At 40.4% G+C, this 72,089-nt stretch overlaps 1 protein-coding gene across 1 annotated transcript; it reads right to left on the reverse strand.

Annotated features, from left to right (window-relative positions):
• Window positions 1-32,089: 32,089 nt before the first annotated feature.
• On the reverse strand, window positions 32,090-32,503 carry LOC101907518 (large ribosomal subunit protein eL39). The gene has a single exon (XM_010822021.4). It carries the CDS (start codon window positions 32,458-32,460, stop codon window positions 32,305-32,307), a length of 156 nt encoding a protein of 51 aa, XP_010820323.1. The 5' UTR covers window positions 32,461-32,503; the 3' UTR covers window positions 32,090-32,304.
• Between the last annotated feature and the right edge of the window lie 39,586 nt (window positions 32,504-72,089).

The following is a 72,089-nucleotide window of genomic DNA, read 5'->3' on the forward strand; positions in this document are numbered from 1 at the left end:
GAACAATATTACCAAAGAAGTTCTGCCACTGTTGTGATGGTTCTGAGCCCCATGTCAGGCTTCCCAGCCTGGCATCCCACAGAGGGACAGGGAATCCCTAGGGAATCTGACTTTGAAGGCCAAGGAGATTTGATTACAGGATTTCCACAGGAGTGGAAGAAGCAGATTTCACTCTTGGAGAGCACATCAGGAGATGGCAAGAGTGAACGATGACATTTTAAGAATCAGCGAACTAAAATGGACTGGAATGGGTGAATTTTACTCAGATGACCATTATATCTACTACTGTGGCAAGAATTCCTTAGAAGAAACAGAGTAGCCCTCATAGTGAACAAAAGAGTCTGAAATACAGTACTTGGATGCAATCTCAAAAACTACAGAATGATCTCTGTTCATTTCCAAGGCAAACCGTTCAATATCATGGTAATCCAAGTCTATACCCCAACCAGTAATGCTGAAGAAGCTGAAGTTGAATGGTTCTATTAAGACCTACAAGACCTTCTAGAACTAATACCCCCCAAAGATCTTCTTTTCATTGTAGGGGACTGGAATGCGAAAGGAAGAAGTGAAGAAATACCTGGAGTAACAGGCAAATTTGGCCTTGGAGTACAGAATGAAGCAGGGCAAAGACTAATAGAGTTTTGCCAAAAGAACACACTGGTCATAGCAAACACCCTCTTCCAACAACACAAGAGAAAACTCTACACGTGGACATCACCAGATGGTCAATACCAAAATCATATTGATTATATTTTTTTCAGTCAAGGGTGGAGAAGCTCTTTACAGTCAGCAAAAAGAAGACCAGGAGCTGACTGTTGCTCAGAACATGAAGTCCATATTGTCAGACTTAAATTGAAGAAAGTAGGGAAAACCACTAGACCATTCTGGTATGACCTAAATCAAATCCCTTACAATTATACAATGGAAGTGACAAATAGATGCAAGAGATTAGATCTGATAGACAAAGTGTCTGAAGAATTATGGATGGAGGTTCATGACATTGTACAGGAGGCAGGGATCAAGACCATCCCCAAGAAAAAGAAATGCAAAAGGCAAAATGGTTGTCTGACGAGGCCTTACAAATAGTTGTGAAAAGAGAAGTGAAAGGCAGAGGAGAAAAAGAAAGATATACCCATTGGAATGCAGAGTTCCAAAGAATAGCAAGGAGAGATAAGGAAGCCTTCCTCAGTGATCAGTGCAAAGAAATAGAGGAAAACAATAGAATGGGAAAGACTAGAGATCACTTCAAGAAACTTAGAGATGCCAAGGGAAATTTTCATGCAAAAATGAGGACAATAAAGGACAGAAATGTCATGGACCTAACAGAAACAGAAGATATTAAGAAGAAGTGGCAAGAATACACAGAAGAACTATATAAAAAAGATCTTCATGACCCAGATAACCAGGATGGTGTGTTCACTCACCTAGAGCCAGACATCCTGGAATGCAAAGTCAAGTGGGCCTTAGGAAGCATCACTACGAGCAAAGCTGGTGAAGGTGATGGAATTCCAGTTTAGCTATTTCAAATCCTAAAAGATGATGCTGCAAAAGTGCTGCACTCAATATGCCAGCAAATTTGGAAAGCTAACAGAGGACTGGAAAAGGTCAATTTTCATTCCAATCCCAAAGAAAGGCAATGCCAAAGAATGCTCAAACTACCGCCCAGTTGCACTTATCTCACACGCTAGTAAAGTAATGCTCAAAATGCTCCAAGCCAGGCTTCAACAGTACGTGAAAGGTGAACTTCCAGATGTTCAAGATGGATTTAGAAAAGGCAGAGAAACCAGAGGTCAAATTGCCAACATCTTTTAGATCATTGAAAAAGCAAAAGAGTTCTAGAAAAACATCTATTTCTGCTTTATTGACTATGCCAAAGCCTTTGACTGTGTGGATCACAACAAGCTGTGGGAAATTCTGAAAGAGACGGGAATTCCAGACCACTTGACCTGCCTCCTGAGAAATCTGGATGCAGGTCAGGAAGCAACAGTTAGAACTGGACATGGAACAACAGACTGGTTCCAAATTGGGAAAGAAGTACGTCAAGTCTGTGTATTGTCACCTTGCTTATTTAACTTATACTCTGCACCATGATGCAGAGTACATCATGAAAAATGCTGGGCTGGATGAAGCACAAGCTGGAAACAAAATAGCTGGGAGAACTATCAATAACCTCAGATATGCAGATGACACCACCCTTATGGCAGAAAGCAAAGAAGAGCTAAAGAGCCTCTTGATGAAAGTGAAAGAGGAGAGTGAAAAAGCTGGCTTAAAAATCAATGTTCAAAAAACTAAGATCATGGCATCCGGTCCTGTCACTTCATGGCAAATAGATGGGGAAACAACAGAAACAGTGACAGAGTATTTTCTTGGGCTCCAAAATCACTGCAGATGCTGACTGCAGACATGAAATTAAAAGACACTTGCTCCTTGAAAGAAAGGCTATGACCAACCTAGACAGCATATTAAAAAGCAGAGACATTACTTTGTTGACAAAGGTCTGTCTAATCAAAGCCATGGTTTTTCCAGTAGTCATGTATGGATGTGAGAGTTGGACTATAAAGCAAGCTGCAGACTGAAGAATTGGAGCTTTTGAACTGTGGTGTTGGAGAAGACTCTTGAGAGTCCCTTGGGCTGCATGGAGATCAAACCAGTCCATCCTAAAGGAAATCAGTGCTGAATGTTCATTTTCAGGACTGATGCTGAAGCTGAATCTCCAATACTTTGGCAACTGATAGGAAGAATTGACTCAGTGGAAAACACCCTGATGCTGAGAAAGATTGAAGGCAGGAGGAGAAGGGGGCAACAGAGAATGAGATGGTTGGATGGCATCACCAACTCTATGTACATGAGTTTGAGCAAGCTCCAGCAGTCGGTGATGAACAGGGAGGCCTGGCATGTTGCAGTCCATGGGGTTGCAAAGAGTTGGACACGACTGAATGACTAAAGTAAGCATAGAGGTGCTTTCAGTGCGAACAAATGTGTAAGGCTTATACTTGTTCACACATGGGTCCTTGCAAAGTATTTTTTCCTTTAGAGCAAAGGTTCTCGAAGTGTTGTTACTGAATCAGTTAGCATCAGCATTACTCAGAACTTGTTAGAAATGCAAATTTCAGGCCCGATTCCAAACCTACTGAAGCAGAAACTCTGATATTGGGTGCATCTCAACAACCTGCATTTTATCAAGCCCACTAGGTGATTCTGATGCACTGCTCTAGAAGTCTTGGGTGAATAGATGGAAATGGAATTGCTGAGCCAATAGGATACACGCATTCAAAAATTTTAACAGACACTGTTAAAAAAAGACGCCATCACCACAACAACCTAACTTCCACTTTAGAATGCAGGAAGAGGCCTTTCCAATGCCGGCTCCCATGTCATCTCACCTGCCCAGGCTTGACTCTTTTGCATCAGTCTCCTGTGAGCCCCGTCCTGGCTACTACAGATTCAAGGGCATTTGGAGTATCTCCCCCGCTTTGAAAAAGTAGGTGGAAGGAGTCAATAAGCCACGGTATCTATCTTGGGAGTGGGTGGGACAAAGGCAGAGTAAGGAGTAGTGAACTGTAGGGTTTGCAGATTTTCTTGGATCCCGCTCTTAGACCCACCAGTTTGCCTGCGCTTCTCTCATACGAGTAGGGTGTTGCCACTTGTTAAAGCTTTGGAAAGGGGAAAAGAGAGAATTTAGGAGCCTGAAGTTTGGCCCCATCTGTGGCAGCGGCCCGTCAATTGGCCAGTGGTGGGAGCTCTTGTGAATGGGTGAGAATGATATCATCTTGCAGATCTTAGTGGAGTGAGGTTTTTGGGGAGGGATGAGCTCAGGTGACAGTAGCAGGGTGGGATAAGCCTGGGTCAGTGCCAAATTGAAGCACCTACTAAGAGATTTAGAGCCCCAGAAGCGGGGAGAGGGAGGAGTCTTGGAGGCACCACCGGCTAGGCTGGGGCTGGACTCCAGAGGGTGTAAGCCACTGCCCTGGAGGAGGTTAGAACCACTCAAAGACAGGTAGTTGGGTGACCACCAGAGGGTGACTGTGCTTGTATACATCTACAAATGGTTCTGCACAGACGGGCCAATATATTTTGAAGCCATTTATTTTTATATCTCTTGCCTCTTCTGCCCTAATCCCTGAGAGAAAGAACCGTGGGTGATTCATTGAATACCCAGCACCCAGTGGGAGGCCTTGGAGAAGGAAATGGCAACCCACTCCAGTATTCTTGCCTGGAGAATTTCATGGGCAGAGGAGCCTGGTGGGCTACAGTCCCTGGGGTCACAAAGAGTTGGACAAGACTAAGTGACTAACTCCTAATGGGAGGCCTGGTAACAAAAAAGGCACATTATTAAGATGTTTGACTGATTGAATGAAAAGGGGGGGAAAAGAGAAAAAGCTCAGAGGTTCATAATTTACATAGGGAAAATTGAGTACTTTTCCCCCTGTAGATGAGACATTTTAAATGTCTACCTGCAGAACCTCAGCCCACACAGCTTTTAAGTTGTCATAATCGAAGTGTACACATAACCCTGTGTCCCAAGTTGCAGCATAGTAATTTTCCCCTGTTGCTATAGAATCTCCACAGCCATAAACCCTCAGTAATGGTTATAGAATATTCCATCAGACAGCTGTGCCATGAATCACTTAACCTTTCCCCTCTTGTTGGATGTTAACACTACTTCTCTGTTTGACCATCAGAAGATATCCTTGTGAGGAATAGTATTGTGCTCAGAGCTTTTCCTGTTTTGGAGTAGGGGTGGGTAGATATTGAGGAGCAGAATTAGTGGGAAAATGGGATGAACTTTTTAGGCTCTTGTTGACCCACTTTCCTGAAATGGATTGTACCCACTGACGCCAGAGGTCAAATCCAAAATCAACCCTAGTGAATTTCAGGTCTTGTCTGTCTCCCTGGTGGTTTAAAATTCTCTGTCCTGAAGCAGTGCTCAAGTTTATTATTAGTTCTGACCTTTGGGACAAGACAAGCACACACTAAGAGTTCAGGGACAACTTTAGCAACTACAACAGCTGACATTGTGAGAGGATGTAGCTCAGGTTTCAAACTTGGGCAACTGGTGTGGATGAGCTTGCCTCAGGGAAACAGGGAATCTGAGAAGAGGAACAGGTTTGGGAGGGGGCAGATGAGATCAGTTTTAAGTATGCTTAGTCGGAGGTGCCTTTGGGACGTCTAAGGGGATGTATCCAGGAGACATACATACATATGGATAAATAAAAATCTTTTCCCTTCCTTGAACTCCCAGAACTCTGTATCTCTCTCATGGCTTAGGCTACCTTTTCTTTTGCACTACCAAGGGAGCTCTTTGAGGCCAGGATAAGGGCCTGATTCATTTGTGTATCCCTCCTCCCAGTGCTTTACACCTATGAGGCTTTCAAAGTCCGTCCTAGATGAAGAAGAAATTTCAATGATTTCTTAATCGGACAATTCCTGCAGTAGGATTTCTGTTCTGGGGGAAAAGTTTGAGAAACTTCAAAGTTCTGGGAAGGCTTCCTGTAAGAGGTAGCATAATGTTACCATTAATAATTGTGACCATTTGTTGAACATCTACTACATGCCAGTTACTTTGCTACACACATGCAACAGAAAAGCCACTTTTTGCCTGCCATCAATATACCCCTACTTCTGGGAGAATTTGTTCTACTTACATCTCCTAAAGTCAGGCCTGTCTATGTACTATATCCTTCCTTCCCTTAAGGTACAGCTGATTGCACCTGGTCCAAGGCCAGCCACACAAGCTGAGAGTTTTATGGCCCAGCTTGAAATGATGATGTGGGCCAATCAGATTGTATTTTTTAGAATGTGAAATAAGAGATCCAGAGGGGAGTTGCCAGTTAGTTGTTGAGGGGGCAGGTCTAGCAGACCAAGATGCTGGTGGGGGGGGGGGTGAACATTATGGATCAAGTTGAGTGTCAGATGCATTTCTGAGTTGAGCAAGGAGTATGGGAGAAGTGTGCAAAGAGAAGCAGATATGTAGTGTAGATGAGTCATGTTAGTAACAAAGCTCTGGAGCAGAGGCCTGGGCTTCCCAGGCGGCTCAGTGGTAAAGAATCCGCCTGCCAAGCAGGAGACACCAATTCAATCCCAGGGTCAGGAAGATCCCCCAGGGAAAGAAATGGCAACCCACTCTAGTATTCTTGCCTGGGAAATCCCATGGACAGAGGAGCCTGGTGGACTATAGTCCATGGGGTCTCAAAGAGTAGGACACAACTGAGTGACTAAACAAGGCCAGAGGACCATGACTCATCCAGAATTTTCCTACAGCTTCAGGTTTAATGAACTCTGTGCTCAACTTCCTGCCCTAGGATTTCTGATCCTTAATCTAGCTTGACTGAGTTTCTCTTCCTTGTGTCCACAAGAGCCCTAACCAAAACATCCCTATACATAGGTTTGTATTTTGGCCCTCTGAGGTGAGTGTATTTTTCCTCACTCTACAAATGAAGAAACAGATTAACTTGACTAGGGTTAACTCAGCCGGGAGGTGATGGATTCTCTTATTCTCTTTTAAAAGTGTTAATGTGTTACTATTATTTTAAAAATTAACACAAACTTGTTATAAAAAAGAAAAACAATCAATACAGACATGATGTATCTGACCCTCAGCCAGCTTTTCCAACTCTCCTGTACATTTACTGGCCTCTTTCTGGAACACATCAAAGTTGTTATTGTCTTTGGGCCTTTGCACTGAGTCATCTTTCTACTTGGAATGATTTTTTATTTTTATTTTTTGTTTTTTTTGGTGGCTGGCTCCTCTTATCATTTAGGTCTTAGTTCAATTGTCACTTCCTCAGAGAAGCCCTGCCAAGCCATGCAATGTGAGATAACCCACCCAACCCTTTCTGCCCACTTCTATCCATCATATCACCCCATTTTTTTCTGCATAGATCTTAATGTGTTGAAATTGTGTCTGAAATTGTGCTGTTCATTTATGTAATTTTTTTTTTATCATCTGCCTCTCCTTCAACACAGAGCAGAGGCCTCATTTGTAGTGCCATGGCTGCCACATAGTAGAAGTTCAGTCAGTATTTGCTGAATGAGTGAATGAATGTATAAACTAAAAAAGAAACCTTTATGCAACCCTCTTCTTTCCCAATACCAATTCCCAGAGACAGTAACTCAATTTGTTCTACATCTTCCCAGACATTTTCTGTGCATATTCAAACATTTGCCTCTCTTATGTAAAAAATAAATGTGCATATATTTTTTCTTTCACAGCAATGAAAGTTCTGAAACCTGCTTTTCCACATTACAATTTGTCATTAACACATTTCCATGTCAGTACTTAATTACTTCAATAAAAAAGCCCAAATAAACTGTATTACATTGTATGGATGTATCAGAATTTATTTAACTAGGCCCCTGTTTTTAAAACAAATTTTATTTTATATTGTGTGGCATTGGCAGTCTGAGGTGCATTTGACTAAAGCAATCCCAGCTTCAAGCCTGAGTGCTCACATGGAGCTAATTCACCTAATTCACCTAATAAGATGAATCCAGCTGGCCAGAGGTTCTTATTATTTTTTTAATTATTAGATTATAGTTGATTAACATGTTGTGTTAGTTTCAGGTATACAGCAAAGTGATTCAGTAATATATATATATACACACATATATCTATTCTTTTTCTCTTTTCCCATTTAGGTTGTTACAATATTGAGCAGAGTTCCCTGTGCCAGTAGGTCCTTGCTGGTTTTTCATTTTATTTATATTTTTAACTTTTTATTTTATATTGGAGTATAGCTGATCAACAGTGTTGTGATAGTTTCAGGTGAACAGCAAAGAGACACAGCCATACATGTATCCACTCTCCCCCAAACTCCCCTCCCATTCAGACTGCCACATAACACTGAGAAGAGTTCCCCATGTTATACAGTAAGCCCTTGTTGGGTATTCAATTTAAATATATCAGTGTATACATGTCAGTCCCAAACTCCCTAACTATCCCTACTCTGCCTTACCCCCAGTTACCATAAATTCCTTCTCTAAGTCTGAGTCTGTTTCTGTTTTGTAAATTAGTTCCTTTGTATCATCTGTTTTAGATTCTGCATATAAGCAATATTATATAATATTTCTCTTTCTCTGACTTACTTCACTCAGTATGACATTACTTCATTGTTTTTAATGGCTGAGTTATATTCCATTGTACATAGGTACCACATTTTCTTTATCCATTCCTCTGTTGATTGACATTTAGGTTGTTTCCATATCCTGGCTATTGTAAATAGTGCTGCAGTGAACACTGGGATGCATGTGTCTTTTCGAATTATGTTTTTTTCTGGGTATATGCCCAGTAGTGGGATTGCTTGGTTACATGGTAGGAACCTTTTAATTTTTTAAGGAACCTCCATACTCTTCTCCATAGTGGCTCTATCAATTTCTATTCCCACTAACAGTGTAAGAAGGTTCCTTTTCTACACACCTTCTTCAGTTTTTACTATGTATAGGGTTTTTTAAGATGGCCATTCTGACTGGTGTGAGGTGGTACCTCATTGTAGTTTTGATTTGCATTTCCCTAATAATGAGTAATGTTGAGCATCTTTTCATATTTGTTGCCCATCTGCATGTATTCTTTGGAGAAATGTCTATTTAGGTCTTGTGCCCATGTCTTGATTTTTTTTTTTTTTTTACATTGAGCTGCTTGTATATTTTGCTTCATTTGCAAATGGGTATTGAATTTTCTTTGCTGTGCAAAACGTTTAAGTTTAATTAAGCCCCATTTTTTATATTTGTTTTTATTTTCATTACCCTAGGAAGTGGATCAAAAAAGATCTTGCTGCTATTTATGTCAAAGAGTTTTCTGCCTATGTTTCCTCTAGAAGTTGTATACTGTTTAGCCTTACATTTAGGTCTTTAATCCATTTTGAGTTTATTTTTGTGTTTGGTGTTAGGTAGGGGATTAGGATGGAGAAGGCAATTGCACCCCACTTCAGTACTCTTGCCTGGAAAATCCCATGGATGGAGGAGCCTGGTAGGCTACAGTCCATGGGGTCATGAAGAGTCGGACACGACTGAGCGACTTCACTTTCACTTTTCACTTTCACGCATTGGAGAAGGAAATGGCAACCCACTCCAGTGTTCTTGCCTGGAGAATCCCAGGGAGAGGGGAGTCTGGTGGGCCGCCGTCTATGGGGTCGCACAGAGTCAGACACGACTGAAGCAACTTAGCACCAGCAGCAGCAGGGGATTAGGAAAGGTAGTACTACCTTTCCCAGGTGGCGCTAGTGGTAAAGAACCTGCCTGCCAATGCAGGAGACATAAGAGGCTTGGGTTTGACCTCTGGGTCAGGAAGATCCCCTGGAGGAGGAAATGGCAACCCACTCCAGTATTCTTGTCTGGAGAATCCCATGGATAGAGGAGCCTGATAGGCTACAGTCCATAGGGTTGCAAAGAGTCAGACACAACTGAAGTGACTTAGCATGCATGCATGCAGGGAATGTTCTAATTTCATTCTTTTACATGTAGCTGTCCAGTTTTTCCAGCACTACTGATTGAAAAGACTGTCTTTTCTCCACTGTGTATTGTTCCCTCCTGTGCTGTAAGTTAGGTAACCATGAGTGTGTGGGTTTATCTCTGGGCTTTCTCTCCTATTCCATTGATCTATATTTCTGTTTTTGTGCCAGTACCATACTGTCTTGATGATTGTAGCTTTGTAGTATAGTTTGAAGTCAGGGAGCTTGATTTCTTCAGCTCCTTTTTTTATTCTCAAGATTGCTTTGGCTATTTGGGGTTTTTTGTGTTTCCATGAAAATTGTAAAATTTTTTGTTCTAGCTTTGTGAAAAATGCCATTGGTAATTTGATAGAGATTGTGTTGAATCTGTAGATTACTTTGGGTAGTATAGTCATTTGAACAATATTGATTCTTCCAATGAAATAATATAATATATCTCTCCATCTGTTAGTGAGGTCTTTGATTTCTTTCACCAGTATCTTATATTTTTCTGTATACAGGTCTTTTGCCTCCTTAGGTAGGCTTATTCCTAGGTATTTTATTTTATTTTATTTTTTTGCTGAAATGGTAAATGAAATTGTTTCCTTAGTTTCTCTTTCTGATCTTTCATTGTTAGGATACAGCAAGAGATTTCTGAGTATTAATTCTGTATTCTGAAACTTTACTAAATCCATTGATTAGATCTAGTAGTTTTCTTGTGGCAACTATAGGATTCTTTATGTACAATATTGAGCTTCCCAGCTGGCACTAGTGGTAAAGAACCCAGCTGCCAATTCAGGTGTTATAAGAAATTTGGTTTTGATCCCTGAGTTGGGAAGATCCCCTGGAGGAGGGCATGGTAACCCACTCCAGTATTCCTGCCTGGAGAATCCCATGGATAGAGGATCCTGGCAGGCTACAGTCCATAGGGCTGCAAAGTATTAAAAAGAATATTGTACATGTATAGTATTATGTCATCTGCAAAGAGTGACAGTTCTTCTTCTCCAATTTGGATTCCTTTTATTTCTTTTCCTTCTCTGATTGCCATGGCCAGGACTTACAAAAGTATGTTGAATAATAGTGGTAAGAGTGGACATGCTTATTTAGTTCCTGATCTTAGAGGATATGCTTTCAGTTTTTCATCATTAAGAATAATGTGTGCTAAGAGCTTGTCATATTTTCCCTCTTTGAGATAGTTTCCTTCAATGCCCACTTTATGGAGAGTTTTTTTTTTTTTATATCATAAATCAACATTGAAGTTTGTCAAAGGTATTTTCTGTATCTATTGAGATGACCATATGATCATCTTTTATTCATCAGTTTGTTGATGTGATGTATCACACTGATTGATTTGTGTGTATTGAAAAATCCTTGCATCCCTGGGATAAATCACACTTGATCATGGTGTATGATCCTTTTTACAATTCAATTGTTGGACTCAGATCGCTAGTATTTTATCAGATTGCTAGAATTTTTGCATCTATGTTCATCAATGATATTGGCCTGTAATTTTCACTTTTTGTATCAGAGTGATGATGCCCTCATAAAATGAGTTTGGGAGTGTTTCTGCCTCGGAAATTTTTTGTAATAGTTTCAGAAGGATAGGGGTTAACTCTTTTCTAAAGGTTTGATAGAATGAGCCTGTGAAGCCATCTGCTCCTGGACTTTTGTTTGTTCAGAGTTTTTATTATTTGTTTTAATATTTATTTATTTGGGTGTACTAGGTCTTAGTTGTGGCACATGGAATCTTTTATTAAAATTTATTTTTTAATTGAAGGATAATTGCTTTACAAAATTTTGTTGTTTTCTGTCAAACCTCAACATGAATCAGCCACAGGAATACATATATCCCTGCCCTTTTGAACCTCCCTCCCATCTCCCTCTCCATCCCACCCCTCTAGGTTGATACAGAGCCCCTGTTTGAGTTTCCTGAGCCATATAGCAAAATCCGGTTGGCTATTTATTTTACATATGGTAATGTAAGTTTCCATGTTACTCTTTCCATATATCTCACCCTCTCCTCCCCCTCCCCATGTCCATAAGTCTATTCTCTATGTCTGTTTCTCCATTGTTGCCCTATAAATAAATTCTTCAGTCCCATTTTTCTAATTCTGTATATATGTGTTAGAATACCATATTTATCTTTCTCTTTCTGACTCACTTCACTCTCTATAATAGGTTCTAGGTTCATCCACCTCAGTAGAACAGACTCAGATGCATTCCTTTCTATGGCTGAGTAATATTCTACTGTGTATATGTACCACTATTTCTTTATCCATTCATCTGTAAATGGACATCTAGGTTGCTTCCATGTTCTAGCTATTGTAAATAATGCTGCAATGAACAATGGGATACATGTGCTTTTTCAATTTTGGTTTCCTCAGGGTATATGCCTAGGAGTGGGATTGCTGGGTCATATGGTGGTTTAATTCCTAGTTTTTTAAGGAATCTCCATACTGTCTCCCATAGTGTTCTGCCTATGTTTTTCTCTAAAAGTTTTATATTTCTGGTCTTACATTTAGATCTTTAATCTATTTTGAGTTTATCTTTGTGTATGGTGTTAGGAAGTGTTCCTTTTTTAAAAAAATTAAATAATTATTTTATTTTTTAATCTATGATTTAAGTTGGAGGCTAATTAGTTTACAATATTTTAGTGGTTTTCTAATTACATTCTTTTACATGTAGCTGTTCAGTTTTCCCAGCACCATTTATTGAACAGGCTGTTTTTGCCCCATTGTATATTCTTGCCTCCTTTGTCAAAAATAAGGTACCCACAGGTGCCTGGGTTTATTTCTGGGCTCTCTATCTTGTTCCATGGGTCTATATTTCTGCTTTTGTGCCGGTGCCATACTGTCTTGATGACTGTAGCTTTGTAGTATAATCTGAAATCAGGAAGGTTGATTCTTCCAGCTGCATTCTTCTTTCTCAAGACTCCTTTGGCTATTCATGGTCTTTTGTGTTTCCATATGAACTGTGAAATTTTTTGTTCTAGTTCTATGAAAAACGCCATTGGTAATTCAATAGGGATCGCAATGAATCTGTAGATTGCATTTGGTAGTATAGTCATTTTCACAATATTGATTCTTCCTACCCAGGAACATGGAATATCTCTCCATCTGTTTATGTCGTCTTTTGGTTCTTTCATTAGTGTCTTATAATTTTCTGTGTACAATACTTTTGTCTCCTTAGGTAAGTTTATTCCTAAATATTTAATTCTTTTTGTTGCAGTGGTGCATGGGATTGATTCCTTAATTTCTCTTTCTAATTTTTCCTTGTTAGTATGTAGAAATGCAAGTGATTTCTGTGTCTTAATTTTGTATCCTGCAGCTTTGCTAAATTCATTGATTAGCTCTAGTTATTTTCTGATACTATCTTTAGGACTTTCTGTGTACAGTATCATGTCATCTGCAAACGGTGACAGCTTTACTTCTTCTTTTCCAATCTGGCTTCCTTTTATTTCTTTTTCTTCTCTAATTGCTATAGCTAGGACTTCCAGAACTATGTTGAATGATAGTGGTGAAAGTGGACACCCTTGTCTTGTTCCTGATCTTAGGGGGAATGCTTTCAGTTTTTACCATTGAGAATAATGTTTGCTGTAGGCTTATCATATATTGCATTTACTATGTTGAGGTGTCACGGTCTTTGTAGACCAGGACCTGGGGACTGGATTCGATGAGAAGAGGGACACAGGGGACCCAAGTCTTGAGTGAAACAAGGGTGCTTTATTTGCAGAGATGCATGTTTATATATCTTCATACAAGGCAGCTTTAGGCAGCAAAAAAAAAAAAAAAACAAACTGAGCAAAAACAAAGTCAAGTAAATAACAGTCTTCAAAGGGCCAGAAAGCATTCCATATCCTAAGAGGGGCATAACTGAATAGATTACATTTAAGTAAGATCACTGAAGGGAGTCACTGAAGGGAGTCACTGAAAGGAATCCAAGCAGGTGCCTTTTCTCATGATCTCAGTCCTGAGAACTGTGTGCAGCTCTGCTCGTTCCTGTTTTCTTGAAACTGGTAAGAAACAGAGAATCCTTGAAAAACGGCACACACACACACACACACAATAACATTGGATCCCTTAAAGCTGAATGTCCCCTGACATTGAGGTAGGTTCCTTCTATGCCCATTTCTTGAAGAGTTTTAATCATAAATGGGTGCTGAATTTTGTCAAAGGCTTTTTCTGCATCTATTGAGATTATCATAAGATTTTTATCTTTCAATTTGTTAATATGGTGTGTTACACTGATTTTTTTTTCTCGTATATTGAAGAATCCTTGCATACCTGGAATAAACCCAGCTTGAACATGTTTTTGATGTGTTGCTGAATTCTGTTTGCTAAAATTTTGTTGAGGATTTTTGCATCTATGTTAATCAGTGATATTGGCCTGTAGTTTTCTTTTTTTGTGTGTGTTGTGTTTATATGGTTTTGGTATCAGGGTGATGGTGGCCTCATAGAATGAGTTTGGAAGTGTTCCTTCCTCTGGAATTTTTTGGAAGTGTTTAGAAGAATAGGCATTAGCTCTTCTCTAAGTGTTTGATAGAATTCTCCTGTGAAGCCATCTGGTCCTGGGCTTTTGTTTTTTTGGGGAGATTTTTTATCACAGCTTCAATTTCAGTGTTTGTAATTGGGTTGTTCATCATTTATATTTCTTCGTGGTTCAGTCTTGAAAGATTGAACTTTTCTAAGAATCTGTCCATTTCATCCAAGTTAGCAATTTTATTGCCATATAGTTGTTCATAATAGTCTCTTATAATTCTTTGTTTTTCTTCATTGTCTGGTGTAACCTGTCCTTTTTCATTTCTAATTTTGTTGATTTGATTCTTCTCTCTTTTTTTTTCTTGATGAGTCTGGCTAAAGGTTTGTCAATTTTGTTTATCTTTTCAAATAAACAGCCTTTAGTTTTTATTAATCTTTACTACTGTTTCCTTCATTTCTTTTTTCATTTATTTCTGCTGAGATATTTAGAGTTTCTTTCCTTCTACTAATTTTGTTTTTATTTGTTGTTCTTTTTCCAGTTGTTTTAGGTATAAACTTAGGTTGTCTATTTGATGATTTTCTTGTTTCTTGAGGTAGGATTTTATTGCTATAAACTTCCCTCTTAGAATGGATTTTGCTGCATTTTGTGTTGTCATATTTTAATTGTCATTTGTTTCTAGAAATTTTTTGATTTCCCTTTTGATTTCTTCACTAACCTGTTGATTATTTAGAAACGTGCTGTTTAATCTCCATGTGTTTGTGTTTCTTACACATTTTTTCTTGTAATTGACCTCTAGTCTCATAGTGTTGTGGTTGGAGAGGATGCTTGATATGATTTCAATTTTCTTAAATTTACTGAGATTTGATTTGTGACCCAAGATGTCATCTATCTTGGAGAATGTTCCATATGCACTTGAGAAGAAGGTGTATTCTTCTGCATTCTGATGCAATATCCTGAAGATATTAATAAGATCCATCTCATTGAATGTATCATTTAAGATTTGTGTTTCTTTATTAATTTTCTGTTTTAATAGTCTGTCCACTGGTGTGAGTGGGGTGTTAAATTCTCCTACTATTGTTGTGTTACTGTCAATTTCTCCTTTTATGTCTTTTAGTGTTTGTCTTATGTGTTGAGGTGCTCCTATTTTGGGTGCATAGATATTTACACTTGTGTCTTCCTCTTGGATTGATCCCTTGATCATTATGCAGTACCCTTCCTTATCTCTTGTAATCTTCTTTATTCTAAGGTCTATTTTGTCTGATATGAGGATTGCTACTTCAGCTTTGTTTTGCTTCCCACTTGCATGGAATATATTTTTCCATCCTCTCACTTACATTCTATATGTGTCTTTAGGGCTGAAGTGGGTTTCTTGTAGACATCATATATATGGGTCTTGTTTTTGTATCCATTCAGCCAGTCTGTGTGTTTTTGTTGAAGCATTTAATCCATTTACATTTAAAGTAATTGTTGATATATATGTTCCTATTGTATTTTTCTTAATTGTTTGGGGTTGATTTTGTAGATCTTTTTTCTTCTGTTGTATTTCTTGGCTATATAAGTCCCTTTAACATTTGTTGTAAAGCTGGTTTGGTGGTAATGAATTCTCTTTTGCTTGTCTGAAAAGCTTTTTATTTCTCCATCAGTTTTGAATGAGATTCTTGCTGGGTATAGTAATCTTGGTTTAAATTTTTTCCCTTTGAGTACTTTAACTATATACTGCCATTCCTGTCCGGCCTGCAGAACTTCTGCTGAAAGATCAGCTGTTAAGCACATGGGATTTCCCTTGTATGTTACTTGTTGCTCCTCCCTTGCTGCTTTTAATATTCTTTCTTTGTGTTTAGTCTTTGTTAGGTTGATTAGTATGTGTCTTGGCATGTTTCCCCTCGGGTTTATCCTGTATGGGAATCTTCGCACTTGGACTTGATTAACTATTTCCATTTCCATTTTGGGGAAAATTTCAAGTATAATCTCTTCAAAAATTTTCTCATACCATTTCTTTTTCTCTTATTCTTCTGGGACCCTTATAATTTGAATGTTGGTGCATTTGATATTGTCCCAGAGGTCTCTGAGACTATTCTCAGTTCTTTTCACTCTTTTTACTTTATTCTGCTCTTCAGAAGTTATTTCCACCATTTTATCTTCCAGCTCATTGATTCATTATTCTGCTTCAGATATTCTGCTACTGGTTCCTTCTAGAGTATTTTTAACTTCAGTAATTGTCTTGTTTGTCTCTGTATGTTTATTCTTTAATTCTTCTAGGTCTTTTTAAATTGATTCTTGTATTTCCTCCATTCTGTTTTCAAGTTTTTTGATCATCTTTATTATGATTATTCTGAATTCTTTTTCAGGTAATTTGCCTATATCCTCTTCATTTATTTGGACTTCTGTGTTTCTAGTTTGTTCCTTCATTTGTGTAGTATTTGTCTGCCTTTTCATTATTTTTATTTTATTTTTTAACTCTACAATATTGTATTGGTTTTGCCATAGATCAACATGAATCCACCACAGGTATACACGTGTTCCCCATCCTGAATCCTCCTCCCTCCTCCCTCCCCGTACCACCCCCCTCATTACTTTTTTAAACGTGTGTATGAGGTTTCCTTTTCCCAGGCTTCAAGGTTGAGTTATTTCTTCCTTTTTGTTTCTTCCCTCCTAAGTTTGGTCCAGTGGTTTGTATAAGCTTCATATAGGGTGAGATTTGTGCTGAATTTGGTTTTTGTTTGTTTGTTTTTCCTCTGATGGGCAAGTCTGAGTGCCAATAAAATCAATAACTACAACAGATTGGGGAGAAAAAAAAATGAAAAAAAAAATCCAAAAGGATCTACAGAACAAGTCAAAACATAATAATAATAAATGTTTTTCTTGAGTCACTGCTCTCAGAGTCCTTTCCCTCACTGGGAGTCACAGTCCACCTTACCTCCCTAAGATGCCCTCCAACAGTATGCTTGTCTCTGGACTTGCTGTGGGGCAGCTCAGATTCTGATATGGTCCTACTCCTGTGTGTTCTTGCCCCCAATATCCACAGCTATCAGAACTAGTCTGTTTTCTTTTGTGGGAGCTCTCAATGTCTTTTTATATATTCCATAGACACAGAGGCTGCCTAGTTGATTGTGTGGATTTAATCTGCAGTTTATGCAGCTGGTGGGAAGGTTTTGGGTCTTCTTCTTAGCCACACTGCCTCTGGGTTTCAATTGTGGTTCTATTTCCACCTCTTCATGTGGGTTGTCCACTGGGGTTTACTCCTGAGGCTGTCCTGGAGGACTTGGGTCTGCCCAAGTGAGGGCCAAGTGTGGAGGTGGTGGAGCTGCTTGGGTCACAAGGGTTTTAGCAGCATCAGGTACTCAGGGAAGTTGGCAGCTAGGGAAGCAGGAAATATAGTGCTCTAGAAGGGTATGGTAACCAATATTGGCCAATACACTTCAGTATTCTTGCCTGGAGAACCCTCCTGACAGAAAAGCCTGGCAGGCCACAGGCCACAGAGTTGCAAAGAGTTGGACACAACCAAAGCACCCTGTATGCATAGATGCAAGACTTTTTTTTGGCCTGAGGCAGTTCTGCCCCACTTAGGGTTGAGTGTGAAGGTGGGGCAACTGCTTGGCTTGCAGGCACCCTTGTGGCATCTAGTGTGCAGGGACACAGACTACCTGCACCACAGGAGTTATGGCTCTACCAGAGTCTTCATTCGAGCCTCTTATAGCTGGTGATTAGAAGGCCTCTTTGGCCAGTCTTTCTCCATAGCTCCTCCCATTCAGGCACTTAGAGGGCTCCCTTGCCTGGGGTCCTTCTCTGTTGTTCAGTATGTCAGGCATACAGAGGGTCCTCCCTTGCTAGGGTCCTACTGTGTAGATTGGTGAATGAGGCACTTAAAGAGGCATCCTGGCTGGGGTCATACTCTGTAGATAGGTGCATCAAGCACTTAAAGGGGGACCCTGGGTGGGGTCCTACTCTGTAGTTCAGTGCATCGGACATTTGATGGGCCAACCTCTCTGTTGTTCAGCTGCTGATACTGACGTGTGGGGGGAGAGAGGCTATGGTATTTGCTCCACCTCCTACACATGACTCAGCAGTATCACCTTGATTCCATGGCTACCTGACTTTCCTCCACAGGCATTTCCCACCACAATCTCCTCCCTCACATCCCCTTGATCCGTCTTTCTGCAGTCAACAGCAGCCCTTGCCCTGGGATTGCTCCACAATCCTAAACTCCAGCTCCCAGCTGCTGTGCCTTCTAGGGGACCTGCATTGCTGCCTAGGGTATGTATGGCTATGGCAAGGACTGTCTGATTCTTATTCCATTTAGACTGCCACAGATCAGCTGTTTCACTCTGTCTTAAATGTTTCTCCTCTGACTCAGACGATTGTCCTGATGTGGTGATTGGACCATGCTTCAATTCCCCCACTCACCAAGGGCAGGTCTAGACCTAATAACCCTCCTGTTTTTCCCCCTAGTTCCTTAATCCTACCAAGTTTTGTGTGGTTCTATATATTCTTTTCCAGTGGTCAGGTACTCCTGTCTGCTCTCAGCCAGCATTCTGCACGCACTTCTGTGTCTGAAAGTGTATTCCTGATGTATCCATGGAGAGAGATGTACTCCACCTCCACCTGCTCCTCTGCCATCTTCTGATCAGTCCACATGGAATATTTGATCTTCGTTGTGTCATGCCAGATCTTTTAGTTGGGGCATGTGGGATCTTTATGCTTTTTAGTTGAAGGGTGTGAAGTGAAAGTGAAGTCGCTCAGTCGTGTCTGACTCTTTGCGACCCCATGGGCTGTAGCCTACCAGGCTCCTCTGTCCATGGGATTTTCCAGGCAAGAATACTGGAGTGCGTTGCCATTTCCTTCTCCAGTGGGTCTTCCCAACCCAGGGATCAAACCCGGGTCTCCTGTATTGTAGGCAGACGCTTTACCATCTAAGCCACCAGGGAAGGTAATTGTTTTATAATGTTGTGTTAGTTTCTGCTATATAACACATATAACACCAGGGAAGGTAATTGTTTTATAATGTTGTGTTAGTTTCTGCTATATAACACATATAACACCAGGGAAGGTAATTGCTTTATAATGTGTTAGTTTCTGCTATATAACACATGAATCAGCCATAAGTATATGTATCCCTTCCCTTTTGAGCCTCTCTCCCCACTGTCCCACCCCTCTAGGTCATCACAGAGTACTGTGTTATATACCAGCTTCCACTATCTATTTTACATATGGTAGTGTCAATATGTCAATGCTATTCTCAAATCGTCTCACCTTTTCCTTCCCCTGCTGTGTCCACAAGTCCTTAAGTTTTCTACATCTGTGTCTCTATTACTGCCAAGCAAATAGGTTTATCAGTACCATTTTTCTAGATTTCATATGTATGCATTAATATATAATATTTGTTTTTATCTTTCTGGCTTACTTCTCTCTGAATAATGGGCTCTAGATTCATCCAGCTCAGTTAATCTGACTCACATTTGTTTCTTTTTGTGGCTGAGTATTATTTCATTGTATATATGCAGCACAACTTCTTTGGGCTTCCCAGGTGGGGCTAGTGGTAAACAACCTGCCTGCCAATGTAGGAGACATAAAAGACACAGGTTTGATCCCTGTGTCAGGAAGATCCCCTGGAGGAGGAAATGGCAACCTACTGCACTATTCTTGCTTGGAGAATTCCATGGACAGAGGAGCCTGGAGGGCTACAGTCCATGGGGTCACTAAGAGTCAGACATGACTGAGTGACTGAGCACACACATTACAACTTTGTTATCCATTCATCTGTCAATGGATATTTAGGTTGCTTCCCTATCCTGGTTACTGTAAATAGTGCTGCTATGAACATTTGGATACATGTGTCTTTATGTGGGGAGAAGGCAATGGCACCCCACTCCAGTACTCTTGCCTGGAAAATCCCATGGACGGAGGGCCTGGTTGGTTGCAGTCCATGGGGTCGCTAAGAGTTGGACATGACTGGGGGACTTCACTTTCACTTTTCACTTTCATGCATTGGAGAAGGAAATGGCAACCCACTCCAGTGTTCTTGCCTGGAGAATCCCAGGGACGGGGGAGCCTGGTGAGCTTCTGTCTATGGGGTCTCACAGAGTCAGACACGACTGAAGTGACTTAGCAGTCTTTATGTGGAATCTTTAGTGGTGGCATGCAAAATTTTACTTATGGCGTTGTTATTCAATCCCTAAGTAGTGTCTGACTCTTTGTGACCCCATGAATTGCAGCATGCCAGGCTTCCCTGTCCTTCACTATCTCCTTGAGTTTGCTCAAACTCATGTCCATTGAGTCGGTGATGCCATCTAACCATCTCATGCTCTGTCACCTCCTTCTCCTCTTGGCCTCAATATTTCCCAGCATCAGGATCTTTTCCAATGAGTCAGCTCTTCACATCAGTGACCAAAGTATTGGAGCTTCAGCTTCAGCATCAGTCCTTCCAATGAATATTCAGAGTTGATTTCCTTTAGGATTGACTGATCTGATCTCCTTGCTGTCTAAGGGACTCTCAGGAGTCTTCTATAGCACCACAGCTCAAAAGCATCAATTCTTTGGTGCTCAGCCTTCTTTATGGTCCAACTCTCACATCTATACACGACTACTGGAAAAGCCATAGCTTTGACTATACGGTCTAGGTTTGTAATAGATTTTCTTGTAAGGAGCAAATGTCTTTTAATTTCGTGGCTGCAGTCACCGTCTGCTTCGATTTTGGAGCCCAAGATATGAAATCTGACACTGTTTCCACATTTCCCTCATCTATGTGCCATGAAGTGATAGGACCAGATGCCATGATTTTTGTTCTTTGAATCTTGAGTTTTAAGCTGGCTTTTTCACTCTCTTCTTTCACCTTCATCAAGAGGCTCTTTAGGTCCTCTTAGCTTTCTGCCATTAGAGTAGTATCATCTTCATATCTGAGGTTATTGATATTTCTCCCAGCTATTTGTCTGACTCTTTGAGACCTTTTGGACTGTAGCCTGCCAGGCTCCTCCATCCATAGGATTTTCCAAGCAAGTATATTGGAATGGGTTTCCATTTCCTTCTCCAGGGGATCTTTCCAACCCAGGGATCGAACCCTGGTCTCCTGCATTGCAGGCAGACTTTTTACCATCTGAGCCACCAGGGAATCCATCTAGTTAAAGCTATGGTTTTTCCAATAGTCATGTACAAATGTGGGAGTTGGACTCTAAAGAAAGCTGAGTGCCAAAGAATTGATGCTTTTGAAATGTGGTGTTGGAGAAGACTCTTGAGAGTCCCTTGGACTGCAAGGAGATCAAACCAGTCAATCCTAAAGGAAGCCAGCCCCGAATATTCATTGGAAGGACTGATTCTGAAGCGGACATTCCAATACTTTGGCCACCTGATGTAAAGAACTGACTTACTGGAAACGACCTTGATTCTGGCAGGAGGAGACCCTGACTGAAGGCAGAAGGAGAAGGGGACGACAGAAGATGTGATGGTTAAATGGCATCACCGACTCAATGGACTTGTGTGTGTGTAAGCTCTGGGAGTTGGTGACGGACAGGGAAGCCTGGCATGCTGCAGTCCATGGGGTCATGAAGAGTTGGACAGGACTGAGAGACTGGACTGAACTGGGCACGTGTTGGCAATTTGATCTCTGGTTCCTCTGCCTTTTCAAAATCCAGCTTATACATCTGCAAGTTCTTGGTTCATGTATTGCTGAAACCTAATTTGAAGAATTTTGAGCATAATCTCGCTACCGTGTGAAATGAGTGCAAGTGTACCGTAATTTGATCATTCTTTCGCAATGGCTTTATTTGGTATTGCAATGAAAACTGACGTTTTCCAGTCCTCTGGCCACTGTTGTTTTCCAAATTTGCTGGAATAATGAGTGAAGTACTTTCACAGCATCATCTTTTAGGATTTGAAGTATTTCAGCTGGAATTCTGTCACCTTCACTAGCTTTGTGTGTAGTTATGTTTCCTAATGCCCACTTGCCTTCACACTTCAGGATGTCTGGCCCCGGGTGAGTGATCACACCATCATGGTTGTCTGGGTCATGAAGAGCTTTTTTGTACAGTTCTTCTATGTATTCCTGTCATCTCTTCTTAATCTGTTTTGCTTCTGTTAGGACCTTGCCGCTTTTGTCCTTTATTGTGCCGATCTTTGCATGAAATATTCCCTTGGTATCTCCAATTTTTTAAAAGAGGTTTCTAATCTTTCCCATTCTGTTATTTTCCTCTTTTTTTTCCCCCATTGTTCACTTAAGAAGGCTTTCTTATCTCTGCTTGCTATTCTCTGGAACCCTGCATTCAGTTGTGTATATCTTTCCTTTCTCCTTTGCCTTTCACTTCTCTTCTTTTCTCAGCTATTTGTAAGGCCTCCTTAATCAACCTCTTTGCCTTCTTGCATTTGTTTGGGATCATTTTGGTCACCACCTCATGTACAATGTTACGAACCTCTGTCCATAGTTCTTCAGGCACTCTGTCTACCAGATCTAATCCCTTGAATATATTCATCACCTCCACTGTATAATACTAAGGGATTTGATTTAGGTCATACCTGAATGATTTAGTGGTTTTCCCTACTTTCTTTGATTTGAGCCTGAACTTTGCAATAAGGAGGTAATAACCTGAGCCACAGTCAGCTCCAGCTGACTTCTCCATCTTCAGCTGCAAAGGGCCTCTCCATCTTCGGCTGCAGAGAATATAATCAATCTGATTTCAGTACTGACCATCTGGTGATATCCACGTATACTTTCTGGTCTTTACTTTCACCACCAGATATAACCACAACTAGACATCGTTTCCACTTTGGCTTATCCTCTTCATTCTTTCTGTAGCTATTTCTATGCTCTTCCCCAGTAGTATATTGGACACCTACCGACCTGGGGGTTCATCTTTCAGTGATACATCTTATTGCCTTTTCATACTGTTCATGGGGTTTTCAAGGCAAGAATATTGAAGTGGTTTGCCATTCCCTTTTCCAGTTGACCACATTTTGCCAGGCCCTAACTAGCAGGGACATGCCCTTCAGCTGCTCAGCGTAGCTGGATAACATTCCTAGTGCCCTGGTTGTCCCATGCTGGTCCTCGTTGAGCATGTAAACTTTCACTGGTTTCCGGGTGTCAGTCAACTTGTGGCTGGGAGTAGTGGCAAAGACCCTCATGGAGTGACTAGAAGGGGGGTTTGGGTAAGGCTGGAGCTGATGTTGGAGGACACCCCAGAGTGGAGGGAACCCTGGCCTGTCCACTGCTACTGGCCATCCTGAAGCCAATCTACCACTCAGGAGTTGAACTATGGCATGCAAACTCTTAATTGTAGCATGAAAACTCCTAGTTGTTGTGGGATATGGGATCTTGTTCCCTGACCAAGGATCAAACCCAGACCCCCTGCGTTGGGAATACAGTCTTCACCACTGGACCACCATGGAAGTCCTTGTTTGGAGTTTTTAAATCACAGTTTCAGTTTCAGAGCTTGTGGTTGGTTTTTTGTTTTTTTTTTTTTTCATATTTTCTATTTCTTCTTGGTTCAGTTTTGGGAGATTGTACTTTTCTAAGAATTTGTCCATTCCTCCCCCCCTCCCCAGGTTGTCCATTTTATTGGCATATAGTTGCTTGTAGTAGTTTCTTACAGTCCTTTCTATTTCTGTGGTGTCAGGTGTAACTTCTCCTTTTTCTTTTCTAATTTTATTGACTTGAGTCCTCTCTTTTTTTTCTGATTAATCTGGCTGAAGTTTTATAAATTTTGTTCATTTTTTCAAAGAACCAGCTTTTAGTTTCATTGACCTTTGCTTTGTTTTCTTTGTCTCTATTTCATTTAGTTCAGCACTGATCTTTATAATTTCTTTCCTTCTACTAACATTAGGTTTTGTTTGTTCTTCTTTCTCTAGTTGCTGATATATGTAAGTTTAGGTTGTTACTTTGACATTTTTCTTGTTTCTTGAGGTAAGATTATATTGCTATAAACTTCCCTCTTAGAACTTTCGCTACATCCCATGGTATTGGATCACTGTGCTTCCATTTTCATTTGTCTCTAGGTATTTTTTTATTTCTTCAGTGATCCATTTGTTGTTTAGTAGCATATTGTTTAGCCTCCATGTGTTTGTATTTTTGTACTTGTTTTCCTTGTGGTTTATTTCTTTTTTCAAAAAAAATTTATTTTAATTGGAGGCTAATTAGTTCACAATATTGTATTGGTTTTGCCATACATCAACATGTTGTGGTCAGAAAAGATGCTTGATATGATTTCAATTTTCTTAAATTGACTGAGGCTCATTTTGTGGACCAGCATGTGGTCAATCCTGGAGAATATTCCATGTGCACATGAGAAGATTGTGTATTCTGCTGCTGCTAGATGGAATGCTCTATAAATATCAATTAAATCCATCTAGCCTAATGTATCATTTAAGGCCAGTGTTTGCTTAATAATTTTCTCTCTGGATGATATGTCCATTGAGGAAAGTGGGATGTTAACTTTTTCTACTTTTATTGTGTTGCTGTTGATTTCTCCCTGTATTACTGTTAGTATTTGCCTTGTGTATTGAGATATTCCTATGTTGGGTGCATATATATTTACAATTATTATATCTTATTCTTGCATCATTCCTTGATCATTACTTAGTTCTTCTTTGTCTCATGTAAGAGTCTTTATTTTAAAGTCTATTTTGTCTGATATGCATATTTCTACTCCAGCTTTCTTTTGATTTCCATTTGCGGAGAATATCTTCTTCTGTCCCCTCACTGCAAGGTTGTTGTTGCATCATGCAAAGACACCGAGATTCTTGGCCCCCCGAGGAGAAGAATTCAATCTGGGGCCAGAGACGAGGCTTGATCGCTCAGAGCTTTTGTGTAATAAAGTTTTATTAAAGTATAAAGGAGATAGAGAAAGCTTCTGACATAGGCATCAGAAGGGGGCAGAAAAAGTACCCGCTTGCTAGTGTTAACAATGAAGTTATATAATCCAAAGAATGTCTGGAGGTTGTAAAGACCTCATCAGACCTACTCCCATAATTTACATTTTAAGATAACAGAAGGTTTAATCCAGAGACTGTCCTTAGGCAAGATACATTATTGTTATATAATCCTAAGGAATGTGGAGAAAGAAAAAAAGTTTGTCCTTTCTTCCTCCTTGAGAATTCAAATAGTAGTTGGAGGAAGCTGCAGCAGTAGCAGGAGTTTGGGCAACCATTTGTAACTTAAAAGCTTTCAAGCGGCTAGAAACAAATCCAGTTATACAGTTACACATGTAAGGCAACATAGTCACATTAAAACATGTTAAAATCAAAATTAAAAGTCACATTATGTATGTAGTTAAAGTGCAAAGTGTTGCACCAGTCCATTTTAGGGTTGGTAGATGTCATCAGATGAAGAAGAGGCATCGCATGTGATTGTTGTCGAAGTTATTCACAGACTTGGAGAAAGTCTTTTCCTTGAAGTGGAGATGTCCACCAAGGGAAGCCTTCTACTGATGAAGAGGGGAGTGCACCACAGACCCAGCAGTTAGACCGATTATGGAATGCAGTGTAGGAGTGAGCCCAGGACAGGAAGGCATTGTCTTGAGGCTCAAACGGCAGACTCAGGATTTTTGGAGTCAGCAGAAGAAGACTCATATAGATTATCAGGCCCATCCGCTGCCCTTTGCTTAACTCTAGAGCTTGGGTCAGAGCCACAAGCTCCGCTAACTGAGCACTGGTTCCCTGGGGGAGAGATTTTGCTCCAAAACCTGTTCAGCAGTCACCACGGTATAACCTGCTTTACGCTTTCCATCCCGAACAAAAGAACTGCCATCTGTAAATATTTCCATGTCAGGATTGTCTAATGGGGTATCCTTTAGATCCTCCCGAGCTGCATAGTTTAAAGTTAGGAATTGAGAACAATCGTGATCAGATGTTTCATTTTCCTTCTCAGGAAGGAAAGTGGCAGAATTTAAATTTCCACAAACTTTAAGCTTAGTTACTAGTCCTTCTAACAACAATGACTGATATTTAAGAAGCCTACTGTCTGTCATCCAAATATTAACCTTAGAATTTAAGATTCCACTCACATCATGAGAAGTCAGTACAGTAAGGTTTCATCCATTAATTATTTTTAAAGCTTCAGGTGCTAATAAAGCCGCTGCCCCAATTACTCTTAGGCAGTGGGGCCACCCACGTGAAACTACATCTAATTCTCTGCTTAGATAAGCAATAGGTTGCTGGTGAGGCCCTTGGGATTGTGTCAAAACTCCCAATGCCACACCTTTTCTTTCAGTGACAAACAAATTAAATTCTGACCCTGTGGGCAAGCCCAGAGATGGAGCTTGCAGGAGAGCAGTCTGAAGACCCTTAAAAGCCTTTTGAGTTTCTGGAGACCAAACCAGTTTGTTGGTTTGGGCCTGCTGAGTTTCAGCTATAAGTTTATATAAAGGCTGGGCAAGTTCCCCATAACCCGGAATCCAAATGCGACAGTAACCTGTGATTCCCAAAAATCCTCTCAATTGTCTTAAAATCATAGGTAGGGGATGATTTAGTATAGGTTTAATTCTCTCGGGGCCTATGGCCCTAGTCCCTTCTGATATGATTAGGCCCAGATATCTAACCAATTGTTGACAAAGCTGAGCCTTTTCTCTTGATGCCTTGTAACCACAGCCTACCAGAAAGTTTAAGAAATCTTCTGAGGCTCGCAAACAAGCTTCCTCTGTCTCAGCACAGAGCAAAATATCATCTACATATTGTAACACCACCACTTCAGAGCTATTAAAGTTTTGTAGATCCTGTGACAAACTTTGTCCAAATAAGTGAGGACTGTCACGAAATCCCTGGGGCAAAACTGTCCAGGTTAACTGAGAAGCTGGCTGCGTAGGGTCTTCAAAGGCAAATAGAAATTGACTTTCTTCCGCCAAAGGCACTGAATAGAAGGCATCCTTTAAATCAATTACTGAGAAATATTTGGCTTGTTCAGGAATTTCAGAGAATAGCGTATAAGGATTAGGCACCACGGGGTGTAAAGGAACTACAGCCTCATTTATTATTTGTAAATATTTAACTAGTCTCCATTTACCATTCGATTTCTTTATACCCAAAATAGGAGTGTTGCTAGGACTGTTACAGGAAATTAATAGTCCCTGCTCCTTTAAATTTTCAATGATGGGTTTTAACCCTTCCTTAACCTCAGGTTTCAGTGGATACTGCTTCTTATGTGGGAATACGTGCGGGTCTTTGAGCTTAACAACTACAGGAATAGCATTTTGTGCTCGACCCACAGATTTTCCATTAGCCCATACTCTAGCATTTACATTTTGTTCAACTAAAGGGAGAGAAAGGAAGGGCTCCATATTCATGAAAACAGAGGCATGGACCTTGCTCAGTATATCCCTTCCCAAAAGGGGTGAGGGAGATTCTGGCACGATCAGAAACTCGTGTGAAAACAGCACAGAATCCCAGTTGCAAGATAAAGAATAACTGAAATAATACCTTTTGGCTCGTCCAGACAGTCCCATTACGGAAGGGGATCAGGAAGAAAGTGGACCAGGGGCTTCAGTAAGCACAGAATAAGTTGCCCCGGTATCTAAAAGGAAATCGATGGATTGGCCCCCCCACAATTATTAATACCCGGGGTTCCTCAGGTGTAATTAGGACGGGAGCTTGTGTGGGGACCCCCAGGCACCTTCAGTCTTGATTGACTTGCGAGCCCGACCCCGGAGACCTACGCCTCTGGGGGCAGTCTCTCTTCCAGTGTGGTCCTTTGCAGACGGGACATGGAGCCGGGGCGGCTTAGATGCCTGAGGGCAATCCTGCTTGAGGTGCCCCTCCTTTCCACAGTAATAGCAAGCCCATCCCTTTTCACCTGGGCCCCTCTGGGCATTTTTCTCAAGCTGTTTAAGAACGTTTTTCATAGCCATGGTGAAGGCTTCCGCCTTTTCCTTTGTCTTTTTTTGCCTTTCTTTCTTTTCCTCATATTCCCTACCATAACAGACTGTCTGGGCCAGTTGTAACAGAGTATCTAAAGACTGATTTGGTCCATACGTCCATTTTAATAGCTTACGGTGGATATCTGGAGCCGACTGAGTGAGAAATCTATCCTTTAAGATCACTTTTCCCTCTTCACTTTCGGGATCAATCTCAGCGAATCTGCAAAGGCCTTCTCTCAGTCTATCTAGGAATTTACCAGGAGCTTCCTTCTCCTCCTGTTCTATGTCTGCCAATTTGCCATAGTTTAATGCCGGGGACCAGCCCCGGCTGATCCAGGGTATTCGAAGCGGGGACGTCGGCGAGGATCAGGATACAATAGCTTCAATTAGATATTAATTAAAGATGTAAAGAGTAATAGAATGAGGATAGCTCAGCAGGAAAATTCAGTGGAGAAAAGAGGCTGAGTAGCTTGGTTTACGCGCGAGACCAATAAAACTTCAAGACAAGAAGCTTGCACCACTTACGTAGGCCGCATGCGTCCTTCCATTCTCCCGAAGGAGAGGAGACACTGAGGCCTCCCCAGTGGGATCTTAGAAGCCCAGGCATAATTAGTAAGCATGGTGGGTTCCGTGCTCCAGATGGAGACTCAGCCAGAGTGAGAGAGAGAGCGACATGGGGAGACCAGTATTTCAAGAAACTGATCCCAATTCTTTATTTTCCATGGTCTACTTTTATACATTGAGATGTTATGCAAAAGTCATGGGGGGTCAGCAGTCCTGACTTTTATCAAAGTCAGGCGCTTCATACAAATGTATACAGAAGTCTTAGGGGTGTTACATCATCTTCTGGCCAGGGGACCTGCTGACAATTTATGACCCTCTCCTTGTGACAGCGGTCAGTCAACCAGGACACTTATTTCTCCAGGGGTGATTATTCTTAAAACAGACGCCACCCAAATAAAGTTACATTCCTATAGGGTGAGGGTGTAGTGGGTTTTAGTTAAGGAAAGAATTTACTTAGCCTAAGGTCTAACGTGATTAATATCAAAGGTTAATACTTATTTCTTCTATATATTCATTAATGTGTGTAAGGGCAGGGGATATGGAGACTTAGCAACAAACATTGGCTCAACAAATGAAAAACCCTTCACCAATACAATTTCTAATCAGCCCATTATACTTATACTAATAGTTTTCTAACTTTTCTAAGGAACCTGTTTTTAGAAGGTTTAAAGCATCTCATGCCTCTCACGTTTGGGAGGCTGTGAGCAATCACATGTGGCGGGACAAGCCTGTCAGGCAGGCCAGAGAACCTTCAGAGGAGTTTGTAGGTTAAAACACTCTTGTCACGCCCAGGAGTTTTTATTAACTCTAAGTTAATTTTTTATTAGCTCTAAGTTAACTCCTTCTCCGAAAAGAGGTGGTGGGGGACAGCCCCCTGTAAAGTCAGAGGTGTAGGTGAGAGCACAAAGTAGTAAAGTAGGCAGGCTCTGGTTATGGGGGTAGATGCTCGAGGATTTCCAGGGGGACTCCTGAGGATTGATCCCGCCTTTGCGTATGTTGAGCCTCCTTCCTCATGACCTTTGCCACGGGCGGAGTACCTCACTCTGGCCCCCAACAGTTTAAAGGCTTAGAATGCGCCTGCCTAAGTCCTTCAAGAATACGTCTAACAAAATGACTCTGATCCCATCTTCCTTTAGCTGTGTTGTAGTCCCAGTCTGGTTCTATAGTTGGGCCCGCCTGATTCCCAGTGGGGAGGGCCGCTATCTCGTTCTCCCTCTTCCCTACTGATTCATAACCAAGCCATTCATCTCCATAAGCAACTGCTTTTCCCAAAACTCGAGTCTTTGACTCAGGAGTCAGCGTTTGTCCCAAGATATACATCACATCCTTCCAAGTGAGGTCATAAAGCAGAGTAACACCTTTAAAAGCTCTAATATATTTTTCTGGGTCCTCTAAATAGTCTCCCAGATCCTCCTTGATTCTTTGTATTTCTTGATAAGAGAAAGGCTTATAACTCTCACAGACTGATTATTTCTCCCAGTGGGTGTTTCATAAAGGGGCAACAGCTTGTGTGGCTGTTCCTCAGTCTCTCTGGCTGCTCTGTGCATATGATCCCAGGGATAGATTGGAGAAACCTGTTTTTCCTCTTCTCTTTGTCTCCTGTCCTCCATCTCATCTCTTACTTCGATGGTCTGAGTTTCTACTGAAACCAGAGTAGTCTGAGGTCGTACTGAGACAGGAGTTGTTTGGACCTCCATGTGGGCAGTTTGAATCTCAGTTTGGATTTCCAGGTATGGGGGCAAAGTAAGAGGACAGGAGGGAGCTGAAGGTTTCACGCCCAAATCTATACCCTTAGGACATAAGTCTGGCATATTTCGCAGAAAGAAAAAGGGCAACACATATGCTACTTCTACCCATTTCCCTTGTTCCTTACAGACCCGGTCTAATTGTAGAACAGTATTATACTTAAAAGACCCTCCAACTGGCCACCGTTCACCATCCTCCAATGGATACCGTGGCAATGCAGTATCACATAGGAAGACCAGGTGTGTCTTCTTTAAGCCCTAGGGATCAAATCTATCCCAGTTTTTCAGGATACAGTTCAAAGGAGTGAGGCTGGAATTGTTAGCTCCCATCTGTAAGAGAGAAAAAAAGCGACCAGCGCCATTTTTCTACCGGAGGCGTCCCTCCCTGCTCTAGATGGGGGTGTAGACAGACGTTACACCAAAAGCTTTTCCTTCCTGGTCGGACTTAGTCTGTCCCTTACCAATGCAGGTGCAGTCTGCGTCCCTCCCAGTTCTACCACCGAGATGGGGTGAGGATGTACCAGGGGTAGACCTGATAGCATCCCTACTTGACGTCCAGCTCTTCACCCTTAACCTTGCTTGCCTCTGATGTCACCCAGGGTGCAATCAGAGTAACCTTCCAGAATGCCTCCCAAGCTAAGACTACTAGGGGAAACATTCGTCACCTGAGTGCCTGTGCATGACTCTGAGTATTTCCTGACCACAATAAGACAGACACGAACATAAAACTGAGATGTTCTTTCCAGGTAACGCCACACCAGTATAATAGCCTCCTCTGATCCACTAAGAGCTGGCGTTACCAAAGGAAAAAAACCCATCTCAGTCCCAATCTGAGTAACCTTTAACCTCAGAGATGCTCTTGGAGCTAGAGCTCCATCTAGCTTCTGAACTTTCGATTCCTAGCGAGGCTAGGCGCTTTCTTGACTACCAATTCAAGTTTTGGACCTAAGCCACAGTATACAATAACAGTATAGATCACAAGTCCCTTGAAAGTCTATGATCCAATAGATTAGGTTAGTACTTCTAATTCCCAAGGATTTATGAAATGGTCAAAGAGACCAAAAAGTTTGACCGAGAAAGGAGGGTTCGGTCCACACGCTTTGCCCATTTCTGGTCAGTTCCCTGTGGAGACATTGGGTGCCTCTTGGCATCGGCAGGTCGGTATAAACCCCCAACAGGTTTCTGCCATAAGCCGTATGAGATCACCGTGAAACCGCAGAGCAGGGCTCCTTACTTGCTTCACGCAGGGCCTGTCATTCATTCACACAAGCACACGGTAGAGTTAGTAAAGCACAGCAGAAAACGTGTTTTCTGAGAACAAAGAACTAAAGCTCCAAGCATCCTTACTTTGTCCTGAATGATCCCGGACGAGCCCCCAAGATGAAAGGTTGTTGTTGAATCACACGAAGACACCGGGATTCTTGGCCCCCAGAGGAGAAGAATTCAATCTGGGGCCAGAGACGAGGCTTGATTGCTCAGAGCTTTTGTGTAATAAAGTTTTATTAAAGTATAAAGGAGATAGAGAAAGCTTCTGACATAGGCATCAGAAGGGGGCAGAAAAAGTACCCGCTTGCTAGTGTTAACAATGAAGTTATATAATCCAAAGAATGTCTGGAGGTTGTAAAGACCTCATCAGACCTACTCCCATAATTTACATTTTAAGATAATAGAAGGTTTAATCCAGAGACTGTCCTTAGGCAAGATACATTATTGTTATATAATCCTAAGGAATGTGGAGAAAGAAAAAAAGTTTGTCCTTTCTTCCTCCTTGAGAATTCCAGACCCCTCTCTCCTTGGGGACCTCTAGACTCCTTATCAACCTGCCTAGGAACTGACTCTCATCACTTTCAGTCTGTATGTGTCCCTAGGTCTGAACTATATCTTTTGTAGACAGTATAGATACAGATCTTGTTTTGTATCCATTCAGCCAGTTTGTATCTTTTGTTTGGAGCACATAATCCATTTACATTTAAAGTAATTATCGACGTGTATGCTCCTATTACCATTTTCTTTTCTTTCTTTCTTTTTTTTTTTTTTTTTTTTACAATTCCAACGTTTTATATTTATTACTGGGTCTCAGACTGATAGTGAGGAAATAACATCATGGGCCAAGCATTACAGTAGTGATGTTTTGAGGAAATAACACCATGGGCCAAGCATTACAGTAGTGATGTTTTCATTGTGATTTGGCTGCTTAAAAAAGTGGTCTTAACATGTGTGCCACACATGTTAAGACCAGTTCTTATAGACCCAGCTTGCTTCTTATAGACCCAGCTTGGTTCTTCTCCAATGTCTTCTCTTGGAGTTGTACCTGATTTTATTGCCAGTTTTCATTCGAATCCATTGAGGAATGGGACGATTCTGCTTTTGTTTCTTGGCCAGGAATCGCTTGATCCTGAAAGTCTTGTGAGAAGACATGGTGAGGAGAGAATTCAACCGCACATAGGATGGCGGAGAAGAGAAAAGAGGAGGAGCTATTACCATTTTCTTAATTGTTTTGAATTTGTTTTTATAGTTATCTTTCTTCTCTTTGTTTCTCACCTGGAGTAGTTCCATTAGCATTTGTTGTAAAGCTGGTTTGATGGTGCTGAATTCTCTTAATTTTTGCTTGTGGTAAAGACTCTTGATTTCTCTGTCAAATCTGAATGAGATCCTTTCTGGATAATCTTAACTGTAGGTTTTTCCCTTTCATCACTGTAAATATATATTGTCACTCCCTTCTGGACTGCAGAGTTTCTGCTGAAAAATCAGTTGTTAACATTATGGGGTTCTCTTGAATGTTACCTATTGCTTTTCACTTGCTGCTTTTATTATTTTTTCTTTGAATTTAATTCTTGTTAGTTTGATTTATATGTGTCTTAGCATATTTCTCCTTAGTTTAGCCTACATTGATTGCACTTCTTTGACTTGATTATTTCCTTTCCCATGTTAGGGAGGTTTTCTAACGTAATCTCTTCAAATCTTTTCTTAGACCCTTTCTCTTTCTCTTCTTCTGGGACCCCTATAATTTGAATAATAGTGTGTTTGTTGTTGCCCCAGAGGTTTCTGAGGCTGTCCTTATTTCATTTTTTCTTATTCTGCCGCTCAGTAATTATTTCCACTATTCTGTCTTTCAGCTTGGGGTTTCCCTTGTGGCTTGGCGGTAAAGAATCTGCTTGCCAATTCAGGAGATTCCTGTTTGATCCCTGCATTAGAAAGATCCCCTGGAGAAGGAAATGGCAAACTATTCCAGTTTTCTTGCCTGGGGAATCCCATGGACAGAGGGGCCTGATGGGTTACATATAGTCCATGGGGTTGCATAGAGTCAGACATGACTTAGTGACTAAACAACAGCAATAACAACTGTCTTTCAGCTCATTTATTCATTTTTCTGCCTCAGTTATTCTGCTATTTATTCCTTCTAGTGTATTTTTCATTTCAGTTATTGTGTTGTTCATCACTGTTTGTTTGTTCTATAGTTCTTCTAGTTCCTTTAAACATTTATTGTCTTCCCAGAGGGATGGTATGGGGAGGGAGGACGGAGGAGGGCTCAGGATGGGGAACACATATATACCTGTGGTGGATTCATTTTGATATATGGCAAAACCAATACAATATTGTAAAGTTAAAAAATAAAATTAAATTAAAAAAAAAGAAAAAAAATTTATTGTCTTGATCCATGCCTGCATTCTGTTTCTGAAGTTTTGGATCATCTTTACTATCTTTACTCTGAATTTTTTTTCAGGTAGATTACCTATTTCCTTTCTATTCATTTGATTTTGCAGGTTTTTGCCTTGCTGTTTTTGTCTGTAACATATTTCTCTCTTCTCATTTTTGTTGATGGATGCAGCTCTGTTCCTGTCTTGCTGGTAGTTTGGCCTGAGGACTCCAGCATTGGAGCTTGCTGGCAGTTGGTTGGAGCAGGGTCTTGGCCCTGAGATGAGGACAGCTGAGAGAGCTCACATAAATTAATATTTCCTGGAGCCTGAATATCTCTGGTAGTCCAGCAGTTTGGACTCTGCACTCTCACTGCAGCAGCTCAGCCCAACCTCTGGCCTGGCATTGAATACCCAAACATGATGCAGCAAAGAAAACAAAATAAAATGAAACAAAAACAGGCAAACAAAACCCAAGGCAAATAATAAGAACAAAACCAAACATACAAACAAAGAAAGGATAACAAACAGACAAATAAAACCTTAGACAAATAACAAAAACAAATCCAAACAAACGAAATTAAACCAACCACCACTAACAAAAATCCTAGGAAGAAAAAGAACAAGAAGACACCCAAACAAACATGCCATAAAACCCAAAACCAACAATAAAAGCAAAGCTAACCTGATCAGAAAGCAAGAAAGAAAACAATAAAAAAACAAACTGAGATTTCCCTGGTGGTCTAGCATTTAAGACTTCACCTTCCAATGCAGGGGATGTGAGTTTGATTCTTAGTTGGGGACCTAAGATTCCATATGCTCATGCCCCAAAAATCAAAATATAAAACAGAAATGACAATGAGAAAAACAAAGATAAAAAAGAATATAGAAACAAAATTAAAAAAAAAAAAAAACAGGACATCACAAAATATCTAAAGAGGAAACCAACAACTGTAATAAAAACAAAACACAGACAATGAACAAAAAAGAGAAGCATAACAAAGAATAAAAAGTAAAATAATATTAGGAGAATAAAAATATCATAGAAAAATAAAAATGAAATGAAAACAAAACACAATGGCAAAAATGAAAATAACATAAAAATAAAAGGACTGATGCTGAAGTTGAAACTCCAATACTTTGGCCACCTAATGTGAAGAACCAACTCATTGGAAAAGACCCTGATGCTGGGAAAGATTGAAGGTGGGAGGAGAAGGGGATGACAGAGGATGAGATGGTTGAATGGCATCACCGACATGACAGACATTAGTTTGAGTAGGCTCCAGGCATTGGTGATGGACAGGGAAGCCTGGCACGCTGCAGTCCACGGGATCACAAAGAGTTGGCCACGACAGAGTGACTGAACTAAACTGAACTGAAAAATAAGAAATAAAGAATAACCAAAATACAAAAACAAAAAGAAAAAATTCCCTTGGGCCTCTTCTATCAGTGTCCTTTCCCCCACAGCAAGCTACATCCAACCCCTGATGTCATAGGAGGCCCTCCAAGACCTCTAGATAGGCCTCTTTACTCTCTTTGTCAGCCCCACCTCTATAGGTGTTCCGTTCACTACATATGCTCCTGAAGGTGGCCTGGAGTACACGTGCCTGCACAGACCAGCTGGGGTGCAGGCTTCCACAGGCATGTCTTCAGTGGCTGGCACAGCTGGAGAAGGTTTTGGAGGAGAGTGATGCTTGGCCTGTCTGGAACTGTGTGTACAGATGTGGCCTTGTTAGGGGTGGAACATGGGCTGCCAGGACCTGTGTGGCCTGTGGTGGCTTTGATGGGAGTGGGCCTCAGACCCGGGACCCATGCAGCCAGATGAGGCTTTTAAGGAGGCAGGGCTGGCCTATTTATACAGTGGATTATATGTGCTGCTTAATGTCAAATCATTTTTGCACTCAGAATAGATCACATGTTTTTCAGTCTTTCAGTTTGCTACTGGATTTTATATGTTAGTATCTATTATTTTGTATCAATATTGATAAGTGAGATTGGTTTGTGGTTTTCTTACATGTGAAATTTTTTGGGAGCTCCTGCATTTCCCAAACTGTTTCATGAAGTCCCTGACCATTCAGGACTGAGGATACACTAATATTGGAGGAGGACTCCAGTTAGTGCCAACTCCCCCTTCCTTCTTTGCAGCACTGGGTGGTTTCTGAGAGATTCTATATACTCTGGATATCTGTGGGAGCATGCTGTGGTGTGCTTAGTTGCTTAGTTGTGTCTGACTTTTTGTGACCCCATGGACTGTAGCCTGCCAGGCTCCTCTGTCTATGGGGATTCTCCAACAAGAATACTGAAATGGGTTGCCATGCCCTCCTCCAGGGGATCTTTCCAACCCAGGGATCAAACCAGGTCTCCTGTATTGCAGGCAGATTCTTTACCAGCTGAGGTCCCTGGAAAGCCTTATCTGTGGGAATAAGCACTATTAATTGTAAATGTGGAGATATTAGCATAGGATACTTAATCCAGATTGACTATTTATATAAACTGCAGAGTAACTTACTAGGAAATGACAAGTGATGGGGCTATCCTGTGATTTTACGTTTGTCCTTTAAAACATCAATTATATTATTTATAAAAGTATTAATTTATATTAAGTAATTATTATATTATTAAGTCCTGATACTAAAAAACCCTCCACTTTACCATTCTGTATCCCCCACCCTTCCTTCCAAAGTCAACAATTCTAGTTCTAAATCCTTCCCCACATATTATATCCATATTTTTTATAAATGTGCTTATATTGCTATTTATTTATATAACTATTTAAAAATTAATAAGTGTTTTAAAAGAGCAGTTTGAGGTTTATATAATATAGAGTGAAAAGTATAGAGAGTTCTCATATACCCTCACTCCTCACTCCTGCCCTTCTCCCCTTAGTTTTCCCCATTATTCACATCTTGTATAGGTGTGGTATATTTCCTAGAATTGATGAGCCAATATTGATACATTATTATTAGCTAAAGTCTGTAGACTACATTATAAATTAGGGTTCATTCTTTGTTTTATATATTTTAACCATAGCAGTATCATTCAAAATATTTTCACTGCCTCCCAAATCCCATGTGCTCCAACTAGTCATTCCTCCTTCTACTCAAACCCTGCCAACTCCTTGCAACCATTGATCTTTTTACTTTCTCCCTAGTTTCCCCTGTTCCAGAATGTCACATATTTGGAAACATGGGGTATGTAGCCTTTATATACTGGCTTCTTTCACTTAGCAATATGTATTTGTTTCTTCCTATTTTTTTGTAGCTTGAGAGCTCATTTCTTTTTATTGATGAATAGTAACACAGTCTATGGTTGTACCAGCCTTTATCCATTCACCTACTGAAGCACATCTTGATTGCATCCAAGTTTTGGTAATTATGAATAAAGCTGCCACAAATATTTGAGTGCATATTTTCTGCATAGACATAAGTTTTAAGCTCATTTGGGTAAATACCAAGAGACATATTTATTGGGGATGAGTGTCCAGGATGGTGGAGTAGAAAGACCCTGATCTCACTTCCTCCTGTGGGCACACCAAAAAGACCCTGATCTCACTTCCTCCTGTGGGCACACCAAAGTTACAACTAGTCAGAGACCAGCTATCAATGAGAACAACATGAAGACTAGCAGGAAAGATCTTCTACAAGTAAAGATATAAAGAAGGAACCACAACAAGATAGATGGGAGGGGCAGAGATGCAATATAGTCAAGACTTATATCCCCCAGTAGGCAGCCCACAAATGGCAGGATAATTCTCCCAAAGGAGTGAGTAGTCTGAGCTCCACAATGCTTTCCCCAGCCCAGGGCTCCTATACAAGGAAGATGAGCCTCTAGAACATTTGAATTTGAAAGCCAGTGGGGCTTACTTTTGGGAGAGTCAGAGGACTGTGGGAAATAGAGACTTCATTCTTAAAGGGCTCACACAAATCCACACTCTCCAAGATCCAGGGCAAAAGCAGTAATTTGAAAGGAACCTGGGTCAGACCCACTTCTCATACTGGAAACATAAATGATTGAAGGAGCTATTCTAGGGAGCTCATTCTATCATGTATTTGCAAGTACCATTTTGGAATCCTCCCCTTATCTTATCAGTGCTGAGAGCTGGCCCTGCTCACTAGATAGTCAGTACCAGTTCTGGGATACCCCAGACCAAGCAGCTAGTCAGGCAAGGACACAGCCTTACTCACCAGCAGGCCAGCTACCATTGGATCCCCTTAACCTCCAGCCACTCCAGGGACCAGCCCTGTCCACCAGAGGACTCAGAATCCAACTCCACACACCAGTGGGCTGGCACTAGCTCTGGGACACCTGGGACTTATAGTCAGTTATTGGGACCTGACTCTGTGCACCAGCAGGCTGACATCAGCTCCAGGACCCCTGGGCCCTGCAGCCAGAGAGCCCAGGATCTGGGCCAACCCATGGGTAGGCTGGCATAACCTGAGGACCTGGATTTACCTATGAGAGGGTGAGCATCAATACTTGGTCATCTATGGGCACCAATCCTGCTTATCAGCAGGTAGACACTAACCCAGGGACCACTGTATCTGCTACCACCAGTGCCAAGACCCAGTCCACCCACCAGCAAGGCAGCACCAGCCCCAGAACAATCTGGGCTTTAGCCCCACCAATCAGTAGGCTGACACTGGCTCTGGGACACCCCAAGCCTCACAGCCAGCCATATCAGAAACCAATCAACAGGTAAACACTGGCTCTGGGATCCTTAGCTCCATAGCCTCATGACCTGGTTCTGCAAACTAGTGGGCCAACACTAGCCCCAGGAACCCTGGGGCATTGCAACCAGTCATCTGTGAAAAAAAAAAAAAAAAAACCATGCCTACCAGCAAGCCATCCCCAGAACCAGGAGTTCCTGGGCCACAGAGCTAGCCATGCCAGAATTTGGTCCTATCCACAAGTGGCCAGCAGCCTCCACACTAGGCAACCAACTGGGCTGGAATAGGGCCAGCCATGCATATCTGCATGCAAACATAGACAGCCTGCCAAAACAGAAAGGCCCACACAGCTTACATAGAAGGTAGCACCAGAGCAAATATCTCTGGTGATGAGGGGGTTGTGTACTGCTGGGTCCAACAGGACATATTTACATATAGCCACTTTTTCAGATCACGGAAATAACTAACCTACTAAATACATAGAAAATTCTCTATAAAAATAGAAGATTAGTCTAAACAAGGTCACAGAGGAATATGTTCCAAACAAAGGAACAAGATAAAATCCCAGAAGAACCAAGTGAAGTAGAGATAAGCAATCTACTGTATAAGAGTTCAAGGTAATGGCCATAAAGACACTCAAAGAAGTCAGGAGAGGAAAAAAGGTACACAGAGAAGTCAGAAGTTTCTATCAAAGATATAGAAAATATAATGAAGAACAAAACAGAGATGAAGAATACAATATAATTGAAATAAAAAAATATATTAGAAGGAATCAATAGTAGGTAAACAGGAATACATCAGCAGCTTGAAGACAGGGTATTGGAAATAAGCTGGATAGAAAAACAAAAAAAAAAAAAACCAAATTTTATGCCCACTTAGGAGAACTCTGGGACAGCATTAGGCATACTGACATTCGCATTACAAGGGTCTGAGAAAGAGAAGAGAGAGAGAAATGGACAGATAATATATTTGAAGACATAATAGCTGGGAACTTGCCTAACCTGGGAAAGGAAAGAGATATCCAAGTCTAGGGAATCACAGGGTTTCAAACAAGATGAACCCAAAGAGGACCACACCAAGACATATTGTGAATAAAAAGTAAAGGTTATTGAAATCAGACTTCTGGTTATAAAATAAAGTTACAGGTATGAAATGTACAGTGTGGGGAATATAGTCAATAATTTGTGATATTTTGTATGATGACAGATGGTAACTATGCTTGCTATGGTAACAGGAACTACATAGTATTGTGGGTTAATTATATTTCAAAAACAAGCAAACAAACTGGTATGAAAAGTGATCAGAATTGTGGTTACCAGAGGTGGGAGATGGGGAAGGGGGGATTGGATGAAGGCAGTCAAAAGCTAAAAAATTATAAATAACTTTTATGGATTTAATATACAATATGATAAATATAATTAACACAGCTGTATGTTATATATGAAAATTGTTTAGAGAGTAAACCCTGAGGGTTTTTGACACAAGGAAAAGCTTTTCTTCTATTTTTCAAATTTTGTATCTATATGAGAATATGGATAGTAAATAAACTTATTTGTGATAATCATTTCATGATGTATGTAAGTCAAATCATTGTACTCTATGCCTTAAACTTATACAGCGCTATTGTTTTTGTTCAGTTGCTCAGTCATGCCCAACTCTTCGAGACCCCATGGATTGAAGCATGTCAATCCCTATCCCTATCCCTCACCATCTCCTGGAATCTGCTCAAACTGATGTCCATTGAGTCGGTGATGCCATTTAAACCATCTCATCCTTTGTCATCCCCTTCTCCTTCTGATTTCAATCTTTCTCAGCATCAGGGTTTCCAATGAGTCAGCTCTTCACATCAGGTGGCCAAAGTATCGGAGGTTCAGTTTCAGCATCAGTCCTTCCAATGAATGTTCAGGATTGATTTCTTTTAGGATTGACTGGTTTGATCTCTTTGCAGTGCAAGGGACTCTCAAGAGTCTTCTCCAACATCACAGTTTGTATGTCAATCACATCTTAATAAAACTGGAAACCCCTAAAATAGAAATAAAGAAAAAGCATTAATGTATATTAGAATAAAGCATAAAACAAAAAAGAAACACATTTTCTGGGTTGTATAAAAAGACTATGTTTAATTTTGTAAGAAATTGCTGAACTATCCTCCAAAAAGGTTGTATCATTTTACATTCCTACTGGCATGAATGTGACATTACTGACATTGAATGTGACTTTGTGTCATTTGTATTTTAATTTGTAATTCTCTAATGATAAATGATGGCATGTGATGTTGAGCATCGTTTCATATACTTATTTTCCATCTGTATATCTTCTTTGACATTGTGTCTTCATATAATTATCCAATTTTTAATTGGATTGTTTGTTTCCTTATTACGTTTTAGGGGTTCTTTGTACCTTGGGTACAAGTCCTTTATTAGATATAGATTATGACTATGCCAGAGCCTTTGGCTGTGTGGATCACAATAAACTGTGGAAAATTCTGAAAGAGATGGGAATACCAGACCACCTGACCTGCCTCTTGAGAAACCTATATGCAGGTCAGGAAACAACAGTTAGAACTGGACATGGAACTACAGACTGGTTCCAAATAGGAGAAGGAGTACGTCAAGGCTGTATATTGTCACCCTGCTTATTTAACTTATATGCAGAGTACATCATGAGAAATGCTGGGCTGGAAGAAGTACAAGCTGGAATCAAGATTGCCGCGAGAGGTATCAATAACCTCAGATATGCAGATGACACCACCCTTATGGCAGAAAGTGAAGAGGAACTAAAAAGCCTCTTGATGAAAGTGAAAGAGGAGAGTGGAAAAGTTGGCTTAAAGCTCAACATTCAGAAAACTAAGATCATGGCATCTGGTCCCATCACTTCATGGGAAATAGATGGGGAAACAGTGTCAGACTTTATTTTTTTGGGCTCCAAAATCACTGTAGATGGTGATTGCAGCCATGAAATTAAAAGATGCTTACTTCTTGGAGGGAAAGTTGTGACCAACCTAGATAGCATATTCAAAAGCAGAGACATTACTTTGCCAACAAAGGTCTGTCTAGTTAAGGCTATGGTTTTTCCAGTAATCATGTATGGATGTAAGAGTTGGGCTGTGAAGAAAGCTGAGTTCTGAAGAATTGATGCTTTTGAACTGTGGTGTTGGAGAAGACTCTTGGGAGTCCCTTGGACTGCAAGGAGATCCAACCAGTCCATTCTGAAGGAGATCAGCCCTGGATTTCTTTGGAAGGAATGATGCTAAAGCTGGAACTCCAGTACTTTGGCCACCTCATGCGAAGAGTTGACTCATTGGAAAAGACTCTGATGCTGGGAGGGATTGGGGGCAGGAGGAGAAGGGGACGACAGAGGATGAGATGGCTGGATGGCATCACCGACTCGATGGATGTGAGTCTGAGTGAACCTCAGGAGTTGGTGATGGACAGGGAGGCCTGGCGTGCTGCAGTTCATGGGGTTGCAAAGAGTCGGACATGACTGAGCGACTGAACTGAACTGAACTGATACTTTCTCCTACTCTGTAGCTTTTCTTCTCTTCACAGAGCCTTCCTGGATTAGTTTTGGAAAATTCTGACTTATTATTACTCCAAATATTTCTTCTATTTCTTTCTCTCTTTCTTCTCCTTCTGGTATTCCCATTATGAATGTATTACATTTCTATAATAGCTCCACAGTTCTTGGATATTTTGTTCTAACTTTTCAATTTTTCTCTTTTTATTTCCATTTTGAAAGTGTCTATTGACATACTGGCTTAAAACTCAGCATTCAGAAAACTAAGATCATGGCATTCAGTCCCATCACTTCATGGCAAATAGATAGGGAAACAATGGAAACAGTGACAGACTTTGTTTTTTGGGGGCTCTAAAATCACTGCAGATGGTGACTGCAGCTATTAAATTAAAAGACGCTTGCTCCTTGGAAGAAAAGCTATGATCAATCTAGACAGCATATTAAAAACCAGAGACATTACTTTGCCAGCAAAGGTCCGTCTAGTCAAAGCTATGGTTTTTCCAGTAGTCATGTATGGATGTGAGAGTTGGACTATAAAGAAAGCTGAGTGCCAAAGAATTGATGCTTTTGAATCGTGGTGTTGGAGAAGACTCTTGAGAGTCCCTTGGGATACATGGAGCTCCACCCAGTCCATCCTAAAGGAAATCATTCCTGAATGTTCATTGGAAGGACTGGATCTGAAGCTGGAACTCCAATATTTTGGCCACCTGATGCAAAGATCTGACTTATTGGCAAAGACCCTGGCCCTGGGAAAGATTGAAGGCAGGAGGAGAAGGGGACAACAGAGGATGAGATGATTGGCTGGCATCACTGACTTGATGGACACAAGTTTGAGCAAGCTCTGGGTGTTGGTGACGGACAGGGAAGCCTAGCGTGCTACGGTCCATGGGGTCGTGAAGAGTTGGACATGACTGAGTGACTGAACTGAACTGATTGACATACATTCAAGCTCAATGATTCTTTAATCAGCTGTATCCAGTTTATTGATGAGCTCAAAATAGTCATCTTTCATTTTTCTTGCAGTGTTTATAATAGCTACTATTTTTTAGTTAAAAAAATAATTTTTTATTTTGATTGGAGGATAATTATTTTACAATATTGTGGTGGTTTTTGACATCCATCAACATGAATTGGCCATAGGTATACATGTGTACCCCCATCCTGAACCCCCCTCCCACCTCCCTCCCACTCTGTCCATTTAGGTTGTCCAAGAGCACCAGCTTTGGGTGTCCTGCCTCATGAATCAAACTTGCACTGGTCATCTATTTTACATATGGTGATGTATATGTTTCAGTGCTATTCTCTCAAATCATCCCACCCTCTCCTCCCATTTAAATTCTGTTCTTTAAGTCTATGTTTCCTTTGTTGCCCTACATGTAGGATCATCTGTACCATCTTTCCAAATTTCATATATATGCATTAATATACAGTATTTGTCTTGCTCTTTCTGACTTACTTCACTCCATATAATAGGGTCTAGGTTCATCCACTTCATTAGAACTGACTCAAATGTGTTCCTTTTTATAGCTGAGTAATATTCATTGTGTATATGTACCTCAGCATTCTTATCCATTCCTCTATGGATGGACATCTATGTTGGTTCCATGTCCTAGCCATTGTAAATGGTGCTGCAATGAAAATTGGGGTACATGTGTCTTTTCAATTCTGCTTTTCTTGGGATATGTACCCAGCAGTGGGGTTGCTGGCTTGTATGGCAGTTCTATTTCCAGTTTTATAAGGAATCTCCACACTGTTCTCCACAGTGGCTGTACCAGTTTGCATTCCCACCAAAAATGTAAGAGGGTTCCTTTTTTCCACACCCGCTCCATCGTTTATTGTTTGTATAATTTTGATGATGGCCATTTTGACCAGTGTGAGACAATACCTCATTGTGGTTTTGATTTGCATTTCTCTAATAATGAGTGTTGTTGAACATCTAAACTGTATGTCTTCTCTGGAGAAATGTCTGTTTAGGGCTTTTGTCAACTTTTTGATTGGATTGTTCATTTTTATTTTATTTATTTTATTTTTTATTTTTTTTATTCCTTTATTTCTCATGTGTTCCCCATCCTGAACCCTCTTCCCTCCTCCCTCCCCATACCATCCCTCTGGATCGTCCCAGTGCACCAGCCCCAAGCATCCAGCATCGTGCATTGAACCTGGACTGGCATTTTTCTGATATTGAGCTGCATGAGCTGCTTGTATATTTTGGATATTAATTCTTTGTCAGTTATTTTGTTTGCTATTATTTTTTTCCCATTCCGAGGGCTGTCTTTTTATCTTCCTTATAGTTTCCTTCGTTATGCAAAAGTTTTAAAGTTTAATTAGGTAGGTCCCATTTGTTTATTTTTATTTCCATTATTGTAGGAGGTGGGTCATAGAGGAGATTGTTTTGATTTATGTTGGAGAGTGTTCTCCCTAATGTTTTTCTCTAAGAGTTTATAGTTTCTGTTCTTACATTTAGGTCTTTAATCCATTTTGAGTTTATTTTTGTGTATGGTGTTAGAAAGTGCTCTAGTTTCATTCTTTTACATGTTGTTCAGTCACTCAGTTGTGTCCGATTCCTTGTGAACCCATGGACTGCAGCACACAAAGCTTCCCTGTCCTTAACCATCTTCTGGAGCTTGCTCAAACTCACATCCATTGAGTTGGCAATGCCATCAAACCATCTCGTCCTCTGTCGTCCCATTCTCCTCCTGCCTTTAATTTTTCCCAGCATCAGGGCCTTTTCTAATGAGTTGGCTCTTCACATTGGTGGCCAAAGTATTGGAGCTCAGTCCTTCCAATGAGTATTCAAGATTGACTGGTTTGATATCCTTGCAGTCCTAGGGACTCTCAAGAGTCTTCTCCAACATTTTGATGAGTTTAAAATCATCAATTCTTTGGTGCTCAACCCTATTTATGGTCTAAATCTCACATCTGTACATGACTACTGGAAAAACCATAGGTTTGTCTAGATGAACCCTTATCGGAAAAGTAATGTCTCTGTTTTTTAATGGGCTTCACTGAGAGCTCAGTAGGTAAAGAATCTACTTGCAAAGCAGGAGACCCTGGTTCAACCTCTGTGTTGGGAAGATCCTCTGGGGAAGAGAAAGGCTACCCACTCCAGTATTCTGGCCTGGAGAGTTCCTTGGACCGTATAGTCCATGGGGTTGCAAAGACTTGCACATGATTTCCTTGCAGTCCAAGGGACTCTCAAGAGTCTTCTCTAACACCACTGTTTAAAAGCATCAATTCTTTGGTGCTTAGCCTTATTTATGGTTCAACTCTCACATCTATACATGACTACTTGGAAAACCAGAGCTTTGACTAGATGGCCCTTTGTTGGAAAAGTAATGTCACTGCTTTTTAATATGGTTTTTAGGTTTGTAATTGCTTTTCTTCTAAGGAGCAAGCGTCTTTTGATTTCATGGCTGTAGTCACAGTCCACAGTGATTTTGCAGCCCAAGGAAATAAAGTTTGTCACTGTTTATTGTTTCCCTATCTATTTGCCATGAAGTGATGGGACCGGATGCCATGTGCTTTGTTTTTTGAATGTTGAGTTTTAAGCCAATTTTTTCACTCTTGTCTTTCACTTTCATCAAGAGGCTCTTTAGTTCCTCTTTGCTCTCTGCCATAAGGGTGGTGTCATCTGAATATTGGAAATTATTGATATTTCACCCTGCAATCTTGATTCCAGCTTGTGCTTTATCCAGCCCAGCATTTTGCATGATGTATTCTGCATATAAGTTAAATAGGCAGGGTGATAATATGCATACAGCCTTGACATACTCCTTTCCCAGTTTGGAACCAGTCTGTTATTCCATGTCCAGTTCTAACTTTTGCTTCTTGACCTGCATACAGGTTTCTCAGGAGGCAGGTAAAGTGGTCTGGTAGTCCCATCTCTTTCAGAATATTCCACAGTTTATTGTGATCCACACAGTCAAAGGCTTTAGTGTAGTCAGTGAAGCAGAAGTAGATGTAATTCTGGAATTCTCTCTTTTTCTATGATATAACGGATGTTGCAAATCTGATATCTGGTTCCTCTGCCTTTTCTAAACCTAACTTGAACATCTGGAAGTTTTCTGTTCATGTACTGTTGAAGCCTAGCTTGGACAGTTTTGTGCATTACTTTGCTAGCATATGAAATAAGTGCAATTGTATGGTAGTTTGAACATTCTTTGTCATTGCCCATCTTTGGGATTGGAATAAAAACTGATCTTTTTTAATCCTGTGGTTACTGCTGAGTTTTCCAAATTTGCTGGCATATTGACTGCAGTACTTTAACAGCATCATCTTTTAGGATTCTAAATAGCTCAGTTGGAATTCCATCTCCTGCAATAGCTTGGTAGTTTGATAGTGATTGAATTGAATCTATAGATTTCTTTGGGTAGTATACTTATTTTCACTATATTGATTCATCCAACCTAAGAACATGGAACCTGGTATATTTCTCCATCTATTTGTGTCATATTTGATTTCTTTCATCAGTGTTTTATAGTTTTCTGTATACAGATCTTTTGTTTCTCTAGGTAAATTTATTCCTAAGTATGTTGTTCTTTTTGTTGCAATGATGAATGGCATTGTTTTCTTAATTTCTCTTTCTGATTTTTCACTGTTAGGATATAGGAATGCTAGGGATGTCTGTGTATTAATTTTACATCCTGCAGCATTACTATATTCATTGATTAGGCTCTAGTAATTTTCTGGCGGCATCTTTAGGGTTTTCTATCTAGAAGATCCTGTCATCTGCAAACAGTTAGAGTTTTGCTTCCTTTTTTTCTATTCTAGATTCCTTTAATTTCTTTTTCTTCTCTTATTGCCGTGGCTATGACTTCCAAAACTATGGTGAATAGTATTGGTGAGAGTGAGCACCCTTGTCTTGTTTCTGATTTTAGAGGAAATGCTTTCAGTTTTTCACCACTGAGAATAATATTTGCTATGGGTTTGTCATATATGGCTTTTATTATGTTGAGGTATATTCCTTATATGCATACTTTATGGAGTTTTCATCATAAATGGGTGCTGAATTTTGTCAAAGTCTTTCTCTGAATCTATTGATATAATCATATGTATTTTATCTTTCAATTTGTTAATACGGTATATCACATTGATCAGTTTGTGAATATTGAATAATCCTTGCATTCCTGATCACTTGATCATGATGTATGATCTTTTTCATATGCTGTTGAACTGTTTGCTAGATTTTTAAAAAGGATTTTTGCATCTATGGTCATCAATTATGCTTGCTTGTATTTTTCTTTTTTTGGTGGCAACTTTGGTTTTGGTATCAGGGTGATGGTTGCCTTGAAGAATGAGTTTGGGAGTTTTCCTTCTTCTGAAATTTTCTTCAAGTTTTTAAGTAGGATATATGTTAGCTGTTCTCTAAATTTTTGGTAGAATTCAACTGTGAAGCTATCTGGTCCTGGGCTTTCATTTGTTGGAAGATTTTCCATTTCTATTTCAGTTTCCATGCTTGTCATTGGTCTGTTCAAGTTTTCTATTTCTTTCTGGTTCAATTTTGGAAAGTTACACTTTTCTAAGAATTTGTCGATTTCTTCCAAGTTGTCCATTTTATTGGCGTATAGTTGCTCTTGATAGTCTCTTATGATCATTTGTATTTCTGTGTTGTCTGTTGTAATTTCTTCATTTTCATTTCTAAGTTTATTGATTTGAGTCATCTCCCGTTTTTTTCTTGATAAGTCTGGCTAACTGGTGTCTATTTTGTTTATTGTCTCAAAGAATGAGCTTTTTAGTTTTACTGGTCTTTGCTATAGTTTCCTTTATTTCTTTTTCACTTATTTCTGCTCTGATTTTTATGATTTCTTTCCTTCTACTAACTTTGGAGGTTTATTTGTTCTTCCTTTTCTAGTTGTTTTAGGTGTAAGCTTAGCTTGATTATTTGATGTTTCTCTCGTTTCTTGAGGTAGGCTTCTGTCGTTGTGAGTTTCCCTCTTAACACTGTTTTTACTGAATCCCATAGGTTTTCTGTTGTTGTGTTTTCATTACTATTTATTTCCGTGTGTATATTGATTTCCTCTTTGATTTATTCAGGGTTCTGTTGCTTATTTAGGAGTCTGTTATTTAGCCTCCGTATATTTGTGGTTTTTAGTTTTTTTCCCCTGTAGCTTATATCTAATCTTACAGTATTGTGATAAGAAAAATTGCTGGAAAAAATTTCAATTTTTAAAAATTTACCAAGACTTGACTTGTGGTCCAGGGTGTCATCTATCCTGAAGAACATTCCACGTTCACTTGAGAAAAAGTTGAAATCCATTGTTTTTGGGTGAAATGTCTTGTAGATATCAATTAAGTCCAACTACTCCAATGTATCATTTAAAGCTTTTGTTTCTTTGTTAATACTTTGTCTGGATTATCTGTCCATTGATGTAAATGGGGGTATTAAAGTCCCCCACTATTATTGTGTTACTATCAGTTTCCCCTTTAATAGTTGTTAGCATTTGCATTATGTTTTAAGGTTCTCTTTTTTAGGTGCATAAGAAAAGGTGGCAAGAATACACAGAAGAACTGAACAAAAAAGATCTTCACAACCCAAATAATCACTCACACTCACCTAGAGCCAGATATCCGGGAATGTGAAGTCAAGTGGGCCTTAGGAAGCATCAGTACAAACAAGGCTAGTGGAGGTGATGAAATTCCAGTTGAGCTATTTCAAATCCTAAAAGATGATGCTGTAAAAGTGCTGCACTCAATATGCCAGCAAATTTGGAAAACTCAGCAGTGGCCACAGGACTGGAAAAGATCAGTTTTCATTCCAATATCTAAGAAAGGCAATGCCAAAGGATGCCCAAACTACTGCACAATTGCACTCATCTCACATGCTATAAAGTAATGCTCAAAATTCTCCAAGCCAGGCTTCAGCAATACATGAACCATGAAATTCCAGAAGTTCAAGCTGGTTTTAGAAAAGGGAGAGGAACCAGAAATCAAATTGCCAACATCCGCTGGATCATAGAAAAAGCAAGAGAGTTCCAGAAAAACATCTATTTCTGCTTTATTGACTATGCCAAAGCCTTTGACTGTGTGGATCACAATAAACTGTGGAAAATTCTTAAAGAGATGGGAATACCAGGCCACCTAACCTGCCTCTTGAGAAACCTATATGCAGGTAAGGAAGAAACAGTTAGAACTGGACATGGAACAACAGACTCGTTCCAAGTAGGAAAAGGAGTATGTCAAGGCTGTATATTGTCACCCTGCTTATTTAACTTATATGCAGAGTACATCATGAGAAACGCTGGGCTGGAGGAAGCACATGCTGCAATCAAGATTGCCAGGAGAAATATCAATAACCTCAGATATGCAGATGACACCACCCTTATGGCAGAAAGTGAAGAACCTCTTGATGAAAGTGAAAGAGGAGAGTGAAAAAGTTGGCTTAAAGCTCAACATTCAGAAAACTAAGATCATGGCCTCTGGTCCCTTCACTTCATGGCAAGTAGATGGGGAACCAGTGGAAGCAGTAGCAGACTTTATTTTTGGGGGCTCCAAAATCACTGCAGATGGTGACTGCAGCCATGAAATTAAAAGACGCTTACTCCTTGGAAGGAAAGTTATGACCAACCTAGACAGCATATTCAAAAGCAGAGACATTACTTTGTTAACAAAGGTCTGTCTAGTCAAGGCTATGGTTTTTCCAGTGGTCATATATGGATGTGAGAGTTGGACTATAAAGAAAGCTGAGGGCTGAAGAATTGATGCTTTTGAAGTGTGGTATTGGAGCAGACTCTTTTTTAAAAAATATATAAATTTATTTATTTTAATTGAAGGCTAATTACTTTACAGTATTGTATTGGTTTTGCCATACATCAACATGAACCCGCCATGGGTATACACTCTTGAGAGTCTTTTGGACTGCGAGGAGATCCAACCAGTCCATCCTAAAGGAGATCAGTCCTCGGTTTTCATTGGAAGGACTGATGTTGAAGCTGAAACTCCAATACTTTGGCCACCTGATGCAAAGAGATGACTCATTTGAAAAGACCCTGATGCTGGGAAAGATTGATGGCAGGAGGAGAAGGGGACGACAGAGGATGAGACGGTTGGATGGCATCACCGACTCAATGAACATGGGTTTGGGTAGACGTCGGCAGTTGGTGATGGGTAAGAAGGCCTGATGTGCTGTGCTTCACGGGGTCACAAAGTGTCGGACATGACTGAGCAAGTGAACTGTACTGAACTGAATATATTTATAATTGTTATCCCTTCTTGGATTCATCCCTTGATCATTATGTATTGCCCTTTGTGTGTTTTAATGGTCTTTATTTTAAAGTCTATTTTATCTGATATGAGTATTGCTACTCCTGCTTTCTTTTGGTCTCCATTTGCATGAAATATCTATTTCCAGGCCTTCACTTCCAGTCTGTATGTATCCCTAAGTTCGAGGTTGATCTTTTGTAAACAGCATATATAGTGATCTCTTTTTTGTATCCATTTGGTCAGTCTTTGTCTTTTGGTTGGATCATTTAACCTATTTTATGTTTAAGGTAATTATTGATAATTATGATCCTGTTACCATTTGCTTTATTGTTTTGGGTTCGTTATTATAAACCTTTTCAATTTTCCTCTTTAGAGAAGATCCTTCAACGTTTGTTGAAGAGCTGGTTTGGTGGTGCTGAATTCTCTTAACTTTTGCTCATCTGTAAAGCTTTTGATTTCTCTTTCAAATCTGAATGAGATCCTTGTTGGGTAGAGTAATCTTGGTTGTAGATTTTCCTCTTTCATCACTTTAAGTATTCCCTCTGGCCTGCAGAGTTTTTGTTGACAGATCAGCTGTTATCCTTATAGGGATCCCCTCATGTTATTTTTCGCTTTTCCCTTGATGCTTTTAATATTTATTCTTTGTGTTTAATTTTTGTTAGTCTGATTAATATGTGTCTTGGTGTGTTTCTCATTGGGTTTATCCTGTATGGAACCCTCTGGGCTTCTTGGACTTGGGTGGCTAATTCCATCCCCATTTTAGAGATATTCTCAACTATTATCTCCTCAAATATTTCCTCATGCTCTTTCCTTTTATCTTCTTTTGGGACACCTATAATTTGAATGTTGGGGCACTTAACGTTGTCTTTGAGGCTGTCCTCATTTCTTCTTCTTTTTTTTTTTTCCACTCTGCTTCATTTATTTCCACTATTCTGTCTTCCAGCTCACTTATCCTTTCTTCTATCTTGGTTACTCTACTGTTGGTTCCCTCCAGAGTGTTTTTAATCTCAGTTGTTGCATTGTTAATTACTGATTGACTCTTCTTTATTTCTTCTAGGTCCTTGTTAAACATTTCTTGCATCTTCTCAATTGGTGTCTCTAGTCTATTTATCTGCACCTCCATTTTGTTTTCAAGTTTTGTATCATCATTGCTATCATTATTCTGAATTCTTTTTCAGGTAGACTCCCTATTTCCTCCTCTTTTGTTTGGTTTGTTGGGTTTTTATCATGTTCCTTCACTTGCTGGATATTTATCTGCCTTTTCATTTTCTTTAGTTTGCTGTGTTTGGGGTCTCCTTTCTGAAAGCTTGTGGGTTGTATTTCCTCTTAATTGTGGAGTCTGCTCCCTGTGAGTGGGGTTGGACCAGTGGCTTGTGAAAGTTTCCTGGTTGGGGGAACTTGCGTCTGTGTTCTGGTAGATGGAGGTGGATCTTGTTTCTCTGGAAGGCAGTGCAGTGTCCAGTAGTAAGTTTTGGGGTGTCTATGGGTTTGGTATGGCTTTGGGCAGCCTGTCTTTTAATGTTCAGGATTGTATTCCTATTTTGCTGGAGGATTAGTGTGGGATGTCTTGCTGGAGTTTGCTGGTTCTTAAGTGGAGCTGGTCTCAGTGTAGACATGGAGGCTTTTGGGTTGGCTTGTGTCTATTAGTGTTAGGTTAGGGGTTAGGTGTTCTATAATGTGTTCTATAATGATCTAAAGTTCTGGAGTTGAGCCTTCTGGCTTGTATCTATTAATGTTCCTGGGGTTAGGTGTTCTATAATGATCTAAAATTCTGGAGTTGAGCCTTCTGTTTATTAATGTTCCTGGGGTTAGGTGTTCTATAATGATCTAAAGTTCTGGAGTTGAGCCTTCTGTCTTTTGACCTCTTACAGTAGCATCATGACTTGGCCATTCACACAGCACAGAAGACAAAACTCTTAGGTCAATGGTGAAACAACTCTCCACAGCCAGGAACACCCAAAGGGATTCACAGGGTTATATGGAGAAGAGAAGTGGGAGGAAGAAAAAAGAGGTGACTAGGAGGAGGAAAGGCAGAGCCAAAAGGGGAGAGAGCAATCAAACCAGTAAGCAAATCCGTAAGTAAAAATGGGTACTAAAAATTAGACTCTTAAAGATATAAAATGAATAACAAAAGATCAAAAAGCAAATATTACAAAAACTTAGAATAAAAATTATATTATCAAAAGTACAATATAAAAAAACAAAATGGAACACAAAAATAGAAATATGGAATTTATTGAAAAAATAGAGTTTTTTTTAAATAAAGAAACTCAGAAGTAGGCTATAAAAAAATAAAAGTTTGGAGTAATAAAGAACCATATTAGGACAGTATAAGGGAAAAAAGAAAAAGAAGAGGGGAAGAAAGGGAAAAAAGAAAGTTAAAAGAAATTTTTTAAAATAAAATTTTAAGAAAATTAAAAAATCAGGATGGGGAACACATGTATACCTGTGGCGGATTCATTTTGATATTTGGCAAAACTAATACAATTATGTAAAGTTCAAAAATAAAATAAAATTAAAAAAATAATAAAAAATTTTATTAAACAATTTTTAATAGGAGGCATGGGGCTATATATGGTGGTAGTGGGATGAATGTTCTTGTGATTCCTCTGTTTTCCTACTCCAGTCGAAATGCCTACTCAGAAGGTCCTCCAATATATTTAGGAATGTCTCAAGCTCCTGTGGGCTCTGTGGGGTCAGTTCAGTGTCAGATATCCCCTTCTTCTGGCTTGTACTTGTTCTCAAAGTCCAGAATCTCCCCTCAAATGCACAGTCTCTGTTTAGCTGCAAGATTTTAATCTGTTCCTCCTTCCACTTCTGGGGCAGCTCCCCCTTCTTTGCTTAGGTTGATCTCCTCTGCTTGCAAGTCTCTCTCCAGTGTTTGATCTCCACCCTGACATGAAGGGGTGAAAGTGACCACTTATTCAGGCTCACGTGCTCAGTTGTGCTGGGGAGAGGGAGAGACACTGCAAATAAATATCACTGGCTTGTTTGGGGAGCACTCGCAGGGGATGGATCCCATGGAGATTGCCACAGCTCAAGGTGGCATGTACTTCCCAGGTCCAGGCTGCTTGGGCTCCTGGTGCACCATGAGGGTACAGTCCCAGATGGGCCTTGCATCTCCTCAGGGGAGCTGGTCTCAGATTGTGACACTCTCAGCAGATATGAACCATCCAGGATCCCAGGAAGACATGGGTAGCCACTGGAGGCCCTCTCACAGCTTGGAGGGAGAAGTGGTCTCTGGGGCCAAGATTGCAGTGGACCCTTGCCTTCTGCCTCTAGCTGTTGTACACCAGCCTCTCTGACTCCAGGTAGGGTTGTAAATGGCAGCTGTCACACCCTCCTTTGATATTCTCTAGGGCTCAATCCTTTGTTCTGTGAATGTGCCAGGAGTCAGGGTTCGGTGTTAAAGCCTTCCCACAGGAAAGGTTCTTTGTTTTTCTTTGTTTCTCTGGCTCTCCCACGGTTTGGATTTTCCTCATTCTGTCTGTGCTATGTCGCATTAGTCCCTTCAGAGTGTCCTCACGGCTTTCAACCTCAGTCCTTTCCCTAAGGACAGATGACACAGCCCGTGCCTCTGCACCCAGCCTCCACTTGCTGTGGGCAGACAAGAGTGCGTGAGCCGCTTCTTGGCTGGTAATTGCCATTCAGTGTGATTTCTGTGGTGAATGTTTTTGGTTATGCTGCCCTCTGAGATTCCTAAGCTTCCCACTGACCCCGCCTGTGAGAAGGTTTCCTATGGTGTGGAAACTTCTCCTCCTTCACAACCCCTTACTCAGGATGGGTGTCTGTCTTGAAATCCTTTATCTCCATTTTTGTCTTTATCCTTTGTCCTACCTCATTCTGAAGAGATTAGTTTGCCTTTCTGGGTATCTGGGGTCCTCCACCAGTATTCAGAAGTTGTTTTGTGGGAGTCACTCCTACTGCAGATCTTTTGATATATTTGTGCAGGAGAAAGTTGTCTCTCTGTCCTATACCTCCTCCATCTTGGGATCGCCGTCCCTTTCAGTATTTTTTTTTTTAAGTCTTCATCTTTCTGCTTCTATTATGCATTAGTCCTTCCCTGTTGTCCACTTTTTCCATTATAGCTCTTAGCATATTAGTCATAGACGTTTTAAATACCTAGTCTGATAATTTCAAAATCTCTGTCATATCTTAGTCAGGTTCTGATGCTTTCTCTGTCCCTTCAAACTGTGTTTTACTTTTAGTATGCTTTGTAATATTTTTTAAACCTGAGCATGATATACTGTGGTATACTGGGTAAAAAGAATTTGGTACTGGCTTTAGTGGTGGGCTTCTGCTCCAGTAAGCTGTGATTCTCTGTATTTGTCTCTCTCCAATTTAGGGGATAGTGTTTGACCTTAATTCTCCAATGAATCTAAGAAGAAATGTTTATTTTCCATTTGTTCATACTTTTTCTTGATCTGTGGACAGGAATGACAACTTCCAAGTCCCTTCCATATTGGATTGGAAACTGGAAGTCCCTATTTATTTATTTATGGCCACACTGCAAGGCTTTAGGATCTTAGCTCCCCAACCAGGGATCTAACTCAGGCCCTCAGCAATGAAAGAGTGGAATCCTAACCACTGGACTGCCAGAGAATTCCCTTTATTTATTTTTTATTTAACATTCTTTATTTTAAAAAAACTTTATGGAGCATAATTAATATACATGAAAATGAACACATTTAATGAGTACAATTTCATAAAAGTTAATATGTGTATATGCCATGACACCATCACCACACTTAAAATAATGAACATACCTGTCATGCCATTTCTGTGTAACTTTTTCCTTCTGGTCTACTACACTTTCTCAAGGTTTAATAACTTGTTTTCTGTTATCACAGATTAGTTTGCACTTTTGGGAGTTTAAAATTTTTTTTCACTCAGCATAAATATTTTGAGACTACTCCAGGTCGTATTGTGTATGAATGACTCATTCCTACTTATTGCTGAATAGTATTTCATTGTATGGCTATATCATAATTTGTTTACTCATTCACTTGTTGATGGATATTTAGATTGTCTGCTGGTTTTCATTGTTAAAATAGAGCTGCTTTGAATAAGTCCTTTCGCCAGTATTTGCTTCCCTGGTGTCTCAGATGGTAACGAATTTGCCTGCGATGCAGGAGACCCAGGTTTGATCCCCTGGAGAAGGGAATGACTACCCACTCCAGTATTCTTGCCTGGAGAATTCCATGGACAGAGAGGCCTGGGAGGCTACAGTCCATGGGGTCACAAAGAGTCAGAAACAACTAAGCGACTAACACTTTTACTTTTTTTCTTTTATTTTCTATTGAATGAATACCAGGGAGTAAAATGACTGGGTATATGGTTGGTGTATGTTTCATTTACTATGAAACATCAAACTGTTTATCAAACTTGTTGTGCCATTTTATATTCCCATCAGCAGCATTCAGTTCAATTCAGTCGCTCAGTCGTGTCTGACTCTTTGCGACCCCATGGACTGCAGCACGCCAGGCCTCCCTGTCCATCATCAACTCCCAGAGTTCACTCAAACTCATGTCCACTGAGTCAGTGATGCCATCCACCCATATCATTTTCTGTTGTCCCCTTCTTCGCCCGCCTTCAATCTTTCCCAGCGTCAGGGTCTTTTCAAATGAGTCAGCTCTTTGCATCAGGTGGCCAAAGTATTGGCGTTTCAGCTTCAACATCAGTCCTTTATAGGAAAGTTCCAATTGCTGCACATACTCACTGGAAAATGATAAAACCTAGCAACTAATTTTAAAAATTTTAGACATTCTACTGGGTGTGTAGTTGTATCTTGTACTTTTTATTTTATTAAAATTAAAAAATTATGCAAACTGAAAAGTTACCTTCCATTTACAGTTATTACAAAATATTTGCTATATTCCCCATGTTGTACCATATGTCCTTGATCCTCTCTTACATGCAATAGTTTGTGCCTACTACCCTAATACTCCTATATTTCCCCTCCCCCTACACTGGTAAATACTAGTTTTTTCCTCTATATCTATGAGATCACATCATTTTTTCTATATTCAACTATATTCACTAGTTGGTTACATTTTTATGGATTCCACATATAAGTGATATTATATAGTATTTGTTTTTCTCGGTCTATTTTACTTAGCATAATGCCCTCAAAGTCCATTCATATTGCTACAAATAGGAAAAAAATTTCTTTTATAAGGCTCAGTAGTATTTCACATAGGCACACACACACGTATATATATACATATATATGTATCAGATCAGATCAGTCGCTCAGTCCTGTCCAACTCTTTGCAACCCCATGAATCGCAGCACGTCAGGCCTCCCTGTCCATCACCAACTCGTGTAGTTCACTGAGACTCACGTCCATCGAGTCAGTGATGCCATCCAGCCATCTCATCCTCTGTCGTCCCCATCTCCTCTTGCCCCCAATCCCTCCCAGCATCAGAGTCTTTTCCAATGAGTCAACTCTTCGCATGAGGTGGCCAAAGTACTGGAGTTTCAGCTTTAGCATCATTTCTTCCAAAGAAATCCAGGGCTGATCGCCTTCAGAATGGACTCGTTGGATCTCCTTGCAGTCCAAGGGACTCTCAAGAGTCTTCTCCAACACCACAGTTCAAAAGCATCAATTCTTTGGGACTCAGCTTTCTTCACAGTCCAACTCTCACATCCATACATGACCACAGGAAAAACCACAGCCTTGACTAGACGAACCTTTGTTGGCCAAGTAATGTCTCTGCTTTTGAATATGCTATCTAGGTTGGTCATAACTTTCCTTCCAAGGAGTAAGCGTCTTTTAATTTCATGGCTGCAGTCACCATCTGCAGTGATTTTGGAGCCAAGAAAAATAAAGTCTGACACTGTTTCCACTGTTTCCCCATCCATTTCCCACGAAGTGATGGGGCCAGATGCCATGATCTTCGTTTTCTGAATGTTGAGCTTTAAGCCAACTTTTTCACTCTCCACTTTCACTTTCATCAAGAGGCTTTTTAGTTCCTCTTCACTTTCTGCCATAAGGGTGGTGTCATCTGTATATCTGACGTTATGGATATTTCTCCCGGCAATCTTGATTCCAGCTTGTGTTTCTTCCAGTCCAGTGTTTCTCATGATGTACTCTGCATATAAGCTAAATAAGCAGGGTGACAATATACAGCCTTGATGTACTCCTTTTCCTATTTGGAACCAGTCTGTTGTTCCATGTCCAGTTCTAACTGTTGCTTCCTGACCTGCATATAGATTTCTCAAGAGGCACGTCAGGTGGTCTGGTATTCCCATCTCTTTCAGAATTTTCCACAGTTTATTGTGATCCACACAGTCAAAGGCTTTGGCATAGTCAATAAAGCAGAAATAGATGTTTTTCTGGAACTCTCTTGCTTTTTCCATGATCCAGCAGATGTTGGATCTCTGGATCCAGAAGATCCAGAACCAGAGATCTCTCGTTCCTCTGCCTTTTCTAAAACCAGCTTGAACATCAGGAAGTTCATGGTTCACATATTGCTGTAGCCTGGCTTGGAGAATTTTGAGCATTACTTTACTACTTGTGAGATGAGTACAATTGTGTGGTAGTTTGAGCATTCTTTGGCATTGCCTTTCTTTGGGATTGGAATGAAAACTGACCTTTTCCAGTCCTGTGGCCACTGCTGAGTTTTCCAAATTTGCTGGCATATGGAGTACAGCACTTTCACAGCATCATCTTTCAGGATTTGAAATAGCTCAACTGGAATTCTATCACCTCCACTAGCTTTGTTCATAGTGATGCTTCCTAAGGCCCACTTGACTTCACATTCCAGGATGTCTGGCTCTAGGTTAGTGATCACACCATCGTGATTATCTGGGTTGTGAAGATCTTTTTTGTACAGTTCTTCTGTATATTCTTGCCATCTCTTCTTAATATCTTCTGCTTCTGTTAGGTCCATACCATTTCTGTCCTTTATCGAGCCCATCTTTGCATGAAATGTTCCATTGGTATCTCTGATTTTCTTGAAGAGATCTCTACTCTTTCCCATTCTGTTGTTTTCCTCTATTTCCTTGCATTGATCGCTGAGGAAGGCTTTCTTGTCTCTTCTTGCTATTCTTTGGAACTCTGCATTCAGATGCTTATATCTTTCCTTTTCTCCTTTGCTTTTTGCTTCTCTTCTTTTCACAGCTATTTGTAAGGCCTCCCCAGACAGCCATTTTGCTTTTTTGCATTTCTTTTCCCTGGGGATGGTCTTGATCCCTGTCTCCTGTACAATGTCACGAACCTCATTCCATAGTTCATCAGGCACTCTATCAGATCTAGTCCCTTAAATCTATTTCTCACTTCCACTGTATAATCATAAGGGATTTGATTTAGGTCATACCTGAATGGTCTAGTGGTTTTCCCTGCTTTGTTCAACTTAAGTCTGAATTTGGCAATAAGGAGTTCATGATCTGAGGCACAGTCAGCTCCTGGTCTTGTTTTTGCTGACTGTATAGAGCTTCTCCATCTTTGGCTGCAAAGAATATAATCAATCTGATTTTGGTGTTGACCATCTGGTGATGTCCATGTGTAGGGTCTTTTATTGTGTTTTTGGAAGAGGGTGTTTGCTATGACGAGTGCATTTTCTTGGCAAAACTCTATTAGTCTTTGCCCTGCTTCATTCCGTATTCCAAGCCCAAATTTGCCTGTTACTCCAGGTGTTTCTTGACTTCCTACTTTTGCATTCCAGTCCCCTATAATGAAAAGGACATCTTTTTTGGGTGTTAGTTCTAAAAGTTCTTGTAGGTCTTCATAGAACCGTTCAACTTCAGCTTCTTCAGCATTACTGGTTGGAGCATAGGCTTGGCTTACTGTGATATTGAATGGTTTGCCTTGGAAACGAACAGAGATCATTTTGTCGTTTTTGAGATTGCATCCAAGTACTGCATTTCGGACTCTTTTGTTGACCATGATGGCTACTCCATTTCTTCTGAGGGATTCCTGCCCGCAGTAGTAGATATAATGGTCATCTGAGTTAAATTCACCCATTCCAGTCCATTGCAGTTTGCTGATTCCTAGAATGTCGACATTCACTTTTGCCATCTCCTGTTTGACCACTTCCAATTTGCCTTGATTAACGGACCTGACATTCCAGGTTCCTATGCAATATTGCTCTTTACAGCATCAGACTTTGCTTCTATCACCAGTCACATCCACAGCTGGGTATTCTTTTTGCTTTGGCTCCATCCCTTCATTCTTTCTGGAGTTATTTCTCCACTTATCTCCAGTAGCATATTGGGCACCTACTGACCTGGGGAATTTCTCTCTCAGTATCCTATCATTTTGCCTTTTCATACTGTTCAGGGGTTCTCAAGGCAAGAGTACTGAAGTGGTTTGCCATTCCCTTCTCCAGTGGACCACATTCTGTCAGATCTCTCCACCATGACCCGCCCATCTTGGGTTGCCCCACGGGCATGGCTTAGTTTCATTGAATTAGACAAGGCTGTGGTCCTAGTGTGATTAGGTAGACTAGTTTTCTGTGAGTGTGGTTTCAGTGTGTTTGCCCTCTGATGCCCTCTTGCAATACCTACTGTCTTACTTGGGTTTCTCTTACCTTGGGCATGGGGTATCTCTTCACGGCTGCTCCAACACTCTTTTTTAGATTTTTTTCCATATAGGTCATTGCAGAATATTGAGTAGAATTCCCAATGTTCTTCAGTAGGTTCTTCTCAGTTATCAGTTTTATATATAGTAGTGTGTATATGTTAATCCCAATCTTCCAATCTATTCCTCTCCCTCCTCTTGGTAACCATGATTTTTTTTTTCTACATCCATGATTCTATCTTGTAAATAAATTAATTTTTACTTTTTTAGAATCTGCATATAAGCAATATCATATGATATCTTTCTCTGACTTCACTCAGTATCACAAACTCTAAGTCCACCCATGTTGCCGCAAATGGCATTATTTTGTTCTTTCTTTCTTTCTTTCTTTCTTTTTTTTTTTTTTTGTAGCTGAATACTAGACTCTGATGCTGGGAGGGATTGGGGGCTGAGGAGAAGGAGACGACGACAGACGATGAGATGGCTGGATGGCATCACTGACTCGATGGACGTGAGTCTGAGTGAACTCCGGGAGTTGGTGATGGACAGGGAGGCTTGGCGTTCTGTGATTCATGGGGTCGCAAAGAGTCGGACACGACTGAGTGACTGAACTGAACTGAACTGAATATACAAATATACGCATAGTACGTCAATCCCAGTTTCCCAGTTCATTTTACCCCCTGTCCCCCTTTGATATCCATAAATTTGTTGTTTACATCTCTGTCTCTATGTCTTTTGTGCAAATAAGTTTATAAAATTTTTCTAAATTTCACACGTAAGTGATATTATATTATGCTTGCTATTCGGTTTCTGACATATTTCACTCTGTATGATAGTCTTTAGGTCTATCCACATCTCTGCAAATGGAACAATTTTGTTCCTTTTTATGGCTGAGTACTATTGCATTATTTCTGTTTTATTGACTATGCCAAAGCCTTTGACTGTGTGGATGACAATAAACTGTGGAAAATTCTGAAAGAGATGGGAATACCAGACCACTTGATCTGCCTTTTGAGAAATCTATATGCAGGTCAGGAAGCAACAGTTAGAACTGGACCTGGAACAACAGACTAGTTCCAAATAGGAAAAGGAGTACGTCAAGGCTGTATATTGTCACCCTGCTTATTGAACTTATATGCAGAGTACATTATGAGAAACGCTGGACTGGAAGAAACACAAGCTGGAATCAAGATTGCCGGGAGAAATATCCATAACATCAGATATACAGATGACACCACCCTTATGGCAGAAAGTGAAGAGGAACTAAAAAGCCTCTTGATGAAAGTGAAAGTGGAGAGTGAAAAAGTTGGCTTAAAGCTCAACATTCAGAAAACGAAGATCATGGCATCTGGCCCCATCACTTCATGGGAAATAGATGGGGAAACAGTGGAAACAGTGTCAGACTTTATTTTTCTTGGCTCCAAAATCACTGCAGATGGTGACTGCAGCCATGAAATTAAAAGACGCTTACTCCTTGGAAGGAAAGTTATGACCAACCTAGATAGCATATTCAAAAGCAGAGACATTACTTGGCCAACAAAGGTTCGTCTAGTCAAGGCTGTGGTTTTTCCTGTGGTCATGTATGGATGTGAGACTTGGACTGTGAAGAAGGCTGAGCACCAAAGAATTGATGCTTTTGAACTGTGGTGTTGGAGAAGACTCTTGAGAGTCCCTTGGACTGCAAGGAGATCCAACGAGTCCATTCTGAAGGAGATCAGCCCTGGGATTTCTTTGGAAGGACTGATGCTAAAGCTGAAACTGACTCATTGGAAAAGACTCTGATGCTGGGAGGGATTGGGGGCAGGAGGAGAAGGGGACGGCAGAGGAGGAAATGGCTGGATGGCATCACTGACTCATAGGACCTGAGTCTGGGTGAACACCGGGAGTTGGTGATGGACAGGGAGGCCTGGCGTGCTGCGATTCATGGGGTCGCAAAGAGTCGGACACGACTGAGTGACTGAACTGAACTGAATATTGCATTGTATATATGTATTGTGCCTCAGACAGTAAAGCATCTGCCTACAATGCGGGAGACCCAGGTTCAATCCCTGGTTTGGGAAGTTCCCCTGGAGAAAGAAATGGCAATCCACTCCAGTATTCTTGCCTGGAAAACCCCATGGACGGTCGAGCCTGGTAGGCTACAGTCCATGGGGTTGCAAAGAGTCAGACACGACTGAGCGACTTCACTTCACTTCACTTCACTTCACTTCAATATTGCATTGCATATATGTACCACATCTTCTTTATCCATTCCTATGCTGATGGGCATTTAGATTTCTTCCACATCCTGACTATTGTAAAGAGTGCTGAAATGAATATTGGAGTACATGTATCTTTTCAATTTATGTTTTTCTGTGGACAGGTGCCCAGGAGTGGGATTGCCGGATCATATGGTAGTTCTGTTTTAATTTTCAAAAAACCTCCATAATGTTCTCCATAGTGGCTGTTCCCATTTAAATTCCCACCAACAGCATAAGAGGGTTCTCTTCTCTCCACACCCTTTCCAGAATTTTGTTTGTAGACTTTTTGATGATGGCTATTAATGACCAGTGAGAGGTGATACCTCATTATAATTTTTATTTGCATTTTTCTAGTAATTAGTGATGTTGAGCATCTTTTCATGTGCTTTTGGGCCATCTGTGTGTGTGTGTGTGTGTGTGTTTTGAGAAATATTTATTTAGGTCTTCTGCCCATTTTTTGATTGCATATATTTATTTCTTTACACAGAACTGCATGACCTGTTCATATATTTCAAAGATTAATCCATTGTTGATCTCTTCAATTGCAAACATTTTCTCCCATTCTGTGGATTGTCTTTTCATTTTGTTTATGTTTTCCTTTGATGTGCAAAGGCTTTTGTTTGTTTATTTATTTTTATTATTCCAGAGGGTCGATCAATAAAGATATTTGCTGAAATGTATATCAAAGAGTGTTCTGTCTACATTTTCCTCTAAAAGTTTTATAGTATCCAGCCTTACATTTAGGTTTTTAATTCATTTTGAGTTTATTTTTGTGTATGGTGGTAGGGAGTGTTCTAGTTTCATTCTTTTACATGTAACTGTCCAGTTTTCCCAGCACCACTGGGAGTTGGGAAGAGTGTGTCTTTTCTCCATTGTATCAGTATATTCTTTCCTCTTTTGTTGAAGATTAATTGATTATAGTTGCATGGGGTTATGTTTTGGCATTCTATCCTACTCCATTGTTCTATATTTCTGTCCTTGCACCAGTACCATCATGTTCTTTTTTTTTTTTTTTTTCTTTATTTTTATTTTCTGCCATCTATAGGGTCGCACAGACCATCATGTTCTTATTACTGTAACTTTGTACTATAGTCAGAAGCCAGGGAGTCTGATTCCTCCAGCTCCATTTTTCTTTCTCAAGATCACTTTGGCTCTTTGGGATATTTTGTGTTTGTTTGTGAATTTTAAAATTAATTGTCCTAATTCTGTGAAAAATGCCATTTGTAACTTGTTAGGGATTGCATTGAATCTGTAGGTTTCTTGGATAGTGTAGTTGTTTTCACAGTATTGATTCTTCCAATCCAAGAAGAAAATCTTTCCATCTGTTTGTGTCATTTTTGATTTCTTTCATTAGCTTCTTATAGTTTTCAGATTATAGGTCTTTTGTCTCCTTAGGCCAGTTTATTTCTAGGTATTTTATTCCTTTTGATGTGATGGTACAGGAGATTGTTTCCTTAATTTCTCTTTCTGATGTTTCATTGCTAGTGTATAGAAATGCAAGAGACTTTTGTGTATTAATTTTGTAACCTCCAACTTTACTAAATTCATCGATGAGCTCTGGTAGTTTTCTGGTAGCATCTTTAGGATTTTCTAAGTATAGTATCATGTCATCTGCAAATAATGACAGTTTTATTTTGCAATTGGGATTTCCTTTTTCCCTTTTCTGATTGTTGTGGCTAGGACTTCCAAAACTATGTTGGAAAAAGTGGTGACATTGGATATCCTTGCCTTGTTCCTCTCTAAGAGGGAATTATTTCAGGTTTTCATCATTCAGAATGATGATAGCTATGGGTTTGTTATATGTGGCCTTTATTATGTTGAGGTAAGTTCCCTTTATGCCCACATTCTGGAGAGTTTTTTAAAGTCATAAATGAGTTGAATTTTGTCAAAAGCTTTTTCTGCATCTGTTGAAATGATCGTAGACCTTTCATTCTTCAGCTTGTTAATGTGGTGTATCATACTGATTGATTTGCAAACATTGAAAAATCTTTGTATCCCCAGATAACTCTCAGTTGATCATGGTGTATGATCCTTTTAATGTGTTGTTGGATTCTGTTTACTAGTATTTTCTTGAGTATTTTTACATCTATGTTCATTAGTGATATTTGCCTGTAATTTTCTTTCTTTGTGGTATCTTTGTCTGATTTTGGTGTCAGAGTGATGGTGGCCTCATAGAAAGAGCTTGAGAGTATTAATTCTTCTGTAATTTTTTGGAAGAGTTTTAAAAGGTTAGGTGTTAACTCTTCTCTAAATGTTTGATAGAAATTGCCTATGAAGTCATCTTGTCCTGCACTTTTGTTGGAAGTTATTAAATTACCGTTTCAATTTCAGTACTTGTGACTGGTTTGTTTATATTTTCTATTTCTTCATGGTTCATTCTTGAAATGGTGTATCTTTCTAAGAATTTTCCCATTTCCTCTAGGTTTTTCTTTTTACTGGCATATAGCTGTTTTTAGTAGTCTCTTATAATCCTTTTTATTTCTGTGTTGTCAGTTGTAACTTCTCTTTTTCATTTATAATCTTATTGATTTGAGTCCTCTTCCTTTTTTTTCCCTATGAAAGTGAAAGTGAAGTTGCTCAGTCGTGTCTGACTCTTTGCGACCCCATGGACTGTAGCCTATCAGGCTCCCCCGTCTATGGGATTTTCCAGGCACGAGTGCTGGAGTGGATTGCCATTTCCTTCTCCAGGGGATCTTCCTGACCCAGGTATCGAACCCAGGTCTCCCACATTGCAGGCAGACATTTTACTGTCTGAGCCACCAGGGAAGCCCCCCCTTTTTTTCTCTCTCTATGAGTCTGGCTAAAGGTTTATCTGTTTTTCCCCCAAAAGAACCAGCTTGTAGTTTCTGTAGGAGACAGGAAGAATAAAAGAAAAGCAGACCCCAGCAAGGGCCACAAAAGAAATTTATAATTATTGATAAACTGTATGCTATAAGGCATGAGACTCTTGAAACAAGTCCAGAGGGAACAGTTCATAATCTTGAAAACAAGATACGATTATGGGGTCGGGAAACTGACTCTAGACTGTTTCCCAACTGGTGTCTCAGAGTCACATGTTTTACGTATCCAGTGGAAAACCTATAGATAAGAATATTAGTCTTAGTTACTGATTTGTTATTGATTACTGTTTCCTAACTCAGTTCAGTTCAGTTTAGTTGTTCAGTCGTGTCTGACTCTGTGCAAACCCATGAATCACAGCACGCCAAGACTCCCTGTCCATCACCAACTCCTGGAGTTCACTCAAATTTACATCCATCGAGTCGGTCATGCCATCCAGCCATCTCATCCTGTTGTCCCCTTTTCCTCCTGCCCCCAATCCCTTCCAGCATCAGAGTCTTTTGCAATGAGTCAACTGTTCGCATGAGGTGGCCAAAGTACTGGAGTTTCAGCTTTAGCATCAGTTCTTCCAAAGAACACCCAGGACTGATCTCCTTTAGAATGGACTGGTTGGATCTCCTTGCAGTCCAAGGGACTCTCAAGAGTCTTCTCCAACACCACAGTTCAAAAGCATCAATTCTTCAGCACTCAGCTTTCTTCACAGTCCAACTCTCATATCCATACATAACCACTGGAAAAACCATAGCCTTGACTAGACAGATCTTTGTTGGCAAAGTAACGTCTCTGCTTTTCAATATGCTCTCTAGGTTGGTCATAACTTTTCTTCCAAGGAGTAAGCGTCTTTTAATTTCATGGCTGCAGTCACCATCTGCAGTGATTTTGGAGCCAAGAAAAATAAAGTCTGACACTGCTTCCACTGTTTCCCCATCCAGATGCCATGATCTTCGTTTTCTGAATGTTGAGCTTTAAGCCAACATTTTCACTCTTCTCTTTCACTTTCATCAAGAGGCTTTTTAGTTCCTCTTCACTTTCTGCCATAAAGGTGGTGTCATCTGTATATCTGAGGTTATGGATATTTCTCCCGGCAATCTTGATTCCAGCTTGTGCTTCATCCAGCCCAGCATTTCTCATGATGTACTCTGCATAGAAGTTAAATAAGCTGGGTGACAATATACAGCCTTGATGTACTCCTTTTCCTATTTGGTACCAGTCTGTTGTTCCATGTCCAGTTCTAACTGTTGCTTCCTGTCCTGCATACAAATTTCTCAAGAGGCAGGTCAGGTGGTCTGGTATTCCCATCTCTTTCAGAATTTTCCACAGTTTATTGTGATCCACACGGTCAAAGGCTTTGGCATAGTCAATAAAGCAGAAATAGATGTTTTTCTGGAACTCTCTTGCTTTTTCCATGATCCAGCAGATGTTGGCAATTTGATCTCTCGTTCCTCTGCCGTTTCTAAAACCAGCTTGAACATCTGGAAGTTCACGGTTCACGTATTGCTGAAGCCTGGCTTGGAGAATTTTGAGCATTACTTTACTAGTGTGTGAGATGAGTGCAGTTGTGCAATAGTTTGAGCATTCTTTGGCATTGCCTTTCTTTGGGATTGGAATGAAAACTGACCTTTTCCAGTCCTCTGGCCACTGCTGAGTCTTCCAAATTTGCTGGCATATGGAGGGCAGCACTTTCACAGCATCATCTTTCAGGATTTGGAATAGCTCAACTGGAATTCCATCACCTCCACTAGCTTTGTTCGTAGTGATGCTTCCTAAGGCCCACTTGACTTCACATTCCAGGATGTCTGGCTCTAGGTAAGTGATCATACTATTGTGATTATCTGGGTCATGAAGATCTTTTTTGTACAGTTCTTCTGTGTATTCTTGCCACCTATTCTTAATACTCAAAGGTTAATGATTATTTTGTTCTTTGGCCCTGAAGGCCACATGAGTTATAGTTTAACTTCCCACATATTCTTTCATTCACGGCTGAAAGTATAATAAAGCTGGCTTGGATTCAGTTTCAGCACCTTCACCTTGGAGCTGCGTTGGTCCCCTGAGCCTCGCTTTTCTCTGAATTCTTGTGTCTCTTTTCTCATTCTCTCACCCTATTGCGCTTTCGGAAACCCTGCTTGTCGAGCTGGTCTCGACAAGTTTCATTGATTTTGTTATTGTTTTCTTTGTCTGTATTTCATTAATTTCTGTTGTGATCTTTATTGTTTCTCTTTCTTCCACTAACTTTGGGTTTTGTTTGTCCCTCTTTCTGTAGTTGCTTTTAGGTGTAAGATTAAGTTTCTGAGATTTTTCTTGTTTCCCGAGGTATCATTGTATTGCTATAAATGTCCCTCTTAGAACTGCTTTTGCTCTGTTCCATAGATTTTAGACTATTTTTTTCATCTGCTTCTAGATTTTTAAAAATTTCCTCTTTGATATTTTCAATGATCCACTGGTTATTTAGTAACATATTAGCTTCCACATTGGGATTCCCAGATGGTGCTAGTGGTAAAGAACCTGCCTGCCAGTGTAGGAGATGTAAGAGACGTGGGTTTGATCCCTGGGCCAGAAAGATTCTCTGGATGAGGGCATGGCAAACAACTCCAGTATTCTTCCCTGGAGAATCCCATGGACAGAGGAACCTGGAAGACTACAGTCCATAGAGCTGCAAAGAGTTAGACATGCCAACCTTCCCATTATTTTTTGTAAGTAGATTTTTTTCCCCTGTAATTGATTTCTAATCTCATAGCATTGTGGTCAGAAAAGATGCTTTACATGGTTTCAGTTTTCTTAAGTACACTGAGGTTTGCTTTGTGGTCAAGTATGTGGTCAGTTCTGGAGAATATTCCATGTGCACATAAGAATGTGTATTTTGCTGCTTTTGGATGTGTGCGCTAAGTTGCTTCAGTCATGTCTGACTCTTTGCAACCCTCTGGACTGTAGCCTGCCAGGCTCCTCTGTCCATGTGATTCTCCAGGGAAGAATACTAGAGTGGGTTGCCATGCCCTCCTCCAGAGGATCTTCCCAACCTAGGCATCAAGCCCTTGTCTCTTATGTCTCCTGCACTGGCAGGCAGGTTCTTTACCACTAGCACCACCTGGGAAGCCCCATAAATCTCAGTTAAGTCCATCTGGTCTAATTTGTCTTTTAAGGCTGTATTTTCTTATTGATTTTTTTATCTGGATGATCTGTGTTCATTGATGAAAGTGAGGTGTTAAATTCCCTATTTTTATTGTGTTGCTTTTGCTTTCTCTCTTTATGGCTGTTTGTATTTGCCTTATATATTGAGTTACTCCTATATTGGGTGCATGCGTGCTTGTGTGCTAAGTCACTTCAGTGCTGTCTGACTGACCCTATGGACTGTAGCCTCCATGGGATTTTTAGGCAAGAATACTGGAGTGGGTTGCCATGCCCTCCTCCAGGGAATCTTCTTCACCCAGGGATCAAACCTGCATCTCCTGCATTTCAGGCAGATTTTTTTTACTGCTGAGCCACCAATAGAAGCCAATATTGAGTGCATATATATTTTCAATTGTTATATCTTCTTTTTAGATTGAACCCTCAATCATTCTGTACTGTCTTTCATTGTCTATTGTAAAGTCTTTATTTGAAAGTCTGTTTTGATTTCCATTTTCATGGGATGCTTTTTTTTCATCTCCTTGTGTTCAGTTTTTATGTGTCTAGACCTGAAGAGGGTCTCTTTTTGACAGCATATATATGCATCTTAGTTTTGTATCCATTCAGCGAGTCTATGCCTTTTGGTTTGAGCATTTAATCCATTTGCATTTAAGGTAATTATCAATATGAATATTCTCATGATATTTTGTTAATAGTTTTGGACTTTTGAAGGTCTTTTTTCTTCTTTTCTTCTTTTGTTCTCTTGTGACTTGATGTCTATCTTTGGTGATGTGTTTGTATTGCTTTTCTATTGTTGATTTTTTTTGTTTGTGGTTTCCATGAAGTTTTGGTATAGAAGTCTATATATGTACAAGCTGATCTCTTAATTTTAAATGCATCTTCAATATCCTGCATTTGTACTCTTTTTCTCACGGTTGTTGGTTTTGATATCACATTTGTGTGTGGATGACTTCCTACCTTTACTTTATATTTGCTTTTACCAGTGAGCTTTCCCATTCATAATTTTCTTGTTCTTAATAGTAGTGGCTTTTTGTTTTCTGCCTAGAAAAGTTCCTTTAGTATTTGTTGTGATGCTGGTTTGGGGGTGCTGAATTCTTTTAGTTTTTTCTTGTCTGTAAAACTTTTGGTTTCTTTGTTGAATCTGATTGAGTGCTTTGTAGTTTAGAGTATTCTTGGCTGTTGATTTTTCCCTTTCATCACTTTAAATGTACCCTGACTCTCCCTTGTAGCCTGCAGAGTTTCTGCTAAAAAAATCAGCTTAAAACTTTATATGGGTTCCCTTGTATGTTACTTATTGCTTTTTAAATATTTTTTCCTTGTCTTTAATTTTTGCCCCTTTGATTACTATGTATCTCAGTGTGTTCCTGCTTGGGTTTATTTTGTATGGAACTCTCTGTGCTTCCTGGACTTTAGTATTTCCTTTTTCAATTTAGGGATATTTCACCTATAATCTCTTCAACTATTTTCTCAGTCTCTTACTTTCTTCTGAGGCCCCTATAATATGAGTGTGGTATATTTAATATTGTCTCAGAGGTCTCTTAGACTATCCTCATTTCTTTCTTTTCTTATTTATTTATGGCTGTGCTGGGTCATTGATGCTATGCATGGGATTTCTCTAGTTGTGTTGAGCCAGGGATTCTCTATAGTTGCAGTGTGTGGGCTTCTTACTGTGGTGGCATCTGTTTTTGTAGAGCACAGGTTCTGGGACATGTGGGCTTTAGTAGTTGTGGCAAGCAGACTGAGTCATTGTGGCACATGAGCTCTAGAATGTGTGAGCTTCAGTAGTTGCAGTGCACAGGCTTCAGTAGTTGTGATTTACAGGCTCTAGAGTGCACACTCAGTAGTTGTTGTTTAGGGACTTAGTTGTCTCATGGCATGTGGTATATTAGTTCCTGAACCAGAGACCGAACCACTGCTCCTTGCATTGGCAGGAGGACTCTGAATCACTGTACCAACAGGGAGGTCCCTGTGCTGAATTGTTTTCTTTCTTTTTCCTCTATTTTATTCTTCAGGAGTGGAGTGGGTTGCCATACCCTTCTCTAGGGTAACACAGCAGTGATTTTCACAATTTTTGTCTTTCAGCTCACTTATTCACTCTATTCCCTCAGTTATTCTGCTATTAATTCCTTCTAGTGCATTTTTCATTCCATGTATCGTATTGTTCAGGTCTGTTTTGTTTTGTTTTTGTTGTTCTATAAATCTTCTAGCTCTTTGTTAAACATCTCTTGTAACTTCTCAGTCTGTGTCTTGATTCTTTTCCCAAGATCTTAGATCACCTTTACTATCATTACTCTAAATTCCTTTTCAGGTGGGTTCCTTTTCTGCACTTCATTTATTAGTTCTTGTCAGTTTTTATCTTTTCCTTTCTCTTAAACTTATTTTTATGCTGTCTGACTTTTTCTAGCTTGTGGTTGTGGTATCCTTTTCACTGCCTAGAGGATCATAGCTCCTCTTGCTTCTGATCTCTGCCCTCTGGTGGTTGGATCTGGTTCTGAGGCATGTGCAGGTTTCCAGGTGGGAGGGAATGGCCCCTATCCACCGGTGGCTGAAACTGGGTCTTGTCCCTCTAGTGGGTAGGGCCATGACAAGAGGTGTGTTTATAGGTGACTGTAAGCTCAGTGTGGCTTTAGGCACCCTGTCTGATGATGGAGTTCCTCTTTCAGTATCCTATCATTTTGCCTTTGCATACTGTTCATGGGGTTCTCAAGGCAAGAATACTGAAGTGGTTTGCCATTCCCTTCTCCAGTGGGCCACATTCTGTCAGACCTCTCCACCATGACCCACCCGTCTTGGGTGGCCCCACAGGCATGGCTTAGTTTCACTAAGTTAGACGAGGCTGTGGTCCTAGTGTGATTAGATAGACTAGTTTTCTGTGAGTATGGTTTCAGTGTGTCTGCCCTCTGATGCCCTCTTGCAACACCTACCATCTTACTTGGGTTTCTCTTACCTTGGACGAGGGGTATCTCCTCACCGCAGCCCCTTCTGACCTTGAACGTGGAATAGCTCCTCTAGGCCCTCCTGTGCCTGCACAAGCCACCGCTCCTTGGAGGTGGGGTTACTCCTGCCAGCCGCTGCCCCTGGCCTTGGGAGTGCGGAGGTCCTCCCAGCCGCTGCCCCTGGCCTTGGGCATGGGGTAGCTCCTCCTGGCTGCCGCCCCTGGCCTCGGATGTGGGGTAGCTCCTCTCGGCTGTTCCTGCACCGTCACAGCCTGACACTTTCAGCTGCTGCCCCTGACCTTGGACATGGGGTACCTCCTCTTGGCCGCATCCTCTGGGCATGGGGTCCTCCTGGCTTCTGCCCCTGACCTCAGACATGGGGTAGCTCCTCTCGGCCGCATTAAGTGCGCCGGTCACAGCCACCCACGCCCCCAGGTCAGTAGGTGCCCAATATGCTACTGGAAATCAGTGGAGAAATAACTCCAGAAATAATGAAGGGATGGAGCCAAAGCAAAACAATACCAAGTTGTGGATGTGACTGGTGATAGAAGCAAGGTCCGATGCTGGAAAGAGCAATATTGCATAGGAACCTGGAATGTCAGGTCCATGAATCAAGGCAAATTGGAAGTGGTCAAACAGGAGATGGCAAGAGTGAACGTTGGCATTCTAGGAATCAGTGAACTAAACTGGACTAGAATGGGTGAATTTAACTCAGATGGCCACTAAATCTACTACTGCAGGCAGGAATCCCTCAGAAGAAATGCAGTAGCCATCATGGTCAAGAAAAGAGTTCGAAATGCAGTACTTGGATGCAATCTCAAAAACGACAGAATGATCTCTGTTCATTTCCAAGGCAAACCATTCAATATCACAGTAAGCCAAGCCTATGCCCCAACTGGTAATGCTGAAGAAGCTGAAGTTGAACAGTTCTATGAAGACCTACAAGACCTTTTAGAACTAACACCCCAAAAAGATGTCCTTTTCATTATAGGGGACTGGAATGCAAAAGTAGGAAGTCAAGAAACACCTGGAGTAAAAGGCAAATTTGGCCTTGGAGTACAGAATGAAGCAGGGCCAAGGCTAATAGAGTTTTGCCAAGAAAATGCGCTGGACATAGCAAACACCTTCTTCCAACAACACAAGAGAAGACTCTATACATGGACATCACCAGATGGTCAACACCAAAATCAGATTGATTATATTCTTTGCAGCCAAAGATGGAGAAGCTCTATACAGTCAGCAAAAATAAGACCAGGAGCTGACTGTGCCTCAGATCATGAACTCCTTATTGCCAAATTCAGACTTAAATGGAAGAAAGTAGGGAAAACCACTAGACCATTCAGGTATGACCTAAATCAAATCCCTTATGA

Source organism: Bos taurus, chromosome X, assembly GCF_002263795.3.
Source record: "Bos taurus isolate L1 Dominette 01449 registration number 42190680 breed Hereford chromosome X, ARS-UCD2.0, whole genome shotgun sequence".
NCBI classification, from domain to species: Eukaryota; Metazoa; Chordata; class Mammalia; order Artiodactyla; family Bovidae; genus Bos; species Bos taurus.

Excerpts from the sequence above, each read along its gene's own strand:
- LOC101907518 (XM_010822021.4), bottom strand. The coding sequence starts at position 32,460 with ATGTCTTCTCACAAGACTTTCAGGATCAAGCGATTCCTGGCCAAGAAA.